Below are 53620 nucleotides of genomic sequence, written 5' to 3' on the forward strand. Positions count from 1 at the left end.
ATGACTGGCTCACCTTTTCTGCTCATATATTTCCGAGGTGATAGCACTTTTTGCTTCCAAGTCATTTCTGGTAATATTTAGGCCACAGCCTAAAGCATCCACAATGTATCTCTGCATTGCTCCTTAGGTCATTTACAATTCTGATTCTTCAGATATTGTACTGGTCTATGATTTGTGGGCATCTGACGTTTCCAGGGGAATACTAACATTAAAAATGATTTTGCATCAGGGAGCAGTTTGGGATTACTGAAAACAGTACTAATGTAAGAATAAATTGGTGGGGCTGGTCCCTTTGTACCTGCCCTTTGTTTGGGTACTAGAGGAGAAGTGATAGCTAAGTGGCAGCTAATAGCCCAGCTACCTCAGAGGGAAATGCTCTGGACCTTGGGGATGTGATCAGTATGTATACCAACAGGTGGCACTATGTGACTGAGGTACCTGGTCAGGCCTCTTTCTGTCATTCTTCAACAGGCACTCCCATGGCCTAGTGTAGATATCTCTCTGCATATGTTTGGGAACCCTTCCAGTCTTCTACCAGTTCCTGCCTGGGTTCCTCTCCAATCAGTCTAGTTTTAAAATATTAAAATAACAATCCTACAATATTTCAACGAATTTATCACAATTGGTTCATAAAAATACTATTTCCTTTCCATCTTTGTTTGACTCAAAGGAGAAAACCTTCATTATGGATTAGAATTCACTTACTGAATTAAATCACAATTAGAAGGATGTGGTAATAAATCTCCTGACCCAAGGTCATTCCAATAGAGATCTGAAAAAACTTCTATTCTCCTGCCTTCAGTGTTTAGCTAGATATTCCTCAGGAACACAAATGACCTTTTGGGAGACCCATTCCTAATATTCACTTTCTTTAAATTTTTTTTAAATTTTTATTTTAGTTCCAAATTCTTTTCCTTTCTCTACCCCTTCCCCACCCATTGAGAAAGCAAGAAATATGATACTCATTATACAATGAAGTCATGCAAAACATATTTCTTCATTAGCCATGTTCTGGGGGGAGAAAGGAAGAAAAACAAAATAAGGAAAAAATATTCTTTAACTTGCGCTCTGAGTTTAATAACATATTTCATCATGAGTCCATTGGAATTGTGGTAGATCATTGTATTGATCAGAGTAGCTGCTTTCACAATTCATTATCTTTATAATATTGCTGTTACTGTATAGAATAATTTCCTGGTTCTGCTCACTTCACTTCGCAGCAGTTCATACAAGTCTTTCCAGGTTTTTCTGAAACCTTCCCTTTCACCCTTTCTTACAGCACAATAGTATTCCATCATACTCATATATTATAACTTGTTCAGCCATTCCCCATTTGATGAGCATTCCCTCAGTTTCCAATTTTTTGCCAGTACAAAAAGAGTTGCTACAAATATTTTTGTACATGTAAGTCCTTTTCCTTTTTCTTTGATCTCCTATAAACCTAGTAGCAGTATTTCTGGGTTAGAGGGTTTGCACAATTTTATAGCCCTTTCGATGTAGTTCTACCTAGAATGATTGCAATAGTCCACAGCTCCACCAACAATGCATTAATATACCTATTTTCCCACACCCTGTCCAGCATTTGTCATTTTCATTTTCTGTCCTCTTAGCAATCTGATGGGTGTGAGTTTGTACCTCAGAATTGTTTTAAGTTGCGTTTTTCTAATTATGAGTGACTTAGAACATTTTTTCATATGACTATTGATAGCTTTGATTTCTTCCTTTGAAACTTGCCTGCTCATATCCTTCGACCATTTATTAATTAAGGAATGGCTCTTATTTTCTATAAATTTGGCTCAGTTTTCTATATATTTAAGAAATGAGATCTTTATCAGAGAAACTATAAAATTTTTGCCTGTTTCCTGCTTTTCTTCTAATTTTGACTACATTAGTTTTGTTTGTGCAAAAAACTTCAATTTTATACAACCAAAATCATCCATTTACCTCTCATGAGCCTCTCTATCTCTTATTTGGTCATGATTTCCAATGTCCACAGATCTTACCAATAATTTTTTCCACGCTCCCCTAATTTGCTTATGCTATCACTCTTTATGTTCAAATCATGTACCCATTTAGAGCGAAATACAAAGTGAGATGTTGGTCTATGCCTAGTTTCTGCCCAAACTGACTTTTGGGTATTCCCTTTAAGTTAGTAGTCAGAGGGGATTCACTCCCAGGTCCTTACATTTCTTGTTCCTGTATGGGTGAGAAATTATAAGAAAATACCAAGGAAAGACAGATCTACTTAAGTAGGTGTTACACTCAGATTCTCAAACACAATATAACCTGCTCTTCCTCCTTTCAATTCTGGGTGCATCTCATTGTCCGTCTGAAGCATCTGTCCAAGAAAGCCAATTGCATATCATAATGTGGATGATATACATTTCTTCATCTCCTTTTTTTTTCCTATGTGAATTGTTAAGCTGGTCTCTTTTGAAGGGCTGTACTTCTCAATGAGCATGCTCTGAACTATCCTGGGTCTTGAGGTGATCAGCAAAATGTAATCTAAAAACAGCTTGCGAATGACATCTACATCTATATGGAATCCCTCTTCTGTTTGGATTCTGCAAAAGACATCCTCCATGAAACTGACAAATATTTTTGGTGAGTGTATATCCCCCTACTTCATGCTTAATTTGATACTGATGATCATAGTATCGTCAAACAAAGTTTAGTCAACAAGCATTTACTGAGTGCCTAATATGTGCCAAGGATTAAACTAGGTACTGGGAATGATGATGATAATAAATAATAGTGCTAGTGATAATAATAATCGCTAGCATTTATATAGCTCCTACCATGGGCCAGGTACTATGTGTCAAGCACTTTGAAAATCATATCTCATTTTTGATCATCACAACAATTCTGGAATGTAGGTGCTACTCTTATTCCCATTTTACAGACAAGGAAACTGTGGCAGATAGGGTCACAGAACTAGTAAGTGGCTGAGGCTAGATTTGAATTCAAATATTCCTGACTCCTAGTCTAACATTCTATCCACTGTATGATCTAGCTGCCTCAAATACAAATTACAGTTCTTATTCTACTAATCATCCACACGGCTGTGTCTATCAAAGACACCAGAGACGCCTGGTTTGAAGGAGTTTCTAAGGCTGCACTTTGTTTTGCTTTGTCGCTTGTTTTTTTTCTATTCTTCAAACAATTAACATTATGTGATCTTTTATTCTCTCCCTTTTCCTTTCAGTTAAATTATGTGACTCATAAGATATAATCTATTGTAGAAAAAATCATCTGCTTTTCCCCCCTCTCATATTTTCATCAAAGATATCCTTGATTTGTGCATAGACCATTTTCATAAAGATTTTATGGTGATGAAAAAGTAAGTTTATGGTTCAGTTACTGCTGCTCTTTCCCTCTTCTCCCCATCCTTTTCATATCTTCAAACCCCAGGATATTGTAGAGCATGATAAATGAGATATATCATCTATATTATCTAACCTATCTACACTGGAAAAAGCCAAGTGGATGAAGAATGCCTATGGTCCACCAGGGGTGGGGAACCTGTGGCCTATAGGCCACATGTGGCCCTTTAGGTCCTCAAGTACAGTCTTTTGACTGAATCCAAACTTCACAGAACAAATCCCCTTAGCAGACTGACATTCAGTTGCTTGCTCATGCATCATCATATCTTGAACACGAATTATAGATGGACAGTGAGCTTAGCTCAGAATTGAAGAGCAGAGTGGACTGACTGGACTGCATTTAGGAAGTTGTATGGTGTTTTTTAATCACCCCAAGCTTCTCTCTGAAACAAAAGCTGATTTTTTTTACCCCAGTATTCTTCCAGTACCATCTGATGGAAGACAGCATGACCTAGTAGGTTGAGGGCTGGCCTTAGAGTCAGGAAAACCTGGGTTCAAGTCTTACTTCTAACACATACTGCTTGTGTGACCCTGGGCAAATCAATTAATCAGATTCCTGGGAAAATTCTAGAACAGATCCTCTGAAGAAATGATTCCTTCCCCTTCAAGTTTACTTTAGAACTACTTTCTATGTTTTCTATATGTAGGCATAAGTACATCTTGTCTCCTCAAAAGAATGTAAGCTTCTTGAGGGCAGGGACTATTTTTGCCTTTTCTTTGTAGCACTAGGGCTTAGCACAGTGCCTGCCACGTTATGGGTACTTAATAAATACTTACTGATTTATTGTTGGCTAAATAACATTTAAATAAACAAGCAGTGGTTACAAAGAACCAGCTTCATTTCATCAAGACCAGCTCATGAAAGACTAACTTTATTTCCTTTTGTGACAGGATTACTAAACAAGTAGTTCAGGGCAACACTGAAAGTATAGTTTAATTGGTTGGTTGGTTGTTATCCTTCATTCTTGAAGAGGACCAAAATGACCTCACTATGTTAGAATAAAGTTGTGGTGTGTCTGACTGTGGCTGATCAGACCAATAAGAGCTTGGAATGCTCTACCACATGCAAAACGCATGCAGAATTGTAGTAGCTCAAAAGAAACATGAGATCCACAAATTTAGAGAATCCACCCCAAAATGTTCACACAGACTATTTGTGCCCAACAATTTGTGCTTCGCTCAGAGAGCACACACACCTTCTCTGGTGAGGGCGTCCTATGGTAGGTGGTCCTGGGTCGGTATTTCCCATGTCACACAATCAATTCCAAAGTTCTTAAGAGAGACCTTGAGAGTATCCTTGTATTACTTCTTCTGACCACCATGTGAGTGTTTACCCTGTGTGAGTTCTCCATAAAATAGCCTATTAGGTAAGCATACATTTTGCATGGGAACAACTTGGGTAGCCCATCAGTAGAATTTGAATACTTGGCAGTTTAGTTTGAGAAAGGACCTCAGCGTCTAGTACCTTATCTTGCCAGGTGATCTTCAGAATCTTCCTAAGACTATTCAAATGGAAGCAATTCAGATTTCTGGCATGGCGCTGGTATACTGTTCAGATCTCACAGGCATACAACAATGAGGTCAGCACAATAGTTCTGCAGACCTTCAGTTTGGTAGTCAGTCTAATACCTCTTTTTCTCCCACACTTTCCTTTGGAGCCTCCCAAACACTAAGTTAGCTCTGGCAATGCGTGTGTCAACCTCATTATCAATGTGTACATCCCTGGAAAGTATACTGCCAAGGTAAGGGAGTGTTGGTGTATTATATTTTTTGTTTGCAGATGATTGTGCACTCAGTGCACCTTCTAAAGCTGAGATGCAACAAAATATGGATCAATTCTCTGCTGCTTGTGCTAATTTTGGCCTTAGAATTAACACCAAGAGAACACATGTGCTCCATCAACCAGTGCCACTCCATCCATACATGGAACTATCAGTTACAGCAAATGGAGAAGTTTTGCATGCTGTGGATAAGTTCACTTACAGTTAGTTTAACTAGATTTAAGTGAAGCATTTGTTAAAATATCTCATGCTGTTTTGTAGAGAAGATGGAGAGATGAGTACTAGATAGTTCAATGAACTGCCTTCCCTACCTCTGAACAGAAAGTACCACTGCTCTTTTCTTCTTTCTCTGACCTTTACACTGAATAATTTCTCCTCTGATAATTTCCATGGCTCTATTTTAGCATTTTGTGGAGGACAAACAGTTACTTCCTCCGCTGAGCATTCAACTCTCTTCTCTTCAGGAAGATCCTCAAATTCATGTTTTAGTTCCAAGTATTCATCTGCGCTTTTCTTTCCCTTCCTCCTCTGGATGACTGTCTTCCAATCTCTAGATTCCTGACAAGGATCAAATTTCTTCTCCACCACTTTGGATCCTTTCTCCCCTTCCATCGAAACCCCTTCCTGTCCCTGACTAAGGAGAGGCACTCCTCAAGTTCCTTTACCTCCTCCTCAAGGAAAGAGACCCGTCTATACTTGGAACATAGATAATAGTTACTTGTCTGTGGCTGAAATGTAAACATTGTACAATCAATTAAGTCACTTTAGAAATTCATAAATGAAAACCTAAATGTCTTGTAAGAAAACATTGTTTTAAAAAAAGTCATGCCAAACCTCACTTCTCTTCTATGAGACTTGCAGATGCTAGAAATGCTGTAGACAATAAATAGCATAGTTGTACTTCAGAGAGTCATTTGAAAAAAATCTCCAGATTCACAAATCTCAAAATTGAAAAGGGGCTTGGAGGCCCTGAGGTAAGTGGACAATAATCTTCTTTAAAACACCCTTTACACATAGTCGTCTGGCATCCACTTGAAAGCCTCCAGTGATAGGGAATCCACTACTCTCAGGGCAGACTATTCCATTTTTGGCTAGCCCTAATTGTTAGAAAGTTTTGCCTTATATAGAGCTGAAATCTTCCTCTCTTACACTTCCACCCATCTCCCTTGGTTTCACTCTCTGAGACTAAGGAGAGCAAGGATAATTTGATGATAATTTTGTAGATAAGATAGGAAGATGTGGGTTAGATGTTAATGTAGTTCATTGGATTTTGATTTCTTTGGATGACAAATCAAAAAGTAAATGCATTTTTGCTAACCTATGGGGCAACCTATAGTGAAGTGTCTCTAAGTGCTATTCTTGTCTCTATTCAATAGTTTTACCAATGACTTTGTAAAAGCATGGCTGGCATGGTTGTCATATATGTGACTGATGCAAACATGGGAGGAATAGGTAACCCACTGGACAATAGAGTCAGATTCCAAAAGTACGTTGACAGACTGGAATCATAGACCAAGTCTGAATAAGACAAAATCTAATAAGGATAATGATAAAGAATTACACTTATTTTTAAAAAATTAACTGCACAAATGATGTATGGTAGAGATATAACTACACCGTGCATTGGGAAAGAACGGGAAGACTTGTTTAGAAACTGGATTAAAGCTCAAGATAAATCCACAGTGGAACACAGCAACCAACAAAGCCAATAGGCCCTGCGGCTACATAGACAGAAGCCTAGAGAGAGTCTAGAATAAAGGTGATGGTGATAGTCCTGCTGTCCTCTTCCCTGGTCAGAAAAAGTATAGAAAATTGTTTTCATTTCTAGGTTGATCATTTTAAGCGCAGTGACAGACTGGAGCGTGGCTGAACAATCACCTGGAGGAGGAATGGAGACAGTTGATGGAGCAAGATGGAGCAAGAATTAGGGATGTTTAGTCTGAAAATGACAAGGCTTTTGATGGTGGTGTCTAATGACCACTGTTTTCAAGTTTTTAAAGGGCTGACATATAGGAGGATTTTATGAGAAACACATATGAAATTATGAAGAAGCACTTTTCAGTTCAATATGAAGAACAACTTCCTAATAATTAAAACTGCGTAGGAGTAGTAGTAGTAGTAGTAGTAGTAGTAGTAGTAGTAGTAGTAGTAATAGTAGTAGCAGTAGTAGTGGTAGTAGTAGTAGTAGTAGTAGTAGTAGTAGTAGTAGTGGTGGTGGTGGTGGTGGTGGTGGTGGTGCTGCTGGTGATGGTGGTGGTGGTAGTGGTGATAGTGGTCGTGATAGTGGTAGTGATAGTAGTAGTAGTGGTGGTGATGGTTGTGGTTAATAGTAGTAGTGAATTGTCTATTAGAGGAGGTCTACAAGTAGCAAGCTGGATAACTGGTTGTCAGATATATTGTAGACAGGATTTCTGATTTCTGTTCAGATGCTATCAGTACTATTAGGGGTTCTTAACCATTTTTGCTGTCATGGACCCCCTTGGCAGCCTGTTAATGATGTCTGTGGTCTATTTTTCAGAACTCTGTTTTTAAACGCATAAAATAAAATACACAAGATTAGAAAGTGAATCAATTACCCTGAAATACAAACTCATGGACTCCCTGAAATCTGTCCACAGACCCCTCTATAGACTCTAGGTGAAGAATTCCTATACTAGGTGGTCTGTAAGATTCCTTGATTCCGAAAGACAGAGTGATTATTTAATCTGACAATGGCTGAGCTAATGGGCAGCTTGAGGAGACTCTGGTTATTTATGGTCAGCATGGATAATGATGTACTGAGATCCCTTGGTATTTCTGTACCTAAAACACAGTCTTGACTGAATTTGCAAGGAAAAATTTCCAGTCCAGTCCAGTATTATCCTGGGGGAGAGTAAGGGAGGGGGAACAAACAAACAAACCAAGAAATCTTTGCAGGCTATTGATTGGCTGATTTAAAGGATCCATTCGTGCCTCTTATGTGTCCCAAGAATTCAATCTGATTCATCAGGAATTGACCAATGCTAAACTAGAGAAGACAATGTATTTGGCATCCATACAAGCTCTATCAGGTCAATAAAGCTATATTTCTTTTGTCAGTCTCCTTTGTCTGGGTCAGATTGTTCAACTCCATATTTGTTGTCCTTGAGAAGATAAATTTTTGTGGGAGTAGAAGGGGCTGGTGGCAAATGATTGCTGTCTTCAAATATTTGAAAGACTCTAATAATCTCATATTTGAGAAAGGAGAGTGAGCATCACAGAGTTGATATTATAGGGTAGCAAGTATTGGCTCACTATAAAGGAAAGCTTCCTAAAAGTTAGAGCTGCTTAAAAATCCAGTGGATTGTCTCAGGAATTTTAATTCCAGAAGGAACATTTCCAGTCTGTGGAAATAGGATTCTCTGTGGTCAGGTCAATGGTGCTTTTTTTGAGACTGTAGAAGTGATAAGACACTTGCCTCAACTATGCTGGACACATCCAGAAATTCCTGGTAATGGGAAGGAGCTCTGGCTCAGGGTACAGGATAGGGCTGTGGCTAGACACAGAATCTCAGAGTTGGAAAGAAAACAATGTGGGTCATGTGGTATCTACTTCCAGAAATATGAAGAGTGGAACTCCCTCCCTCTCTAACTGGGGCTGCTAGGTGGCAGGATGGATAAAGTACCAGACCTCAGGAGGACCTGCGTTCAAATTGGACCTCAGACTTTTACTAGCTATGCATCTCTAGGCAAGTCACTTACCCTTTTTGCTTCAGTTTCCTCACCTGTCAAATGAGTTTAATAATAGCACCTGCCTCCCAAGAATCAAATGAAATAATAATTGTAAAGTGCTTAGCATGTGTGTGGCACTTAGGAAGCACTATAGAAATACTATTGTATTATTATATATAATGTTATTATATTATATATTATTATAATTCTCATTATTATTATCATCTACTGTCAGAATCCAGGTTATGCAAAATACAGTTAATGGGCCCCTAGTGTGACTGGGAAGAGAGGGGACTGGATGATAACTCGATCAAGAAATTACCATACATCCCTACCAAGGTCTAAAGGGTTCTGGTCACTGTGAGTAACCTATCTAAATATAAAATCGGCACCTCTTCATTATTTCAGCCACTACTAGGAACTCAATAAACACTTATTGAGTGTCTGTTATGTGTATAACACTGGGAACAAAATTTAGATAAGACATTGCCCCACCTAAGCTTATCGTCTTAGTAGGAGAATAAGGACACAAGCACCAATCTACTATTTAGTCACTGTGGTACAATGGAAAGTGATAGATTTGTAATCAGAAGACCTAGGTTTAAATCCCAACTCCACCATTATTACCCGGGTGACCTTGGGCAAAGACTTAACCTCTCTATGCCTGAGTGTCCTCTACTGTAAAAATGAGGGAATTAGACTAGATGACCTCCATAGTGCCATCAATGATATAGATCACAGCCATTCAATGGTTTAGTAGATTAGACTTAGTATACTCAAAAAATGTTAATACCTGGTGACCTCAACATGCCTCTAGATACTCCATTGATCTTTGGATGACAGCGCATAGTAGGCATTTAAAAATGCTTATTGAATGATTTAAATGATTGACAGAGACTATTGATGACATGACTAGATAGGTTTTGTATCTGATCAGCAGTGGTCTCCCCCTTTCCCATACCTGCCAAGCTGTGTGGCATGGGGTGGGATGGGTAGGAGGAAATCAGTTGCACATGCATCAGAGATGTTGGTGTGACCATTAAGCTTGAGTACAGTTCCCCCTGGTGGTGATATATAAATTACACTCATGCAATTGTTAGTAAAGTGACACCCTATTTTTGCAGAGGGCTTAAGCAAGACAATACATGAACCGTTGCCCCAAGTGTCCCTTGGGAAACTCACCAACAGGGGTGTGTTGGAACCAGCTTGAATTGGCTCACAAGAGCTGATTGTTAAATTTTCAGTGTGAGCCTTTACATGCTGGAAATCAACAAATGCTACAAACCAGAACTTGATGTATTGTTTTGCTAATTATCCAGACTGAAGAAAGTGATTGGGGAAAATGTTAATAATGCAGATAAAATTTAAAAGGGTGACAATGGAGATTAAAGCATACTTTTTTCTTTTTTTGTCTGTGGTTTTTTTGCAACATAGCTAATATGGAAATATGTTTTGCCTGACCTCTCATGTATAATTGATATCAAATTGCTTGCCTTCTCAAGGAGGGCAAGGGGCAGGAGAGAGAGAATTTGGAAAGCAACATTTTACAAAATGAATGTTAAAATTTATTTTATATGTAATTGTAAAATATTTAATGAAATATTTTTTTTTAAATTGTGTGTCATGTTAACCTTCCCCCCATCCTTTCAGGGAGCTGGCTGTTAAACATTTACCAGCACACTATTACTGGTCACCAAGTACACTTACACATACCCAGACTATGAAAGTATCAGTTGTCTTTTAAAAAAAAAATGTTTCCCAAGTTCTCTGTTCATCCACATGGATCTCTCTAGATCCCTTTCCCCCACTGGAATGATAGAATCATAGCTTTAGAACTGGAAGAGACCTGAAAAACCATCTAATTCAAAACCTTTATTTTGCAGGTAAGAATCAACCTCACCTCTGGTCATTCTGAGGTTAATAGAAATAAAGGGACTTAACCAAGGCCACAAAGGCATTAAATGGGAAAACCCAAGATTTGAACTCTATAAGAAATTTTTCCTAGTCCTCCTCAGTGCTCATACCTTCCTTCCTTGGATCATCTCTCATTTCTCCTGTCTGTATCTTGTACGTAGTTATTTACAAGTTGTCACCCGCATTAAATGGTGCGCTTCCTGAGATTAGAGACGGTCTTTTCCCTTTCTTTGTATCTCTAGTGCTTAGTATAGTTTCCAACACACAGTAGGTGTTTAAATGCTTACTAACTCCATTTTCAAGTCCACTGCTTATTCCACATTGCATTCTGTTTGTATGCCTAACAAATATTTTACTAGTTTGTTTTTTAATGTCGCTGTCAATTTCTGAACCCCTTTCCTAATAGCACCTACCCTTTTGACAGGGGAAAATATTTGAATAAAACAAAACAACACAACAGCCATATTGCATTTATCAGTCCTCTGGAATTGAGCTCAGTCATTATTTCAATCTGAAATCTAATGTTGTTTTCCTTTCAATTAATGTGGTCATTGTGCGTTTTATTCTGCTATTTCTCTGCTTTTTATTATTCTGCATCAATCCAGGGAAGTCTTCCCAAGTTTCTTTGTATTCTTCATTTTTGTTATTTCTTATGGTGTAATGAGTCTATCACTTTGACATTGTGGTGGTTGTTCAGTAATTTCAGTCATGTCTGACTCTTCATTGACCCCATTTAGGATTTTCTTAGCAAAGATACTGAAGTGATTTACCATTTCCTTTTCCAGCTAATTTTACAGATGAGGAAACTGAGGCAAATAGGGTTAAAGTGACTCGCCCAGGGTCACAGAGCTAGTAAGTGTCTGAGGCCAGATTTGAACACAAGAAAATGAATCTTCCTGATTCCAGGCCTGGCACTTTATCTACTGCACCACCACATTCCCTACTGTGTACAAAACAAGAAAATGCAAAAACCAAAATGGAAAATGCTACATGCCTTGTCTCAGGGAGTATACTTTCTTCTAGAGGAGTATAACCTATGTCTCCAGAAGAAAAAGTAGATATGACCACAATTTCAAGAGGGAGAAGACACTAACAACCAGGAGAGCAGCAGAGGACTACTGTAGGAACTGGCACTTGAGCTATGCTTTAAAGGAAGCTAGAGATTCAATGAGGTGAATGTACACATATGGGGAGATGGAATATTATATATGGGGAACTAGCAGATCCGTTTGATAGCAGCAGATAGTACATGAAAGGGAATGATATGAAGTAAGACTGGAAAAGTAGATGGGAGTCAGACTCTGGAAGACTTTAAATTCTAGGCTGAAGATAATATATTTTGTATTGAAAGAAAAAAGGAGCTACTGAAGATTTTTGAGGAGGGAAGGTGATATAGTTAGATTTGTGTTTTAGGAATGCCAATTTGGCAGCTATATGGAGGTTAGATTGAAGAAAAGGGAGACTAGCAGAGAGGGGCAGCTAGGTGGTGCAGTGGATAGAGCACTGGGACCCAGAGTCCTCAGACACTTAGTAGCTGTGTGACCCTGGGCAAGTCACTTAACCCTGTTTGCCTTAGTTGTTCATCTATAAAATGAGTTGGAGATGGCAAAGCACTCCTATTTTTGTCAAGAAACCCTCAAATGTCACAAAGATGACATCAGATATAACTGAAATGACTAAACAACAACAACCACAGGAGAGAGGGGAGAAGGGGGAGACTAGTTAAGAGATCAATATCAATTCTAACAAGCTACTACAGCTTACTGGAATCGTGGAAACATCTCAGTTTGCCTCCTAGTTTCAATACAGAACCCGGAATTACATAGGACATGGTAGAATTGGAAGGAAGGACAATTGGAATTGGACAGAAGGACAAGAGACTTTCACTGAGCAACCAAGCACCGGAGTCAGGAGACGCAGGTTCAAATCTGTATCCTGGCTCCACCACTTAATTGGTCATGACCTTTGACACATCATTTACCCTCTCTGGGCCTCATTTCTTCATTTATAAAATGAGTAGGTAGACGGGATGGCTCCCAAGGTCCCCTCCAGCTCTGAATCTACAGATTCCTACAGTCTCTGGGCAAGTCATTTAATTTCTATGAACCTCAGTGTCCTTATCTGTGAAACAGGAATAAAATTCCTGCAACTGTTTCTCAGAATTATTGTGATGAAAGCACTTGGTAAACCTTAATGCCCTATATGCATATGAACTGAGTGAAGGCTGCTCCACATAAAGTATGGGGCAGTCCAACAGGGAGCCCGGCCCATCAGGAAGGATACCAAAAAGGATACCTTGGCCTGGGCTATGGGGAATCCTTGTAGGTGAAGATCCATAAAAAGGATTATTTGCTCAAGAAATCTGATGAGTCATCCAGCTGCCTGGGAATGGGCCTTGCTGTGCTGGTGGTGGGCAGAGCAGCCAACTCCACCACCTTCCAGAGCTAAGTATTCCTTTTCCATAAGGTTTTGACTCAGTGGTAGGTGACTCACAGAATTCTGGGCTATCAACACCTCAGCTTCTCTTGGGGAGGGACTGGCCCAAAGGACAGAAGCCTACACTTGGCAGGGCCAGGAGATGCTGTTTATTTTTGTTTGGGGTGAAGCAAGATTGTACTGTGCCCACCTCTGAGATTAATGGGAGGAGAGAGTCAACAAAACTGGTGAAAGAGCTCTGCAATTGGAAACTATCCAAAGTTCAGAGCCAGCAATCCACTGAGTGACCAATCTAGGAAGGAGGAAATGGGTCTGGGAAAAATGAATCCGAAGCCAAGGGAATGGGCATGGCAGTCCAGACAGAACAAGGTCAAAAGAACACTATAGAAGCTTTAGCTAATGAAAATTTGCAGATGAGGAAACTGAGACAAACAGGGTTAAGTGACTTGCCCAGGTTCACACAGCTAATAAGTGTCTGAGACCTGATTTGAATTCAGGTCTTCCTGACTCTAGGCCTAGCACTCTATCCATTGTGCCAACTAGCTGCCCCTGAGAAGACTGAATAGCATTAGCTTTATTGGCTCCCATGTCGTATCATAGACTTATATTTAATTTGTGGTCTACTAAGGCAGCAAGGTGTATAGGAAAGACAGACTCTGAGTCAGAAGACCTACTTCTGTTTCACTTCTACTGTTAACTCATGGGGTCTGGGGAAGGGGGGAGGAAAGCAAACCATGAAGTGTTATAGAAAATGGAAACTCTTCTTTTTCTTCTCCTTCTTCATTAAAGAATTCCTCTGACTCCTCCTTATTTGTGGTGTGACACTGGCCTTTGGTTTTCAAAGGCTACCCTGGCAAAGCTCAGGTTTTGGCAAGACCTACCAATATGGGAAGGCTTCAAGGATGGTCCTGGCAACAGGGTATGCATGTTTTCTGAGGGTCAACCTGAGTGAGTTCATAGAGGTTACTCCCCAGAAGGGGATGCATTCTTTCATTAACAGCAACTCATAAAGCCCATCTGTTGAAGACTGGAGGAGCTTCCCTATACATTGTCAGAGGGAGGAGAGCTCATACTGATGAAACCATTGTTTCTTGATGTGTTGAAGAGTTAATAGTTCCCTGTGGTCCTTCCCATATGAACCTTTGTATCGAAGTTACTTCTTCCATCTTGTCCTTCTGCAATTGAGAACCTGTTATGCTTTATATTTATTCTAATTAAATTACATTTTCTTGTACCAAAATCTTACTCTGATGCCTCTCCATGATATAGAAATGACCTTGAATTGATCATTTTAGCTTGTCGAGACCATTTTGGATCTTGAACGTCATCCAACATGATAGTCATCTCTCCTGCTTTGGGTAATCTGCATGATTGATAATTATGTCATTTATGTCTTCCTCCAAATCATTGATAAAAATTAAGGCAGCCTGGGGCCAAGGTCAGATCCCTAAGATACTCATTGCTAGAAATCTCTCATCAGGTTGGGGTTGATTTATTCATAAATACTTTGGGTCCAGCTAGGCAAACAGTTCTGAAGGCAGCTAACCATCCTTTCGTTCACTTCGCATTTTCCATCCCTCTTGAGCCAGATTCCCTTTTAGAGTCTAGGTCATGGAATCCCAGTTTTTCCATTTCTCAAATCTTTGAAATCTGCTTCCTATATGCTTGGAGTGGACACCAGACTACTATTTTGTTTTTTGTTTTTCCTCTCGTTGTCTATCTTAAACTCTAAGATGGAACAGGATGGCAGTGGAGTAGTTACATTGAGTATATCAAAGAGATACAGAAGTATATGAAAATCTGGAAACCTGAGAAGAATGATGAAGAGCTTTCAGGTAAAGCTCATAGAAGAAAAATGTAGAAACAACGTTGTGGTAGGAGTACACTACAGACCACCTGACCTATAGGAGGAAAAGGATGATTGGTTCCTCAAACAGATCCCAAACCTGTTGTGGAAGTATGATATAGTAGTGACACATGGTGCCTTGCATTTATAGTTATTTAGTGTATGTTGTTGGATTTAATTAAATTGGCTCTCAGCTAACAGCAGACTTGCTCATAAATTACTGACTTGCCTTAATGACTTGCCTTTATCTTTCAGAAAGTGAAAAAAACTATTAGGGGACTGCTATTCTGAAATTCAGTCTGACCAAAAAGGAGAAACCAGTTACTGGGAACCTGGAAAGGCTGAGTCAGTGCTCCCAAAGTAAGTATTAAACTATGCCTCATTTCCCTTTCTTTATCTACTGTCTACCAAAGACTTATTGGCTTGTATACTTCAAAGAGTTGAGGGAAAGGAAAAGTAAGTTCCCTATGGCATGAGGTTCTCGAAGGAAAACCAGCCCAAGATGGACAAGAAGCTCTCAAAAATAAAATTCCTGTGAAACAGTCCCAATTGATTTCAATGAAGAGGAAAAGGAGAGGCGGTCTGCCAAAAAAGACCTATAATGTTGCATAGGGAGCTTATCGACCGATTTAGATTTTTATGAAGCTATGCTTGGGGCTGGATAGATAATGAAATGACAACAGGGGAATAATTAGTGCCTGATTACAAGAGGCACTTGTTTACTTATATTAAATGATGGAATATAATCTCTAACAAGCCCTGAACATCCTTAAATACACCTATATTCTAGTTCTTGCTCTGCTATTTACTAGCTATGTGACTTTGTGCAAATCATTTAACTTCTCTAAAATGAGTTCTTTGGATTTAAATATTGTTGAGCCTTAACCTTATCTTGCCTGAAACCAGTACCTCTGAACTGCTAATTAATATATGAAATTATTAATTGAATAAAGGGAATGGAACCACAAGGGGGTCCCTCCAGCTGGAATAGGGGCAGGCAAAAAGCATCCATCTGGTTCTTTGGATACTTGCCAGGAAAGACCATGAAGACAGCTAAGGGTAATGCTTTAATCACATTTTAATAAAGTAAAGAGGGTATCAGACAAACAACACGGAACAGTACAGAGACAAATGGTAAAGGGACATATACAAAGGGGAAGGGGATGGGCTGGTGGAGGAAGGCAGGCTTTGTAGGGAAGAAAATTGGAGGGGGAGAGTCACTTAGATAATGGCAAATCAAAGTTGAGAACATTTTAGCATCATGGATCCTTAAAAGATGGAAGAGTGCTCAAGGAGAAGGAATTTGGGGTCTCATTTTTATAGGATTTGGGTGGGGAACAGACTTTTATCTGTGCCTCCTTTGGGCTCGTTCATTAACACGTCCACAACAGTGCAAAGTTAATCAGGAACATCTGGTGTTCTGTTGGTCTTACTGCAGATGATGTCTGGAACTTATCTGAGGCTTACAGAGCATGAACAGTCTTACAGTTAGGCCTAGGTGGCTTCCCCTTATTTAGCACATAGTCTCAGGATGTGACTTTTAATTTATGATACACTTTGCAAATAACTATTATGCTCCTTTAATCTATGGGAAAATCTGTAAGTGAATTCTAAGTTCCTCTTTGCAATCTTACTTTTTGCTCTTGTTACTTTTATACTGGCTACCTACAAACTTACTCTACTAACTAGAAGTGGGGTGGGTCTTAGGAGGACCAGAGAGAGATACAATTTTAACAAACCTTCTATGCTACTTTCTGTCTATCTTTATGACATACCCATTTACCCTTTTCCCTCCCTTCCTCCCACTTCTGACACCACCTCCGAGAATAGGAATCAAATCAATACTACTATTCCTGGACAAGTTAATCAATTGCCTATGACGCTATCCCTCTGACTTTCCTATCCAAAATGCTCCTCTCTGGCCATCAGTACTCTCTAAATGTTGTCTTCCCATATTAGAATGTAAGCTCCTTGAGGGCATGAACTCTTGCTTGTTTGCGTTACCCCCAGTGCTTAGCACAATACCTGGCATATAGTAAGCATTTAATAAATACTTTTTCCATTCATTCATTCATTCATTATACATTCGCATACATTTTAACCGATGAGGAAACTAAGGCACAGAGAATAGAAGAGACTTACTCAACATTACATAGCTAGTCAGGAGCAAGAGCTAAAATTAGAACTCAGGTCTCCTGATTCCCAGCTGAGGGCTCTTTCTCTCAGAGAATGTGGTATTCTTGTGTGCAGGAGTGGGAGGGTGGGAGTATTGCCGCCCAAGGAAAGGAAATCTGAAGGAAAAGGAAATGTAGATGAGAAGATTGTCCTGGGATGGGACCCCCAATGAGAGCTTCAGCTTCCGATGGACTCAGGCCCCATGTGGATCAATCCTAGGAGCACCCTGTCCCTTTGATGCAATGATTCCTCTGTATTCCTATCTCCTACTCCTCTGTACTTTCCCTGTTGATCTCTGACCCCTGGCTCAAGGTTTACAAAGTAGGTCAATCTTTAGCTGACTGGCTTATTGAGTGTGTATGTGTGTTGGGGGGAGAGGGTTGGGGAATGTGGGAGTGGGGTGGGGGAATGTTGAGAGTGTGGGGGTAAGGATAGGATGGGGGGAGTGTCAGAGCACTGATTATCTATCTACTGCCTTCTGCTTCTGTTAACAATAATAACTAATTTTTATGTGGTGTGGTGCCCTAAATGTTGCGAAGCATTTTATTTACATGATCTCTTTTAAACTTCTCAGCAGCCTGGTGAGGTAGGAACTATGGCTGTTTTTTTAATCTCCTTTTTGTAAATGAAACTTTTCCGAGGAAGTCATGTGCTCAAGCTCACGTGTGAGTAAGTATCAGAAGTGGGATATAGCCCAGGTCTTTCTGATTCCTAATCGAGCCCTCTAGGTGAGGGGTTCTTAATCTTTTTTGAGTCGTGGAGCCCTGTCTGGTGAAGCCTCCTTGAATAGCCAGCACTTAAATAGTGCTTTAAGGTTTGAAAAAGGCTTTACAAATAATATCTATTTTATCCTCACAACAATATTGAGAGGCAAGTACTATTATTTTTCTCATTTTACAGATGAGAAAACTGAGGCAAATGAAAGTTAAGTGACCTTCCCAGAGTCACACAACTAGTAAGTATCTAAGGTTGGATTTGAACTCAGGTCTTCCTGATTCTGGGTCCTATGTCACCTATCTACCATATTTTAGAATTATGATTATTGCCTATATCTATAAAAGAGATCCTACATTTCAGTTAGAGATTAGTGAAAATAAAGATGAATTTTTCCCCCATTCAAGTTCATAGACTCTATAAAATCTATCCATGACCTACTCCATGGATCTTGTGTTAGAGCCTGTGCTCTACGCATTATATGCCACACTTTCTCACCATCCCTTGGCATCTCCACCCCCCTTCTTCTTTCCTTTCTCCCTTTCAGCATGAACATAATGGGAGTTTTTCTCTAGGATATATTCACAGAATAACAAAGATTGAAAAAACAGAGGAAATCTAGTCCAAACCATACCTGAACAAAAGTTTTCTCTATACACACTGAATAAATGGTTGTGTATAAATCAACAAGTATTCGTTAAATGCTTACAACATGCCCTGGTGCTGTACTAAGTCACAGGGAGACAAAGAAAGGTAAAAATACTTCCTGCCCTCATGGAGTTTCTAAGGAGGAAATGTTGTATGTAAATAATTTGTTACATATGAGACATAATCAATAAACACTTATTAAGTTTCCTATACTTGCCAGTAGCAGTGCTAAATGCTAGGGATACAAAAAGAGGAAAAAGACAGTCCTTACCCTCAAGGAGCTCATGATCTAATGAGGGAGACAAGCAAACAAATATGTACAAACAAGTTATATGTAGGAGAAATAGAAAATAATTAATAGAGAGAAGGCACTAGAATTAAAAGGAGTTGGGAAAGGCTTCTTAGAGACTTAGAGGAAGCCATGGAAGTCAGCAGGCAAGTTGTGGTTTGTCCTTTGTTCTCTAAGAGGACCATGACATCAGGGAGATAATGACATGACTTCGAATTGACGATTTGAGTGAGGGAGGGCTGTGCAAAGTCACCAGCCTCACTTTCTCCTCCAGAGTGGAGAGCATTCCAGGCATGGAGGGCAACAAGAGAAAATGGCCAAAGCAAAGAGATGGTATATCTTCTTCAAGGAATAGCAAGGAGGCCGGTGTCACTGGATCAAAGAGTATATGTCATAGAATAAGGTATAAAAAGGCTGAAAAGATAAGAGGGGCCTAGGTTATAAAGGGCTTTGAATGCCAAGCAGCAAATTTTGTGTTTGATCCTGAGAGCAATAGGGAGCCATTGGAATTTATCAAGTAGGGGTGAGACATGGTCAGACTTGTGCTTTAGGAAATCACTATGATGTCTGAATGGGGATGGATTAGAGTAAGAAAAGATTTAGGACAGGCAGACCTACCAGCAGGCTATCACAATAGTCCAGATGTGAAGTTATAAGGACTTGTACCAGAATTGTGGCAGTGTCAGAGAAGAGAAAGAAGCATATTCTTGTAATGCTATAGGGATGAAACCCACAGGGCTTGGTGACAGATTGAATATGGGAGGTGAGAAATAGAAGGAGTTGAGGATGACATCTAGGTTGTAAGCCTGAGGGACTGGGAGGTTGGTGTCCTCTACTGTAATGTGGAAGTTAGGAAGTGGTGGTGGTGATGGGGGGGGTAGGGTTTCAGGATAAAAATTAATCCTGTTTTGAGAAGATCTAGCAGCTTCTACATTAAGGGATTGAAGGGCTTGGAATATGATATTCTGGAGGTCAAAGGAGCTAGGATTAAAACCAAGAATCAGGTACCTACCCAGCAAAACTGAGTATAATGCTCCAAGGCAAAATATGGATTTTCAATAAAATAGAGGACTTTCAAGCTTTCTCAGTGAAAAGACCAGAGCTGAATAGAAAATTTGACTTTCAAATACAAGAATTAAGAGAAGCATGAAAAGATAAACAAGAAAGAGAAATCATGAGGGACTTACCAAAGTTGAACTGTTTTGTTTACGTTCCTACATGGAAAGATGATGTGTGTAAGTAATGAGACCTTTCTCAGTATTAGGGTAGTTGAAGGGAATATACATATATATATAGACAGAGGGCACAGGGCGAGTTGAATATGAAGGGATGATATCTAAAAAAATAAAATCAAATTAAGGGATGAGAGAGGAATATATTGAGAGAGGGAGAAAGGGAGAGATAGAATGGGGTAAATTATCTCACATAAAAGTGGCAAGAAAAAATCAGTTCTGTTGGGAGGGAAGAGGGGGCAAGTGAGGGGGAATGAGTGAATCTTGCTTTCATCAGATTTGACCTGAGGAGGGAATAACATACACACTCAATTGGGTATCTTACCCCACCAGAAAGTAGGGAGAAGGGGATAAACAAGGGAGGATGATAAAAGAGAGGGCAGATGGGGGAGGAGGTAATCAAAAGCAAACACTTTTGAAAGGGGACAGGGTCAAGGAAGAAAAGTAAATAAAGGGGGGACAGGATAGGATGGAGGGAAATAGAGTCAGTCTTTCACAACATGAGTATTGTGGAAGTGTTTTACATAATGATACATGTGTGGCCTATGCTGAATTGCTTGCCTTCTTAGGGAGGATGGGTGGGGAGGGAAGAGGGGAGAGGATTTGGAACTCAAAGTTTTAAAAGCAGATGCTCCAAAAAAAAGTTGTTTTTGCATGCAACTGGGAAATAAGATATATAGAGGATGGGGCATAGAAATCTATCCTGCCACACAAGAAAGTAAAGGGAAAGGGGATGGGGAGGGGAGTGGGGCAACAGAAGGGAAAAAAATTTAAAAAACGTATAAGTAAAAATAAAAATAAAAAATAAACCTGTTTTTAACATGCTGGGCAAGATGTCTGCTGGACATCCAGTTCAAATTGTCTGAAAGGCAATTGGAGATGCAATATTGGAGAGCAGCAGAGAGGTTAGGGCAGGATAGGTAGATTTGAGAATCATCAGCATTAAGTAATTAAGTCCATGGGAACTTGACATCACCAAGTGAAGTAGTATAGAGGGAGAAGAGATGAGGACCCAAGACAGAACCCTTCTACATAGCCATGCCTCCCCCATATTGTACTTGTCACATGGAATGCAAGTACATGACATTAAACAGAAAAGAAAAATTACTTACTCTTACTAGGTTTGGCATATTATTCTAGTCTGTTGAGATTTCTTTGAATGCTAACTCAGTCCTCCAACATGTTAGCAAACTTTTCCAGCTGCTTAACATCTGTGAGTTTATTAAGCATGTCATAAGTCAGAAGTTGTCATATATAGGTGGCATCTGACCCGTAACACTCCTGAGTGTGGCCAGACCTAAATAAAAATGTAATTGGGAAATGTTTAACAAAACAAATAAAGATACAATAAAGCATAGATAATATTATTATGTGGTTTTTCTAAGTCAATGTGGCCCACAAAGATCGTTACATATGGTTTAGTACCCCTCCCTACCCCAACCTTTATACTTGAGTAAGTCATTGATGTAAGTCATTAGTATACATACATACATACATACATACATATATATATATATATGCATATTTGTATATACACACATAGGTATGTATATGTGTATCTGTGCATCTTTAACAAGATAGGACTAAAGACAGATTCTTGGGGCACTCCTCTAGAGACCTCCTGATAGATGGGCCTAAATACATTAATGGCTATTCTTTAAAATCATTCAACCAGTTCTGAATCTACCCAATTTTACTATCAGCAGTCCACTTCTCTCCATCTTGTTCACAAAGATTACAGGAGAAAACCCTATACTTAGACAACCCCTTCCCTATTCCTATACACTCATGAAAAGCTCTTATCTTATGCCTTAATCCTGTGCTATCTGGTATTTCTAAACCCTGTTGAGCAGGCTGAGTCCTCCTGCCAGATACACCTCTCTCCTCAAACAGAGGAACACAAGAGATCAACCAAGGGTGTCTTTATTTAAAGAGTATTCTGGACCTACTGAGAACATCTGAGATATCTTGGCCCTTTAAAGGCCATCCTGTGCACACCAGTCTGCTGACAGTGCTTTGGAAACATTAATCCCATGAAGGGTATGCTGGAGCCAGCTGATAGGTAAATGATTAAGGTGCGCATTTACACCTCAGAATTTAGAGAATATTAAGAATTAGGGGTTAATCTATTGTTTTACTGATTATCTAGACTTAAGAAAATGATGGAGAAAATATTAGTAATGAATATTAAACTTAAAAGTATGTCATGGCCACACATTTTTGAGAGCCAATCATTAAACATTTACTAGCACACCCCTAAATGAAGGTATTCTTCAGAGTCCAGTCTCCTGGGGTAGGTCAATAGCCTGCACCCTTCTGGATGAGAAAGAACAAGCCTGAAATCAGATACTTGCTGCTTTTTGATTGACAGAGCAACCTACTCTTCCTGTTCTTTTTCCCTCCTCCACCAAGTAAAGGGGACATTTTTCACACAGAAGGCCATGACAGCATTCCCATACCTAGGGAATGGGGAAGCCACTGGGGGTGGGGGGGTGGGGAGGGGTGGCAGGAAGGAAAAGAGGAGAGGAGAAATCACTGCAAGGAATTATCTAGGCCCCTGCTTACCGGTTCTGGTTCATTGTTTACAGTGATGAAATCTCGGATCTTGTCCCAGACTTGGGGGGGGTAGGGAGGGAGTCATGTTCGAGTCAGGGGCACTGGGTGGGTGTGGGCGGAGGGTACACAAGTGTCGTAATCTCGTCTGCCCTATATATGGTTTCCAGGGCTCCAGGTTCCCCATTGCCCTCTTGCATCTTCTGTAGATGCCAGCATGACTAAGGCTCCAGGAATATTGATGTTACTGGGCCTGTGCTGGTCTTTGGCACTTGCTCACCCGCTGTGAGTGTAATTAGTGCAGGGAGTCAGCGGGTCAGGGAGGGTACCTGAGGGAGTGGAGGTGGTATTTTAGAGAGTAGGGAGGAAAGGGTGCAAGTGAAGTAGGAAGGGAAGGATTGGAGCTGTAGGGAAGGGTTAGGGTTAGGATTCAAGACCTCTGATCTCTCTCCAGGGTCCCCCAGGAGCAGACAGGAACTGAAAAGGGAAATGGAACAGAATTGCACCCAGATGAGACTGGTGAGGGCACCTGTCTGCTTGTCTGTCCTCATCTCTGGGTTTCTCCAGCTCTCTGTCTCTTTACCCATCTGAATATCCACCTACATATTCGCCTCTCTATCCTGGTTTTCATGCCTCCAATCTGTCTGTCCATCCAAGTCTTTATTGATATACCTGTCTATTTACGTCTATCTATCTAGGTTCCTGTCTGTCTGCCTGCCTCCACCTCTGTCCCCATCTCACTGTATTTTTATAAATGGGTAAATCAATTGACCTCCCTTATGCCACCTTTGGGCACCATCTCCAGGTGTCCCCATCTATATCTTGCCCCTGGACCCAGATGGCTCTGTGAGACTGGTGACCTTGCACAGCCCTGCCTCACTGAAATCTAACTCACTTGCAAATCAAGATATCGCCTTCCCAATCTTTGAGAATGGAGAACAAACAACAATTTCTATAATCCCTCGCACTTGATTTTGTCTCTCCTTGCCACTAGGTCGTTGTTCTGAAGGTTGGGGTTTTGACGCAGTAACTTTGGATGACTCTGGGAACATGATTTTCTTCAAAGGTTTGGGCATCAGGGCTGGGGCATTTGGGGGCAAGAGATGGAGATGTTAGGGATGGTTTAGAGGTCAAAGTGGTTGGGAACTGTGATATTAGTGTTTGTAGGTTCAAGATGGAGTAAAAGATGAGAGCACTTGAGCGTCATAGAGGGTTAGAGATTGAATGTTTGTGGGATGAAGATGAAGCTATTTGGGGATCAGAAATAAAACATTCAGGTTTCAGATGTGTAGGAATTTAAAGGGGAAGAGGGGAAAGAATTTGGGGAATTGTGATCTGTGGATGGGGCCTTTTTGTCCTGTGGATTGAACTATCTCTGGGTCTTTTATCTTGAGAAAGTCCCTTGAGGATAGACTCTAGGACCCCATGTGAGTTCTTTCCCTGTCCTACGCCTCTACCAGGTGAATCTGTATGGAAGAATCACAATGGATCCCGGGAGCTGATCTCAGAAACCTGGCCAGAGGTTCAGGGCCCTTTGGATGCTGCCTTCCGTCTGCACCACAAAGCCAGGCCTGAACTCCATGATGGTGTATATTTGATCAAGGTAGAGAAGGTTGGGGTGGGGAAAGGAGCAAAGAACAGAAGAGAAAGGAAAGCTGGGAGGATCACAGGGGATGGGAACTAACAGGGACAGAGGAGAAAATCAAAAAAGTAGAGCCTCTTGTCCCCCTAGAGCTGTGTGTGTTAGCAGAACAGTGCCCAGGTGGATGCGATGAAGAGGTGTGTGTGTGTGTGTGTGTGTGTGTGTGTGTGTGTGTCTGTGTGTGTGTGTGTGTCTGTGTCTGTGTGCATACATGGAGGTGAAGGCACAAGGGTACAGCCAGGCTGAGGGTATTTTTGTATGTGTATGTGTCAGGGTGATCAGGTCTGGGTATACATTGCTGGGAAGCTGAAGACTGGGTACCCAAGACAAATCCAGAAAGAATTCCCTGGAGTCCCATCCCCACTGGATGCAACTGTGGAGTGTCACCCTGGGGAATGCCAGGAGGAAGGGATTCTCTTCTTCCAAGGTTGGCTTGGGGAGTGGGATCTGATGACCCTGACTGATGTGGGGGAGTGGTCTAGGCAGGGCCCTGCCACATGTTAGGGGATGTCAATAACAGATATGGGGGTGACCTCTCTGAAAGACAGAGGGGAGAGTGATAGCCCTGACAGGTTCTGGTGGCTATCCCTGACAGATGTGGTGGGGTCTGGGGCTGGCAGGTAATGGGACATGGTTCTTGGACCTGAGCACTGGAAAGGTGAAGAAACGGCCATGGGAAGACCTGAAGTGCTCTTCAGCTCTGCGCTGGCTTGGCCGCTACTACTGCTTCCAGGGCAGCAAATTCCTACGCTTTAACCCTGGGACAGGGGAAGTGCCCCCACATTACCCCCGTGATATCCAAGATTACTTCATGCGTTGCCCTGGGAGAGGTATGGAACCTACCCACTGTGATTCTCCATGACTCCATGATCCTTCCTGGCTCCTACACACTGATAGATGATCCCAAGACTTTATGTTTTTTCTTGGCCCCCACATCCTGTGACCTCTGTGACTTCATCTGGTCCTATTACTCCTCATTAACTCCCCTTCCTTGTCCCAGCCTCAGTCTATTCTCCCTGCTAGGGCTGCATATCTTCACCCCACATCTCCCAAGAAATCTCCAACACCCCCTTGACCCTCAGCTTGACCACTGTAAATGTGTGACCTACTCCTCTGTTACTCAGGTCATGGACAAAGGAATGCATCTATCACCCCTTGCAGCCCAGATTTAGTGTTCTCTGCTTTTGTTTCTGATGACCATGGTGCCACGTATGGCTTTAGAGGTGAGAGATGAGCCTTGATAATGCAAGCTTCTCCAAGCAAGGACTTCTCTTCCATTTCTGGGCCCCCTCCATTACTTTGGGGACTTGTCTCCCAACCCTAGCCTCCCTGCTATTGCTGTAATCTCTAACTCCTTGGGTTCTCCCCTAGTTCTAGGAGTCTCTTGCCCACTCCTGAGTTCAGCACCTCACTTTGGGCTGCTTCCCCTGTCTTTGGAATCCATTTTCCATCCTTAGGATCCTTCCCTTAGCTTTTCCTTCCATCCTCCATCCCCAGGACACCCCACTGGAGAACTTCTCCCTCACCGCTCAACCCAATCTTGCCACTATCTCACTGTGTCTGTGCTGTGCGTCCCACCTATATCCTACCCGTGTCCTGCCAGAAATCCTCTATGTATCTCTCTGAGTCAGTCTTCTGTGTGTCCTCCCTACTTAACTTATGGACTTTAGGCCCCATGGCACTGGGGGAGCAGGCTGACTCAGGACCAGTTCTCCATGCTCATCCTTTGTCTCCTGAGACCTCAGCTCCTTTCTCAGCTATCATTTGCTGTGGGTTGCAAAAACCCTTTCTTCTGAGTTCTCTTTTCATAGGACTCAGTTTCAAAGGAGAAGGCCAGGGGAAGAATTCTCTGGCTCCTACCCCCAAGTCGATCCTCAGTTCAGCACAGGCCCTGGAGCCTGAGGTTTCCTGAGAGTTTGTATTTCTTGTGCCCACAGGGACAACTAGGGGAAGAATATCAGACACCTCCTACCCCTCATGGGACAAAGGAGCTCCTAGTCTCACAGAGAATACATTCCCCTCTGAGCCAAGCCTTCTCTGCCCTGGTCCTATTACTTTCTGCTTTGTCTTTCTCATCTCATGGGTGTCCTACCCAAGCCTCATGCTTCTCCGTCTTCAGGGACAGTGGTGAAGCCTGCTCCTCTGTGCAGAATCATGTCCCCACTGTCTACTTGCTCTGAGCCCAATAGGGGAGAGAGCATATCACCTCAGCGACCACATAGGATCTGGGGGTGAACAGTGAAGGCACAGAAAAACACTGCTTCTGGAGTCAGAGGACCTGGGTTTGAATCTTGCTTCAAGTATTTGCTATCTATGTGACCTTGACAAGTCCTTTCTTCCAGTTTCTTCTTTTTTTGTGAGGGGGGTGAGGGGAGGCAATTGAAGTTAAGTGACTTGCCTAGGGTCATACAGCTAGTAAGTGTCTGAGGCCACATTTGATCTCAGGTCCTCCTGACTTCAAGGCCTGTGCTCTATCCACTGTGCCACCTAGCTGTCTCTCTTTTAGTTTCTTCAAGAATAACATAACATTGGTAGAGACTGGAGCTGGAAAATTGTACTAGACAGTATTTAAGGTCTTTCTATTTCTGACCGCAGAGGGGAGCCTGGCCTTCTCCCAGGCCATAGCTCAGAATTTAGCTCTCTCACTCATGACTTTAGACAGAAAAGGCAAATCATTTTACTCTTTCCTATATTCTTGGTCCTGACCTTGAGCATGTGAATAAAAAGACAGCAGCTATGGCTGCTGTAATGTAAGGGCTCCTGAAGGCCATGCTTATATTCCCAATTTGGCCACTTATTGCTGTATCAGAGATGAAGGAATTTGCCTCAGTTTCCCCCAAATCAGGGCACCAAATGACATGCAAGATCAGGCAGTCTAGAGTGGAAAGGGACCTTAGTGATCAAGTCCAACTCTTTCCCTCCTCCCGTCTCCCATTTTACAGATGAAGAAAATGAAGTCCCGAGAAGTGAGATAACCTATCTAGGATCATACAGAGAGGACATATGGAATCACAGATTTAAAACTAGAAGGGAACTTAGAGACTATCTAATATAACCCCTAATTTTACAGATGAGGAAACTGAGGCCCAGAGAACTTAAGGGACTTGCTTGAGGTCACACAGATGAGCAGTTGCAGAACCAGATTTTGAAAGCAGTTTATTTGGCTCCACATCCACACTTTCCCCTGAGCCACTCTAGTTAGTACAGGTGTAATTTGAACTCAGGTTCTCTGACTCTAAATCCAGTGCCCTTCCCACTGTACCACAGACAAGATCCTTTCTAGGTCATTGTCAGTCTTCCCTACTGGGAAACAATTTCCTGCAAAGAAACCCCAGCCCTCGGCTCCCATCCCACTACTCCAGCCTCTGTCCTAAAGTCTTTTGTGAGAATCAAAGGCCTCGGGATGGTACTTCCTATAAAACTGGATTCTAATTGACCTAAGTGGTCTAACTAGTCTTATACAGATTTTTCTTGGCTGTTAATTTCCCTTAGGGCAGAGGTCAAAGTGCCAAAGCAATTGTTACCCCAGACCCCTGGGAGGCTGGAGGCTGGAGACTGGAGGAGGCTCTCTAAGAGCCATTCTGCTACTGATACAAAGGGCAGGGCCAGGGAAAGGCCAGAGATGCACAGCTCCAGGATCGCTGGCTCTCAGAGGCCAAAACTGACCAAGAATTCTCTCCATAGCATCTCCAAAGAGTGGTTATTTAGCATCCACTTGGACAATTACAGTGATGGGACACTCACTACCTTCTTAGCCTGCCCATTGCATTTTGGGCCTTCTCCAAAGGGCAGTGGATGAAAGCAGAGAAGAGTAAATTTAAACTTGAGGTTGGGAAGATTCCTAACAAATAGAGCTATAGCCAGGTGGTATTTATCTGGGGCTTTAAAGTTTGCAAAGAACTATGATGACATCTCATTTGATCCTCACAGCAATCCCAGGAGGTAGGGGCTATTATTATCCACATGAGGAAACTGAGGCAGGCAACCTTTAGGTGACTTTCCCTGGGTCACATAGCTAAGTAAGTGTGTAAGTTGAGATTAAAATTCAAGTCTTCCTGACTCCAAGCCCTGTGGTCTAATAACTCACTAAGCCATCTAGCTATCCAAAGGTATAATGAATGGCCTCAGCAGGTAGTGGGTTCTCATTCAGTAGAGGTTTTGGAGCAAGAGTTGGGTAGCCATCTGGAGGGAATTCTTATTTTGGCATGCATTAGACTAGATGGCCTCTGAGGTCCCTTCGAACTCTGAGATTCTGTGATTCTGTACTAGCCCTGCATCCTGGCAGATGTTTTTGTCTATTCCCCTTTTGTTCCCTGTATCCCTTGTATCCCCATGGCCTCCCATGTCTGCCTGTGTTCTTAGCATGGTCTTATATTTCTCCTTTCCGCCTGTCATCTGACTCCTCATCTTCATGTGCCCTAGCCCTCACAGTGAGTGCTTAACAAATGCTTTTCCAATCCATATGTGCCCCCTAGCCATATCCAACACATGACCAGCATCCCTACTATGCAATGTCCTCTCATATGTCATATCTATGATCTTATATATCTCCTTTGCCTCATACGGATATTCCTCGAAGGTTCCAATTACTGGCGTTTGGACTCAAGGAGGGATGGCTGGCATAGTTGGCCCATTGCACACCACTGGCCACAGGGACCCTCAAGTGTGGATGCTGCTTTCTCTTGGGAGAAAAAGCTCTATCTGATTGAGGTATTGACCATAGGAAGGCATAGGGGAAGGATAGAGAAAGGCCAAAGGGACACGAGGGAAGGGTCAGAGGTAAAGTCTGGGACTTGTGTCCATAGTTGTCTACAGTGCACCGATTTGTCAATCTCTACAGGGCACCCAGATCTACATCTTCCTGACAGATGGGGGCTACCGCCTGGTGAATGGGTATCCTCGGAAGTTGCATAAGGAACTGGGAAGTCCTTATGAAGTCACCCTCGATGTTGTGGATGCTGCCTTCACCTGTCCTGGCTCATCTCTGCTCTACATTATCTCTGGTGAGAGCCCAGGGTAGGCAGGGTGCTAGTGAGGTGTCTATATATGTGTATATGTGTGTGGTGGTTAGAGCGATGGGGATACAAGAGGTTCTTTCAGACTGTCTCAGATTCTCTGGGACTTTGTTAGAGCCTCATCAGCTATGAGAAGGTTTTCTTAAAGCCAGGCTGTCCCAAGTGGTATCAGGCTTTTCTCCAATGTGGTAGGGCCTTCTGGGGTTGTGTAGGGACCCTCTCTGTTATACTGGTCTCTCCTGAGCTGTATCAGAGTCCCGGGGGCTGTAATATCACCTCCTGGGTCATAGTGGGTATCTCCAGGTCAGAGAGAAGTCTCCATGAGAGTTGATGGGATGCTTGGTCTCTTTCTTACAGGAAGACGAATGTGGCAGCTTGACCTCAAGCTGGGTGGACAGGACCCATGGATAGAGTTTTTAATACCCCATGACCGTGTGGATGGGGCTTTGTGCAAACCTGACGAGCTGTACTTGGTCAGTGGGCCCAATGCATACCGTTATCGAGATGTTGAGGAACTCAGAACTGCCAAAACCCCCCCTCCCCCCCGGAGAGTGTCCTCCAGCTTCCTGGACTGCAGACAATGAGGAGGCTTGGTCAGGCTTTCCTCATCTTTAACACCCGGTCCACCCTGAACCCTCCACAAGAACTATACCATTACACAATAAAACTTAGAAATTACTTTGTTCTGAATCTCTGTTCCCCATTCATCTATCCATCCATTGTGTAACTAGATATAGTTAAACTTGCAGTCAGGAAAATCTGAATTTGAATCTTACTTCCAACACTAATCTGCAGTGTGACCCTGGGCAAGTCACTTAGCCTCTCTCATCCTCAGTTTCCTCATCTATAAAATGGGGGTAATAATTGCACCTACCTCACAAGGCTATTGTGAGGATCAAACGAAATAATATTGGTAAAGTGTTTGGCAAACCTTAAAAGACAATAGCTAAATATTACTATTATTAATGGAAAGAGAACTGAAATCAGATATGGATGACTTGGTATTCATCTCTGGTACTAACTTGGGAAAGTCACTTAACTTTTCTGTGCTTTAGTTTCCTTCACCTGTGAAATGGGAGGTTTTTCTAGATTATCTCAATGGGCCTTTCTAGATTTAAATCTGATGCTTTGATCATTGATTTGCTTATCCATTTATCTGTATATTCCACCTACACATAGATTCATTTGTACATTTATACATCCATCCATCCATCCATCCATCCATCCATCCATCCATCCATCCATCCATCCTTTCATCCATCCATCCATCCATTCATCCATCCATCCATCCATCCATCCATCCATCCATCCATCCATATATTGATTTATTCATGTGTCCAGTCATCCACTCAGTCATCCACCTATCCATTTCTTTGTAACAACACATGACTGTGGAAGCTTTTCCCAAGCCATTTGGCATCTGTTGTTTCCCCCTTCATTTTTTGGCCATCATTGGGTGCCTCAGATAATTAGAGAAGAGGATGATGATTGTCTGGGGGCATTTAACACAAAAGCAGCTGCCTGAAGCTGTTCTAATGTCACAGTATAAGGGGGAAATTTTGAGACAATTGTCTACTTTACTGGAAAAGACACCAGAGACAAAAATCATCTCAAGGTCTAAAGAGTTTGTGCTTGCAATGTGAGCTCAGGAGGTAGTCTCTCTTTTGGTTTGACTAGGGTATCCCCCCGCCCACCCCAGGACTGAGAAATGACACCAGATGATTCCAAAGATGACACAGAAACACTCTATAGACACCTGGCTGAGGTGACCCATGTTAGACATGCCTAGCTGACAGGAGTTGAGAATGATTACTATGAGAACTGGATGGCAATGAAGCAAAGTCATCCTTCCTCCATGAGATGTGGAAAATGTAGTTTGGGAGAGATCTTTCCTAAAAAGTTACTGAGACTTGCCTAGTGAGCATCCAGTCAGATTAGATGAGGGAGGCTGAGATTGCAGACCTTACTAGGAGTGGCAGCAGTGGAGGAAGGAGATAGCTGCTGCTTCATTTTTTACTTCATTGAATAAATGTATTCTAATCTAGGGCTTCTTAAACTTTTTCCACTTGTGACCCCTTTTCACCCAAGAAATTTTTATGCAACCCCAGGTATATAGGTATATAAAATACGTAGACAAATCAAACATTTACTGATGATAAATTGTAAAGAAATTTATTTTAAAGCAATTCATTGGTATATATAATTTTTCCATTTGTTAATTAGGAAAGCAAATTTGCTTACTATTGAGATGGATGTGCTTGTTAATTTTTACATAAATAATTAAATCTTCAACATTTTTAGAGTTGATTGATATTTGATTTTATAATTGTCAATGCTGAGAATGCCGCTTCATGTAAATATGTAGTACAAAATGGCAGAAGTATGTTTAAGACCATTTCAGAAATTGTTCAAAATTTTGTCCTAATCCCAAGACCAAATTCATTTAATGATTTTGTTTTAAGGAAACTCATTTTAATCCTGGATCACTTGATAACTTAGCAAATTCTTCTTGAACTTTTAATGGCAGATGATTGACATTTTTATTTCAATTGGGTATGTTTGTGTCACCCAACTTAGTTTTTTAGAATCAAAATTTGAAGGGAAGTATTTTTGAAACTGTGTCTCCAGGCATTTCAGATGATCAATTATAACTCTTATAATTAAATCTTTGGGAAGGTTATTTTCAACTATAAAATCATCTGTAGCTGTTAACATTTCTAAAGAACCATTTTCGACCCTATTTTTCTATATGTTAACTTTTTAGTAAAACTTTCAATTTTATCTTTTAACATAAATACGTTATAATTCTTTCCTTGAAGTAACATGTTTAAATCATTGTTTTTAGAAAATATTTGACAAATAACACAGTTTTGAAAGAATTTGAAAAGAAATTAACAAAATCAGATTTCTACTCAGTCAAAAACATAACAATTTCACCTTTTATTTTCAATAATCTGTTTAAACTTCACCCTCTTGAGGGCTACCTTACCTCTGCATGTAGTAATAAGCTTTCCTAATCAGAGTCCATGTCTTTCCATAGGTTTGAAAACAAACAACTGCTAAGGGCATAGCTTTTAATGAAGTTAATGATTTTGATAGTATTGTGAAGCACAATATCTAACTCTGGTGATATTGTTTTAGCTACAAGTGCCTCCTGGTGGATTATTCAGTGAGTAAAAGTGATATGTGCATTGCTACCAGCTTTACAACTACAAATCCAACATTCTTGCCCATCATTGCTCCAGAACCAACTGTATAGACTCCAACACAATTTTTCCACTGTAAACCTTCATTTGTGAAAAATCCATCAGCTTTAAGATATACGTATTCCCTCTTGTGTGCCCTTCCAAAGGGTGCTAAAATATTAATTCCTCTTGTATGTTTCCTTCATAAACATATCTTACATAAAGAAACAACTGTGCCGTGTTAGAAGTATCAGTTGTTTCATCTAACTGAATTGCAGACTTTGGATTGCCCTTAAGCCTGGTAATAAGCTGGAATTGGTCATTACTAATTTCATAAATTCTTTTGGAAACAGTATTATTCAATAAATGAATTTTATGAATTTCATCCCCATAATTTTTCCCATGAACTATTTCTGACATTTTAATAGCAGGAGGTAACACAAGGTTTCCTATTGCTTAGGAGTTTTGAGTTTTTGGAATTAAATAAGAAGTTTTGCAAGATGCAAGTAAATATTTTTCATTGATGTGACAAATTTCTCAAAATGTTGTTTTTCTTGATTTGAATGTATTAAAAATGTTCTTTTGATTTATTGCAGTATGCTGAATGCCTGGTATTAAAATGTTGTTTTAGCTTGGCTGGTTTCATGCTCTCCACAGCCAAAACTTCACTACAAATTAAGTGAAGAGGTTTTTTCACACCATCACCATTATTAGAAATAAATCCACATTGCAAAAATGATTTGATATGCTTTCTTTTTCTTATCAATTTAGGTGTGCTACAACCTGGTAGCAAAGATTCTGCTGCATTGTCATTTTTATCTTTTCTGTCTAAATTTAACCACTTATCCATAACTGAAAAATATTTTTGTCCTAAAATATAAATAAATATTGCAAATAATTTCTCAAATAAATACTAGCTTTAGAGTAGGAAATTACATTTGTTTGTGCTTAATTTGAAAAATTGGTATACATACAGTGGAGATGGTGGAGAAAGTGTTTTTGTCTTTACTTGCTGTAATTAAACACTCGTGTTTCTGTAAAAGGAGATAACAGCAATTTAAAAATAAAGCATTCTGACATAATACGAGCCAAAGATATACTAATTTGATTCTTACATGCTGAGGAATGACAGTAGGAAAATATGTAAAAGTTCACACCAGAAACATGTTGGATTCATTATGCATTTGATTTTCAATTAATTTTTGGTCGTGTGTTCAGAAACCTTTCACTGTTGCTGAATTTTTCAAGACCCCCACATTCAGTTACATGACCTTCTCAACTCACAGTTTAAGAAACTTGGCTGTAATCTATGTATGAGAATGAATATTTCTTTTGAGACATATCAAGTTGGGAAACAACTTCAGTGGGATATGGACCATTGAATAGATTATGCATTAGGGCTGGCTATATTCATACCTTCAACTAGCCTGAATTTGGGCTGAGAACAACAAAAGGAGAGGACCCAGGCAGGTCTCATCCACACAATACTCCCTTCCATGTACTGCATCGTTCGATTTCACTGATCTACTTGCAATTCGTCAAAATGACACTTCATCTCCTTTTTCTGTGCTTTTGCCTGCAATGCTTTGACACTTTATCCTTCTCTGTTAGTTTTCTTGATTTCTTTCAGGACTCAGACCAATCCCACCTTCTTCAGGAGGTCTTTCCTGGTCTGTTGTTCGGTTGTTGTTCAGTCATGTTCAGTCGTGTCCGACTCTTCATGACCCCATTAAGGGTTTTCTTGGCAGAGATACCAGAGTAATTTGCCATTTTCTTCTCTGGTTCAGAGGAAATGGAGTCAAATGGGGTTAAGTGACTTGCCCAGGGTCACACAGCTAATAAGTGTCTGAGGCAAGATTTGAACTCAGAAAGATGAGTTTTTCCTGAATCCAGGCCTGGCAGTCTATCCACTGTGCCACCTACCTGCCCTTTGCTGATCTCCCAAGCTGCTAATGTCTTTCATTTTCAGACTACCTTCTATGTTCTCTGCATATGTCTTGTATGTACTGACTTATTTACATTTTGACTGCCCCATTTAAATGTACACTTCTAGAGGCTAGAAGCTGTTTTTGCTTTTCCACATATCTCCAGCAATTAACAGAGTGCCTGGAACATAGTAACTTCTTAATAAATGTAGTTGACCAACAGTGAAGGAACTCCAGCAGCTTGAGCTCAAAGCGCCCTCTGGTGGCTTCCCCAAATAGAACACTCTGAGTAGCTATTTTAGTCTAGTTAGCATCTGCCTAGAAAGTGTAGAAAGTACTGGTTGCAAAAAAAAAAAAAAAAAAAAAAAGAAAGAAAGAAAGTGCTGGTTGCCCCGTATATGGGCACATGTACTTTGGCCACCCTTTCATGCATACATTTTTAACTTTTGTACCGATGTAAATTAAGTGGTCCTGTAGAGATGGACACCCCACCTTTTCATATTCATATATCCATTTATTTAAACATACATTCATATATCAATCTATGCACACACTAGTTCATTAATTTATCCTTCCATTTATATATATAGCTGTGTGACCCTGAGCAGGTCAATTAACCTATATTTGCCTCAGTTTCTCCAATTGTAAGATGGGGATAATAACAGCATCTATCTCACAAAGTTATTGTGAGGATCAAATGAAATAATACTTGTAAAGTGCTTAGCACAGTGCCTGCCACGTAGTAGGCTCTATATAAATGCTAGTTGTTGTTGTTGTCCTATACATCCATCTACCTACTTCCCCATCAATCCATCCCATCCACTGACTTTCTCTTCATTTATATGTTTGTGTACCTTTCCAACCCTTCATTCATCCATCCATTTGTCAATCCATTGATCAATATAACCATCCACCCAGCTATATATCTATCCATCCCAGTACCCACTTATCTATGCATTGAACTATACATCCATCTATCCATCTTTCCATCCATCCATCCATCCATCCAACTACCCATTTACCCATTCACCTATTCATCCATTCATTTAACTATCCACCCATTTTTACATGTGTCTACCCAACTATTCTTTTATAAACCCACCATCCACTCTTCCATATTTCAATTCATTTATGCATTCACTCATTCACCACTGATTCCACTGGACCAGGCTGACCACAGGGCAAAGACTCTCACTAGTATTGAGAGAATGTGCAGTTTAGGGAAGACAAGGGCAAACAAGAACTGAAAAGTGTCAGGTAGAATTAGGGTCTGGGCTATCTATAGGATTGATTTCCCAGAAAGACTTGTGAAGATGGAGATGCTGGGTCAGAATGTAAATCCTTCCAAACCAGGGAGCCAAGGGTTTGGGGCAGGGGATGGCATGACCTCATGCAACACTTTGCTTATACCTCTCTAATGCATTTATAAAACTGAAGCTGTGTAATTACTTCTCAAGCATGTTGCAGAGGGGATTCCTGTTGGTCGGAGTAGGCTGAGAACCCTTACAAGTCAAGATTCTATAATTCAAAATCTTCTGGGCAAAGGATGCAAGTAGAGTTCTGGGTGTTGGAATAAATACTAAGCTTGAGTAAGACATGATCCCAACCTTTATAGAGTTTGCAGTATAGTTGGGAGCCAAGGAACAGATGAATATAACAGAAATATACAATATTATGGAGGCAGTTGACTACAGGAGTTCCCTGAAGATAGCTTATATGGTGGTGAGCTTTTGTTTGGAACTTTGATGACACCACCCTGTGAAGGGTTTTGAAATGCCCAGTGGCACATCTCTGAAAGGGTTAAAGGCATTGCCAGCCCAAGTTTCAGAGATTAGGGCTACTAGCCATGAAATGAACTTTTTGGCTTGTACTTTTGTGGGAAGAGCCACCCCTTTGTGCTGGCCTTTAGAAGAAAGCCAAGAGACCTGATTGATACATTTTCATCTACTTCCCCTATTTAGCAAGATTCTAAGATCAAAGTAGAGAGAAAAGTAGATGGAAATTTTGGTTACCCTCCCCCAGCATCCTTTAGTAGCAACATTGGAGCAGAAATACATGGCAAGGACACAGATGAAATCACCAATGGGGCCCAAAAAGAAAATATTTGGACTCTAAGTTCCTGGCTCTATCTTTGGACAGCCAATGGTGTATACTGTCAGTCTGAGAGACAGCAGCATTACATAGTGGATGGAGCACTGGCCTTGGAGTTAGGAAGACTGCATTCAAAGCCTGCATCAGATACTAGCTGATCTTCCTTGAGCCTTAGTTTCCTCATGTATAAAGTGGGGATAAATAATAAAACCTACTTCATAAAATTGTTGTGAGAATCAAATGATGTTATGAATATGAAGTGCTATGTAAATTAACTTGAGCTATTTGTATTATCATGTGAGCCATGGGGAAGGGAGCCATATGGCCAAGTGGTGAGAGTTCCCAAGCCCACGTCTCCTCTGCAGGGAAGGGAGGATTTCCTGGACGATGTCATGTTCCTAACTGCTAGACTCCCGGATTCAGGGGGAGGAATTACTAGACAATGTTGAATTTCAATCCTTCACCTCATCAAAAAAGGAGAAGGATTGATTTCAGTCAGTAAGTCAATACACATTTACTAAGTGCCTACTATGTGCCAGGCATTGGACTAAGAGCTGGGGTACAAAGAAAGACAAAAAAAGGCAATCCCTGCCTTGGAAGAGCTTATGATCTAAGAGGAAGGCAACATACAAAAAAGAGCAGAAAAGAAAAGGGGGAGGAGGCCTTAGGAGGAGAGGTCTCCACTTTCTAATCAGAGGGAAGGAAGGACCCTAGGAGCAAAGGGTACTGATGAAGTGTGAATTCCATGTCTGGTTTCATTTTATAGGATGAAAATAATTTCCTGACCATGATGGAAAAGTCCAGAGGAGTGCAACCAGGTAGCAAATGAATGGCATCTTGATTTTGGAATCTGGCCTTTTAACCAGAGAAGGGGTATTTCTTTGGCACTTCTAGCCTTCCTATCAAACCCAAGTTCAAGTTCTAAAATGGTTTTCTCTCAGAGAAGTAGGAATTCCTGAACAGCAGCCCTTTGGGGTATTCTTGAAGACAAGATCATACACATGGCCCCAGTACTTAGAGGAGCAGCAAGCTACTCAAGCCATAAGATAGAGGAGTAAGGGAGGATCTGGATTTTGCCCTCTATTATTATAGTGAGATATTGGAATGGTTCAGAGCTGGTGGGCAGGGAGCTGCCTGATTAACACCCTAAGTGCATTTCCATCTGGAAAATCCATGTCTTCGGAGTAGAATCATAAGACTAGAGGCTTTTATGCACATCCAGGATGAAAAGGAACTCACTTGAACACTGGGATGTTCCCTGACTTGCCAGCCTTTCTGAAGGGAGACTTTTCTACACGGTGACTTTGTGTAAGTTCTATAAGCTCCCTAAAAAGAGATCTGGGGAAAATGGGATTCACTGGAATGTCAGAGGATTGCCCAACTAGGGACCATAAGGTGAAACCATGGTTAGGTGCAATATATGTGTCTGGGCAACTATATATACACCTCTGTAGGAAGTGGGACTCATAGGAGAGGGAGGAGAATTGTATTGCTTTTATAGCTGTTCTTTTTGTTTTGGTAAAGAACTGGAACCTAAGGGGGTAGGAATGGCTGAACAAATTATGGCATATGAAGTGATGGAAACTACTGCCCCTTTAGAAATTATGAAAGGGATAATTCCAGAAGAGCCAAATGAACTCATGTGGAGTAATGTGAACAGAACTCAAAGAGTAGTTTATACAAAACTACCACATTGTAAGAAAAACAAGAAATAAAGACTTAAGAGCTCTGCTTATCATGGTGACCGACCATGATTCCAGAGGATCATTGATTAAGCATCCTATCTATCCTCTGGCAGTGAAGTGATGAACCCAAGATGCAAAATGAGACATGTATTTGGCCATTTATTTTGTTTGACTGTGTACATTTGATCTAAGTGTTTTTTTTCTTTTAATATTTTTGAAGAGAGTAAGAGTAAAGAAGGCTAGCAATGAGATTACCAAAATGAAGAAAAAGATAAAAAATAAGAAAGAGGATTATTGAAGTATTTTTCAAGTGCATAAAAAAAGAATAGAAGGAAATTCAGCAGGAAATAGACAAGAAGGATAGCTTTGAAAATAAATGTTGAATTTGTTCTTTAGGGAGAAGCAAGATGTATGTGGTATAGATTCACAGTTGCATGTACAACCTTCTTTTTCTGATTGCTTCCTATATAAGCAAATATATTCATATATAATGCATATATATGATATATAATATCTCCTCTTACTAGGGTTGGGTTGTCCCTGAAGGACAGCACTGTGACACAATATGCTGCCTTGTGTCTATTCAATAGGACACTGCTTTTGATCGACTGAGAGACCTCTAAACCTGCTATGTTGCATATGACAGATGTACAAGAGGAAGAAATAATGTCAAACTCTTGGAAGTCTTTGAGACAGACATGTAAAAGAAGAAACTTGGACTTCTGAATGGTGGACAGGAGATCTTCCTTGAGCCGTGGACATATGGTAAGTCAGCACCCACGACATCCCTGACTTCCTGAACTTGTAGTTGCAGGGATTACTAACAGACACCTCTTAGTGAGATCATTCTTTCTTTCCTTGGTTGAGCTGAAGTATCTGATCTTGCTCCTAAGCAAATTCTATTGCCTACCTTAAAATGTATATCTTTCTTAATTTTTATTTACTGCTTACTTTGACAAAGAGGTTTACTAGCTATTCGAGATGGTCTTTTTGTGTCACCAGCATTTGGACCTGAGCTGGTTTTAGTAAGCTAAGTATTACTCTTCCCTTGAGTTCAATCAAGGAAAGTGACATGTATCCTAGGATTCAAAATATCATACCCCTGTATTTCCAATATTTGAGGTGGGATAGATAGATATAATTCTAACCACAAACCCTTCTTAGAGATAGATGAGAGGGAGTGAGTGCCCAGCCACAGGCCTCTTCCTGATCCTCTTAAAAGTAAAAATCACAGTCTCCCTTTGAAGGCCAGATTCCAGAACATGTCAGTCCACATGTGAGTTGAGTTATCTTCATATATACACTACATTAAAATGTTTGTCTTATTTGGTGTTCATTAAATTCAGAATTTTAAGAAAGAAAAAATTTCAACAATAGAAAGAAAAGAATTATATTGATTCTTTATGAGCTATTGTGCACCCTTTGTGTGTTTTCTGAAATAGAAGCTATCCTATCACCAGTATGTGCATTGTTACCATGAGTGCTTGTACAGTGATTGTGCACCTCTTTACCCAATTCTATGGAGACCTAACAAGCTATATGTAGAGATTTTCCCAGATTAAATTCTGGGTGGGACCATAACAAGCCACAGAGGGAGTGATTTCTTAGGATACCTGGGGAAATGTTAACTAAGAGAAGGTAGAAATCAGAAGTGGGTCTTGGAGGACATGGAATTTCACAGAATAAGCAGAATGTCAGAGTTGGAGAGGAATTCAGTGGTTGCCTTGGCCAACTCACCCCAGATTACTGGATTACCAGCCAATGAGAGCCCAGTCCTCAGGAACATGCACATAATGCTCTGCCTAATGTAATCCTCCATAGGGATACCAGATGAGGTGTTTCCAGAATTGCCTAATGGAAGCCCTGCTCTACACTTTGGAGAACTTGTAAGTATTCTATAACTGTTTACTGTCTTATTACTGTGTGACAGAGATTTTTTGATTGTCTGCTAAGCCAAAACTGGATATGTATATAAAAGACACTAAATGGCTAAATCTTTAGCATACCCAATGGACTGAGGACGAAGATATAGTCAATTGAACTCAAGAGACCCAACCTGCTTGAGTATGTGTGGGTTGGGAGAGTATATATAAAGTATACTTTCTATGTAGGTATTAAAAGGATGAGATTTGCTTTTATTAGAAGCCTGGGGCAATTAAAGGAGCTTTGCAATTTTCTGAAGTCAATCCAGTCCACTCTTCTTCTCATGTTCAACTCTAAATCCAATTCATTACCTATATCATCTGCTCCAGATATGCAAACTACTGGGCAAGCTCCATAGGTTGTCCATCCAAATGAAATGTTGTAATCTATGAAATAGATACTCTTTGTACAATTGGTATTTCCTTTGTGGATGGTAAGTCAAGCCAAATTATTTTGTGTGATTATGGATCTCTTTCTGAAGTCTCTGAAATATTCTGGGCTTTGGTGAAATCAAGTATCTGGTACACTTTAGCCATAGGAAATCTCTCTTCAAATTGGTCTCTGTGCTAGATGTCCTCCATCACAGTGTGATAAAACTTTTGGTAACCATGTATCTCTGTTTTATGCCTCACCTGATTTTTGTGATTGACTAGGGTTATTTCTGTTGTTCTATCCTCCCAGTAATATCGAATAATTTTGATATGTGGTGTTGTTGCATTTGATGGCAAAAAAAAGAGCCTGGAAGGTGGCATTATGCTTTAGTGAACCAAATGCTTTTTCATACTCAACAAAAAATAATTACAGTGGGATCTTATATTCTCGGCAAATTTTAGTTAACTGTTAAATGGCATTAATAGCAGTTTATAAGAGTTTTATTCCATGCTATTAAATACTATTTGTTTACTTATTAATTTTATTCTAAGTATAAGACAACTGTGTGCAAAATTCAAGCCTGTATGTCTGCTTCTGTGGAGAGTGGGCTCCATTATGCCACTGTCGTGTGACTAGTGCTCACTGAAATATAATGAGTACAAGAAAGGATGTAAAGTTGCTATGATTGAGGGCTCAGAGTTTTGTTCCTGGAATTTCTCCTGGAATTGTCAGGCAGAAAACACCATATCAACACTTCCTCAGCCTTTTTTGAAACCACACTGTGACCATCTTCCAGGTGAAGGAGCAGATGATTAAAGAGGATTCTGGCAAGAATCTTGCTGTCAATGACTAAAAGAGTGCAAGGTGTGTGTGTGTGTGTGTGTGTGTGTGTGTGTGTGTGTGTGTGTGTGTGTGTTTGTGTGTATGTGTGTGTGTATTGGGGGAGGGAGAGAGAGAGAGAGAGAGAGAGAGAGTGTGTGTATAGATGGAAAGAAACCTGAAGGTAGAGGTAGAGGCATTAGCAACTGGGGGATTCAGGAAAGACATGAAGAAGTCAATATTTGAGCTGAGTCTTGAAGGAAGTTAGGGTAGCTAAGAGGCAGAGGTGAGGAGTCAGAGCATCACAGGCATGAGGGACAGCCAGTACAAAGAGATGGAGTGTCACATTGGAGCAACTGCCAGTAGGTGGATCACAGAGTGAATAGAGGGGAGTGAAGCATGAAAAGACTGGAAAGTTAGGAAGAAGTGAAGTTATAAAGAGCTTTAAATGCTGAACAGAGTTTATTTATATTTGATCCTGGTGGAAATAGGGAGCCCTTGAAGTTCCTTGAGCAAGGGGATAACATGGTCAGACCTATGCTTTGGAAAAATTCACTCTGGCAGCTAAGTGGGGAACAGATGGAGTAGAGAAGAAACTTCAGTATGAAGATGAGTTAGAAGGTTATTTCAATAGTCCAGGCAAGTGGTGATGAGGGCCTGAATTAGAGTTGTGACTGTGTGAGTAGAAAGAGGTTATATGCACAAGAGATATTGTGAAAGTACAAACAAGAAGCTTTGGCAGTGGATTAGATATGTGGGGCTATGGTTCAGTTGCATATGTCCACAAAACTACGCACCCCTTGACAAGTTGGTCACCCTACAAGAGAGGAGGAATTGAGAGACAGAAGGTGGCTGACTCTGGGTACCATAAAGAGTTTGGCATTTACTCAACATTCTCCCTCAGTAGAATATGTACAAATCCCATGGTGCATGCAGGATTTTGCAGCAGGTGACTATTAGTTATACTTATATCAAAGTTATAATTTGGAAGTTATACTTAAATCAACTGAAAATGTTTGGCAGTTGAAGATGCTGTTCTGGTCTGGAGCCTAGGAGGGAGTGTGATCTCTAGCTGAAAAAGAAGCAGATAGGCCAGGCTTGGCTAGGGATCTGTCACTAGATGAAAGATCTTAAAAAATGTAGGACTACCTATGTCAGGACTGGGTAGGTTTCTTTTACATGTATATAACTACACTTTGAACTCACTCTCCTAGTGGGAGGTCAGCTATATTTACTCCTTCAGGACTCTAGGGGTACCCCTGAGGGATCAGGAAGTCTTTCTCCAATGTTATTAGTTTAAGCTCCATTTTTGTGTTTCCAATAATTAACTCCTTATTCAATTTAGCCAATTAACATGAATTAGCTTTTTTTTTTTTTACAAAGGGATATTTACTGTGAAGAAGCAGAGAAAAGAGAAGTATAAATAGTCTCTGCTCTCTTCCCCCAACACCTCACACCAACACATTCTCCCCATGCCATTTTGGTTCAGTTGGTTTAGTTCTACATAACATTGATCCCACTAAGTTCACTTCCAAGTGTGCATAGCTGCTGAGTGAGTCTTCATCTTCACTATGCTGAGTTGAATTCCTCAGATTGCTCCTGAAAGATCTGCTACTGGGCTAGATGGCCCTAAAACCCCACATTGACTCTAGTTCCCAGACTTTGGTGGATAACTATTCTGACCTTTTAAAGTTCATAAGGTCATAGTCATTTTCAAGATCCTTCACTTAAAAAGCAGAAAGATTAGATACAACAGAGAACAAAGCAACAGCAGGACTATGTGCCTATGACCTCGTTGGGGAGCTAGAAGCCTAAGGCCTCTCTCCCAACCTAGGGCTTGGTATTTACCTCCTCACTTGAATGCAGACAGGAATGAGAGTATCTCTTCATTTTGCCAGTTAGTTCCTTTTGAATGCATTCTACTTCTATCTCCACAACCAATCAAAAAAGCTCTTTTCCATCATGTAGTTAGTTGGCCAGAACCAGAATGTTTTCACGTGCTCCAAAGTCCATGTGAGATTGCATCAGCCAAGCATACTGCCTGTGCATGGGCCCATTGGCCAGACCTCTTTTGCACATACTTCTGATTATTGAGCCTTGATATATTATTTTAGAATTTGTTGGTTTTCTGCCAGTTATGTAAATAAACCCTAGAAAAAGCATTCAAAATCATAGAATTATTGAGGGTTGGGGAGATGAGGCCCAGGAACCCCAAGACTGGAGTTCCCAGACAGGGTCATTGAGAGGTTCCCTCAAGGACCCAAGTATTAGAGAGTCAGGGCCATCTGGAATGAATTTGCAGACTCAAGCATTCTTTAAGTCTAGGTGGCAAAGATTTATTACACTTTTCAGTGGGCAAGAGTTCTTAGGGAACCTGCAACCTTACAGGGGTGCAGGTAAAGTTTTTATAGGAGATCTTTGGGGTGAAACATGTGCCAAATATGTCAATTAGGTGTTCTGGGGTGGGATTAGGGAGTGGTTAAGGGGTGGTCAGTTCTTAAAGGAACATGCATTTTTTGTATCTACTGTGCTGGTATCTTACCCAGAGTTCACTGGGAAATAGCCCAAGGTCGGGGCTACATGAAGGTGAAGTTTTAGGCCTAAAACGTCACTAAGTCAACTAATGGTCAGGGGCAACTGGAAATATCCAGGCTGCTTCCATCAATGTCTCGTTAGACAAGATGAATGTAAGGGAGTATACATATGTCTGGGTCTAGCATGCACATGATAGGCCAGTGAGTAGTAAATATCTGTATGACCCAGTACACAGCCAGTTTAGAACGTACACAGGGAGTCCAAACTAATAAATTCTATAGGTATAGCTGGCCGCAACATCAGAAAGAGAGATAAATATTTTGCTAGGCCATGCTGTCCTGCTTTGCCAGAGAGAAACTGCTAGGGACAGTGTTTTGAGGCTAGGGACAAATGTGATTTTAGAACTGGGTGTGATTTTGGGACTGGGGTCCAGGCACAGGCACCCAAGCAAAGGCTAAGGAGAAAAGTGATGTTAGAATTAGGGTCCAAGCACAAGCACTCAAACACCCCATCAAAATCACAGAATGTCAGAGATGGAAGAGACTTTGGAGATCTTCTAGTGGCTAGTCCAACCCCTTCCTTTCAGAGATGAGGAAAATGAAGTTAATCAATAAGCATTTATTAAGCTCTTACTAAATGCCAACCACTGTGCTAAGCCCTAGGTATACAAAAAAGAGACAAAAGACAGACCCTGCCCTCAAGGAGCTCACAATCTAATGGGGAGATGACAAGCAAGACAAATATGTACAAACAAGCTATATACAGGACAAATAGGACATAATTAATAGAGGGAAGGCATTAGAATTAAGAGGGGCTGGGAAAGGCTTCTTGTAGAAGCTGGGATTTTAGTTTAGAATTAAAGGAAGCAAGGGAAACAGTGAGGTAAAGATGAGGAAGGAGAATATTCCAGGCATGGGAGATAGTCAGTGAAAATGCCCAGAGCTAAGGGATTGAGTGTCTTGTTCATGGAACAGCCAGGAGGCCAGTGTCACTGAATCTAAGGACAGGACGTGGTGGGGAGCAATGTGTAAGAAGACTGTAAAGGTAGGGGAAAGCTCAATTATGTAGGGCTTTGAATGCCAAATAGAGAATTTTAAACTTGATCCTACAGGTGGTAGGGAGCCACTGGAGTTTATTAAATAGGGGGGTGACATTGTTCGACCTGCACTTTAGAAAAGTAACTCTAAGCAGTTGAATAGAGGATGGATTGGAGTGGGGAAAACTTGTGATGGGCAGACCTACCAGTAATCTACTGTAATGTACACTTGTGAGGTTATAAGGGCCTGTACCAGCGTGGCAGTGTTCGAGGAGAGAAAGGTGAATATTTGAAAGATGCTGCAAAGGTGAAATCAACAGGCCTTGACAACAGATTGGATATGGGGGTGTGGGGAGGGATGAAAGATAGTAGGAAATCAAGGATGACAGAAACCTAAAGAGAGGTTATATGACTTTCTTAGGAACAGTTGTTGATATTGACATATAAATTTATGGCTTGAAAATTCCATTTACATCTGTAATACAGCCACTGTGGCCCTCACAGCCTGGAAGCCTGGTATATTTCAATTCTCCTCCAGGGTTCTCTGGTAACTTTAAGACTGCATAAGTTCCCAAAGTGGGCACAATACTGCCCCCTGGGGGGCACTGCAACTATCCAGGGTGGGCAGTAGTAGCTTCAGGTGCAGTTGGGGGGGCATTGAATAAAAATAAAAGGGAGGTGGAAGCATAAGGAAAGAAGAGAAGAGGAGAAAATTTTAAAAAACCATTTGTATGTTTGATCTGTTGTATAAGTTAAAGTCCTAGTGATTACATTGTTTTCCAAATAAACACACAAAATGCAAGGTATAATGAATCAGTGGTCAAGTCTGCTGACAGGTCTTAACAAGCAAGTGTGGGCAGGGAAGTGTGTAGTGCCTTGTGGGGAAGTCCAGCATACACTGGCAAGAATACGTGCATGTAATGACTTGTTTACAATACAATACTATATGGTTTTATGTTGCAATATTGCATCATCAAAATTTCAATGCAGCAAAATCCCCCCCAAAATTTGAAAACATTATTAAATTTAAGATGTCATTAAAAATGGTATATATTTTTGAAACAATGCAAATTTCAAAAAAAAATTAAAGGGTTAAAGAAAATAGATTTCTGGGGAGCACTGAGTAATTTTTTTTGAAATGGGGTCAGCAGGCCAAATAAATTTGGGAACCTCTGTTTGAGAGGATCTGGGGGGTATCTATGCTCTCTGCAAATAAATCCCTCCCCCAACAATGTTGTTACTGTAATTGTACAGGGTAGTCCCTTTGCATCCCAGTTCCATTTAGCCACTAACAACCAGATTCCCATTTACAAAGGAATATTTACTTCAAAAGACATAATAACAAACATAAACTTAATCCAAGCCTATGGGGCTTAATGCCCCTCTCTCCTCTCACCTCAATCTCTGGGGAAGGGAAGAAGATTAGATTCATAGTTGAGCTTGGTCCCTATAGGGCAAAGTCCCAGTTCCAAGTCCAAACTCTGCCTCAGGCTCAAGCCACAGGTACTCTTGACTTCTCAAGGCTTCCGTCTGACAGTGTCTTCCCTCCTGGAATCCTGGTTCCATAGTCACCATGGCTCCACCTTCCCATTCCCATAGGGATCATCTCTGGCACTAAAACTAAGGAGGACAAACATCATAGAAGAGAAACAAACACCCCTAGGACTGTTTCTTGGAACCAAGATGAAAAAAGGACAGAAGGAAAAGTTCCTTTCCCTCTCTTTGATTCAGTTCATGGTGCCCATACCATATGTGAACTAGGATCTTCACTTTCTGCAGAAAGAGTGGCTAAAAGATCACAGCAGGAAGGAGTACACAGGAAAGAATGATGGAAAAGAACAGCAGGAAGGGAAAGGTGACCAAGTCAGGCTCGCCAGTTTAAGGCTGGCAGCTAGTCTAAGGAGATAACTCCCACTCATGTGGTAGGGAACACACAGGCCTCCATGTTGGGCATTCTGGACATGCTCCAAAGGCCCCTTGAGGACTCCTCCATGTTAGAGGTGAACTAGGAATTCCCAGAGAAGCCCACGTTGCACATTCTTAAAGGGTATAGTGATTTGTTTGCTGAGAAGAAGTGGTCCGATAATTCTACGTAGCTCTTATCGAGCCTGTATAAAAACCAGATCAGCAAAGTGATCAATAAATAAAGTAAGGCATTTATTCAGGGTCAAGGAATTACAATCAGGAACAACATTATCCTATTCAGACAGGGGAGTTCATTGAGGGGATTTGAAAACAGAGGTCATATACACTTAGAAAGTGGGGAAGGGCAGCTAAATAGATAGATGGAGTAGCAGTTCACAAGTTATTTCTTGCAGGGTGATAGCACTTTCCTAGAAAAACCACAGGATTGGTTTAAGCACTTCTAACCTAGTATAAGGATGATACCCTAAGCCAAGGTCACCTGTGTAGTCATCAGAATAGCCAAACTGCAGGAAGAGAGGGGCTGCAGCAATGTCCTTGGAACACTCTGGAAACAGGAGCAATTAGAAATTGTTGCCACAGCAGAGATTCTGAGGAGTTTACCTTGGGGATAGGGCATGGTTAGAAATTGCTCATCAGAACAGGGTAGGAGTTCCAGAGTTTCCCAGGGATTGACATTCCCCTCCTCCCCCCACTGCTTTTGTTCAAAGAGGACCAAGAGTCCTCCCCACCAACAACATTAGGCTTTGGGTCATTTCTAGGTGCTATGAGCCATGACAGTGTCAGTAACTCCAATATAAGAAGGCACATGTAGGCAATACTTAATTCCCAAAAAGAGGAGTAAGGTACTGACAGTTATCCCTTCAACATCATGGGGGTTAGGGGTATAGCATCCTGTAATCTGGAAAATCCACATAAAAATTTTTGACCCTCTCTTCATACCAGGGAAGAAGTTCAATTATTTTTTCCTTTTTCTTTTATAGGGTGTTTACAATACCTTCTTGTAAAATTTCTGTTATTTTAACTTTAAAAAAGAAATTATTTCTAAACCTTTTCTGTGTCATCTGTTGGCTTTCATGTGTGATCTTTACAAAACTCCCATTTAATTTTTATATGCAGACCCATGATGTACTGAAATCACAAAATATAGAAACTGCAATGTGAAATTGATACAAGAAAAAGAAAAGCTACACAAGAAAAGCTAGGCGTCCCTGAAAAAAAGGGGATGGATAATATTCTTGAGGCCAAAAGAGCCCCCAAGGGTGGAGGGATCAAACTCAACCTTGCCATGGAAAGAAACCTCTGAGGCAGAAATGCCAAAAGTCAGGTCTTTCTACCAAGGGGTGATGGGTTGGAAGTGATCCACCCCTAATGCCCATTTAACTAACACATTTTATCTTGAGTCTCAGATATCCTTTGTAGCTGTCTCATCTTCAGGAAATATCTTTCTTCAGGGAAGTTCTTATGTGAACTCCTCTTTTAGTAGATTTACTTCACTGGTTCCATATCACTTGTAGATCCCCAGATGTTCTTGCTAAAATCTTTTACAAAACAGATCTCAACACTATTTAGTACAACCTCTTAAACATTACTTCTCCAATAACTAGGTCACATGGTGATAATTAGTTCAAGCCTTGTGGTTCTGATTTTATTAACAACAGAACCATAATAAAAACATTAAATTAAGAAACCATAGTTCACTCGATACTTAAGAGAATTGTACTTTTTAAATAACCTTTGCTCTTTCTGTCTTCTATTAAATTCTGTACTTGCTAGATATTGCCATCAATAGGCTGAAGAATCTTAAAAATCTGTGAGTCCCTGACTTGAAATGAGTTCTTCTCCTATTTGTACAAAAAATATTTATAGCAGTTCTTTTTATATATAAGTGGCTAAAGGTTGGAAATCCATCAATTGGGGAATGGCTGAACAACATGTGGTATATGATTGTGACGGAATACTTACTGCTGTGTTGTAAGAAATGATGAACAGGATGATTTTAGAAAAACTTGGACTTACATGGACTGATGCAAAGTGAAGTGAGCAGAACCAGGAGAATGTTTTACACCATAGTGGCAATATTGTATGATGCAGAACTGTGAATGACTTTTCTCAGCAATGCTATCTACCTCCAGGGAAAGAACTGATACTGTCTGAATATAGACTGAAGCATACTATTTTTCCCTTCCTTTCTTCCTTCCTTCCTTCCTTCCTTCCTTCCTTCCTTCCTCCCTCCTTTCTTCTTACCTCCCTCCCTCCTTCTCTCCCTCCTTTGTTTCTTTGTTTCTTTCCTTCTTTCTTTGTTTCTTTGTTCTTTCTTTCTCTCTTTCTTTCTCTTCCTTTCTTTCTTTCTTCCTTTCTTTCTTTCTTTCTTTCTTTCTTTCTTTCTTTCTTTCTTTCTTTCTTTCTTTCTTTCTTTCTTTCTTTCTTTCTTTCTTTCTTTCTTTCTTTCTTTCTTCTTTCTTCCTTCCTTCCTTTCTTTCTTTCTTCCTTCCTTCTTTTCTTTTGTTCAAGCCTTCTTGTATAAAATGACTAACATGGAAATGTTTTATGTGATTGCACATGTCTAATTGATATTTGATTGCTTAATATCTCAGGTAGCGGGGTGAAGTGAAAGGGGTGAAATTTAAAACTCAAAAATGTTTTAAATGTAAAAAATTGTTTTAATGTATAATTGGGGGAATAATAAAACATCAAAAAAGAAAATGAATCTTTCTGGCTAAAGATTTAATATTTACCAAAGAGACATTTAGAATAACACAAAAGATAGCTTTCAAATTTCAGGGACTTTTAAAATCTCTCTCTCTCTCTCTCTCTCTCTCTCTCTCTCACACACACACACACACACACACACACCCACACACACACACACACACACACACACACACACATTCATTTGACCTTGTTGTTTTCTCAAAACTTTTACTCAAATTTTTTAGAACTCCATTTAATCCCAATTACAATTACATTGAATTGATTAATTCTGATTAATTTATACTCCCCTTAGAAGGAGTAGAGACTGATAGGGATCTAATCCTCCTATAATATAAGTAACAAAACACTTTTAAAAGAAGATGACCTCTAATACACAAATGAATTCACTTAAAAGTTGCCAAGTTACCTTCAATTGTAGCAAAAAGTCCTGGGATGGGATGTATACATACATTGAGTAATCAATCTCAAAACAGTGCACATCAAATAAGTTGTTTATAATAAAATATGTTTATACTTCAAGACATGCTCAATACACAATTGTTAATTTCAAATTAAATAATAAACTCACATAAAACTGACTTTTCCATTGGTAACACAAAATATTACAGAAGTTATTTTCCACTAAGAAAACTGATTACACTAAAATTCTTTTCTTTAAAACAAAACTAAAGAGAAGGGGTAGAGTGACAATGGCAGAATAAGGCAGGAATTTGACTTCTCCCAAAATCACCTCCAAATAACTATAAAATAATGACTTAAAATGAATTCTGGAATGGCACAGCCAACAAAAAGTGTGAAACAATTTTCCCTCCCAAGACAACTTAGAAGGTCAGCAGGGAGAGTCTATCTCACTCGAGTAAAAAGGGGAGTATAGTCCAGTGTGGGTAAACCAGCAGCAGGATGTGTCCCGGTAAGGCAGTAGGAGGCCCTAAGCCTCAGTACGGGTCAGCAATGATGCCCTGCAGCAGCCAACAACACAGCAAGTGAGTGGTGAGGCCTCAAACCCCCAGCACAGCAAGTCAGCAGCCAGGCCCCAGGCCCCCAGCATAAGAAGTTAGGGACAATGATCCCTCTTCATTAGGAGCACAGCTCAATCTGAAAAGTTGTAAAATAGGTTGGGAAAATGAGCAAAAAACAAACAAACAAAAAGAACCTGACCATAGAATATTATTGTGGTGATAGGGAAGATCAAAACACAAACTCAGAAGAGGACAGTAATGTTAAAATGCCTTCATGTGAAGCTTCAAAGGAAAACATGAATTGGTCTCAGGCTTAAAAAGATTACAAGAAAAAAAGGATTTTAAAAATCAAATAAGACAGGCAGAAGAAAAATTAGGAAAGGAAATGAGAGTGATACAAGAGAATCATGAAAAAGGAGTCAACAGCTTGGTAAAGAAAGCACAACAAAATGGAAAAATATGTAGAAAAATTCACTGAAGAAAACAACTCCTTAAAAAGTAGAATTGGGCAAATGGAAAAGGAGGTACAAAAGCAACTAAAGAAAAATAATTCCTTAAAAATTAGAATTTGGCAAGTGGAAGCTAATGACTCTATGAGACATCAAGAAACAATCAAGCACAATCAAAAGAATGAAAAAAATGAAGAAAATATGAGCGATCTCATTGGAAAAATAACTGACAGACTTCCAGTGCCAAGATGACAGAATGAGGAAGGAACCCTCTGAAGTCCTCCCAAATTTCCCTCCAAACAACTAGGAAACCACCTCAGAATTGATCTAGGAGCAGGGAAGCAGCTTATTAGCCTGGCAGGAAAGGCCTCACTGGGGCGGTAGGGGAGTGAAGTCCAAGAGCAGGAGCAGCAGCAGCAGCAGCAGCCAGCCTCACAGTAGGGGGCCTGAAGCAAAGCTCCAAGCCTGGGGCAATCCACCAGTGAAGCCCCACCCTCCTGCAAACCAGCAGCCCCCTAAACAAGTGAGCAGCCTGTGCAGCACATCAAGGTCCCACCCTAGTGACCTCAGCACAAGCCACCAGCAAGACCTCGACTGTATTACTGACCAGTAGTAGTGAAGCCCTGCCCCAGGGCTGGCCAACAGCAAGACCCCATCCCTGGAGCCTACCAACAGAGAGACTCTGTTTCCATAGCAACCCAGCAGCAGGGTCCCACCCCCCAGGGCAGACAAGTAACAAGATCCCTCCTCCAGGGCTAGCCACCAGACAGACTCTGTTACCATAGCAACCTAGCAGCAAGGCTCCACTCCCAGAGCAGGCCAACAGCTAAACCTCACACCAGAAGAGGGTCATTGAGACATCTTTTTTCTTTTTGGAGGGGGGAAGGCAGGGCAATTGGGGTTAAGTGACTTGCCCAAGGTCACACAGATAGTAAGTGTGTCAAGTGTCTGAGGCTGGATTTGAACTCAGGTCCCCCTGACTCCAGGGCTAGTGCTCTACTTACTGTGCCACCTAGCTGCCCCTCAAAAGTAATTTCTTAAAAATTAGAATTGAATGAGTGGAAACTAATTACTCTATGAGACATCAAGATATGATAAAGCAAAATCAAAAATGTAAAAAAAATGGAAGAAAATGTGAAATTTCTCACTGGAAAAACAACTGACCTAGAAAATATATCTAGGAGAAAAAATATAAGAATCATTGGACTACCCGAAAGCCATGATTAAATAAAAAAAGCCTGGACAGTGTCTTTCAAGAAATTATCAAAGAAAATTGCCCTGATCCAGAGGGAAAAATGATATATCATATGTATGCAATGATTCTTAATTTGCACAATATAAGAACTAAACAGAATGACCAATGTTCACAGTAAAAAAAATTTTTTTATAAATATCTAATGAATTTCTAAATGAACAGTTTCAAATATTTAACATCAATCTTTTAACAATTGAATCTACAATGCAAAACAGTACTGATTTAAAAGGAATTTACCATTTTACCAATAGTCTTAATACAATGAATTATCAAATCAATGTGAGATATTATCTTTATCTATATTACAGACCAGTAAACTGAAGTAAATTGACTTAAAATAACTCAGGGAACAAATTTTCAGATCAATGCATTTTCCCAATTTGTTTTAATGCCAAATAGTACAATAAATTCTGACTTATCGTCTTATTAGGAGAAACACATTTCACTTAAAATGAGACCAAAATAAATTCAATTACATCTGGATCTATTTTCCAAATGGTACCACACAGAGTCTCAGTTTATAGTTTCAAATATTGAGTTTTATATTTTACACAAGGGCTATTTATTCCAAGCATTTCACATTCTGGGGTCCACTATTTCCAGCCAATTCACTGCCAAAATTTTAAAAGTGGCAGTTTGATACTAGATTTAAATCTACCCCAATTATCACACTTAAGAGCATATTGCAATTTAGTTCAAAGCTGGGCTCTATAATAGAAAGAACCCATTGTTTATCACTTTACCACTAACCCTCTATAACTTTTCTCTATTGATTTCCAAATCAAGCTGCAATTTTTTATTACTATAGTTTCCAATAAAATATAAATAAATAATAATATAATACATAAAAATAAAATTCTTATTTTTCTCTTTCCAGATCTCCAAAATCCTTTACTCAGAATACACAACTTTCCTTTTCTTGCTCAAATCCTACATTTCAACCATATCCCAGACTATGTTCACTCCACTGAATATTTCCTTTATAATCTTAGCACATATTGTTGTTAAACCCATTGACTTATTAAAAACCTTACTTTCCCAGATGTATAGGTAATTTTGATTCAGGTGACCTTTTTCACTAACTTGTCTATCATATTATAATTCTTTTTTTTTTTTAGTATTTTTTTTAAATTTTTCTCCAATTACATGTAAAAACAATTTTCAACATTTGTTTTAAAACTTTGAGTTCCAAATTCTCTCCTTCCCTCCCTCTCTCCCCACCCCATCGAGAAGGCAAGCAGATCTATAAAGGTTATACAAGTGTAGTCATGTAAAACACATCTATAATAGTCATGTTGTGAAAGAAAACACAGACAAAACAAAAACCCCAACCCTCAAGAAAAATAAAGTAAAAAAAAAAAGTATGCTTCAATCTGTAATCAGACACCATCAGTTCTTTTTCTGGGGAAGGATAGCATTTTTCATCACAAG

At 40.4% G+C, this 53620-nt stretch overlaps 1 protein-coding gene across 1 annotated transcript; it reads left to right on the forward strand.

Annotated features, from left to right (window-relative positions):
* The first annotated feature begins 22140 nt into the window (after positions 1-22140).
* On the forward strand, positions 22141-30007 carry HPX (hemopexin). Its single transcript, XM_036743774.1, has 11 exons — positions 22141-22147; positions 22831-22945; positions 23115-23179; positions 23655-23726; positions 24121-24263; positions 24576-24729; positions 24923-25132; positions 25427-25525; positions 28882-29012; positions 29143-29305; positions 29675-30007. The coding sequence occupies exons 1-11, from the start codon at positions 22141-22143 to the stop codon at positions 29899-29901; spliced, it is 1386 nt and encodes a 461-aa protein (XP_036599669.1). The 3' UTR covers positions 29902-30007.
* Positions 30008-53620: the final 23613 nt, after the last annotated feature.

This window comes from Trichosurus vulpecula, chromosome 2 (assembly GCF_011100635.1).
Source record: "Trichosurus vulpecula isolate mTriVul1 chromosome 2, mTriVul1.pri, whole genome shotgun sequence".
Classification (NCBI taxonomy): domain Eukaryota; kingdom Metazoa; phylum Chordata; class Mammalia; order Diprotodontia; family Phalangeridae; genus Trichosurus; species Trichosurus vulpecula.

Excerpts from the sequence above, each read along its gene's own strand:
- HPX (XM_036743774.1), top strand. Across the intron at positions 24,730-24,922 it reads AGGGATTCTCTTCTTCCAAG|GTAATGGGACATGGTTCTTG; the intron begins GTTGGCTTGGGG and ends TGGGGCTGGCAG. Across the intron at positions 25,526-28,881 it reads TGCCACGTATGGCTTTAGAG|GTTCCAATTACTGGCGTTTG; the intron begins GTGAGAGATGAG and ends TATTCCTCGAAG.